Source organism: Hibiscus syriacus, unplaced genomic scaffold, assembly GCF_006381635.1.
Source record: "Hibiscus syriacus cultivar Baekdansim isolate YM2019G1 unplaced genomic scaffold, ASM638163v2 tig00111272_pilon, whole genome shotgun sequence".
In the NCBI taxonomy this organism is placed as follows: Eukaryota; Viridiplantae; Streptophyta; class Magnoliopsida; order Malvales; family Malvaceae; genus Hibiscus; species Hibiscus syriacus.
Genome location: NW_024063039.1, coordinates 557,754 through 629,842, shown reverse-complemented (window position 1 = coordinate 629,842; position 72,089 = coordinate 557,754). Strand labels below are relative to the sequence as shown.

Here is a 72,089-nt window from a genome sequence, read left to right as displayed (position 1 = left end):
ACCGACAGTTCTTTAAGATATTAGTCAATGCATTGTGCAACGGAAATAGCATACGTTGCATGCGATATTATCTGTTAATTGTTTTCATCATCTCGGTTTTTGAAGTCCTTTAAATTATAATATGCATGGATTTGACGTTACCTGGCCCCCTTCTTTTAAGCGGCAGAGATGGATGGTTAATTTGACACTACCTGTCTCCTTTTTCTAAATTATATATACATGTATGCAGATGCAAGTGCGTGCCTCGATCTTTTAATATTTTCTAAATTTTATTTATTCAAAATGTTCTTTTTGGTCTTCACCCCCTAAGGTCATTTAAGCCACAGACAATGACATTCAGCAGTGAAGACCCAGAGGTATGGTACTTGTGTAGCGTTTGGTGTTGGTTTATTGGCGGTTGACGAGCACTTTGACGAGGATGGGACTCCAAATTTGATATACTTTATAAAAATCTAAGTACACATGGCTATAATCTAATTTAAAATTCATTTACAACTAAATTATCATTTGACCATTAATGAAACATGATAATTTCCATTTTGCCATTTCATGACATCTTCATATCAATATAAAAATTATATTGATTGATTTTCATCTTTTTCCTTACACTTTTTCAAAAATTTCAATTTAATCACTTTAATTCAACTATCCCATTTTAATATGGAAAATCCATTTAATTCTACTAATTCATGTCAAATTATATTAATTCAAAATATCAGAATAATATTACTAACCTCATACTATCATCCTTCAAATTTTTGTAAACTTCTGATTTGATATGGTTATCCGAATACTTTATCGAACTTTATCGCTTCATAGTTTTTTACACAATCTCCGGATCAAAATCTAAATTCCATATATAATCCATTCTTAAGATGAACTATTTATTTATGGAATAAAATTTCTTTTGGGAGAAATTATCACTTTGGTCATTAAACTTTCCCAGATTTCTACTTTGGCTACAAAACTTTCAAAAATTACATTTTGATCACTTGTCATAATTTTGGGGTTTTACAATCAATATGTATGAATGCAGCAAAACCAATAACTTATTCAACTATAGAAATTATAGGAAACAATGTCACACTTCATAAAAAAAACCATTGCTTGATAAAATTCCTCCTATGATTTCAGATATATTTGTAATGGGTTCTCTCCAAGAATATGTATTGGAACATATGAATAATGCGTGGCTTCTTTAGTCATCTCTAGGAATAGAGTGTAGGAATGAATCATTTAGGAAAAGGTTTTAGGACACATGAATTGTGTGCTGCTTGTCGGTTTCTAAAGTTCTAAAGTTACGGGTGAACCGTTTATGGCTTCTTCAGTTAAGGGTGGACGATTTGCAGGACGACGGTTTAGAGAACAAAGTTTGTAGACCAGTCATAACATAACTGTAATAATAGTTAGGGTCGTGGTCCATCTTAATAAGGCGTTCAAATGCAGTAACAACAGGGTAGCAAGAAAACATGAGACTGTACTAACTGTAGCCACAACTCCCATATAGCTGCTTGAAATTATGGGGTCCATAAAGTCCAAGCGGCTAAAAGTAGAAGGCCGTCAGGTAACTGCTCAACGCAATCATCAGGCATACTCCAGCAAAATCTTCAACCATTTTGATTGGGAACGGTGGGTTTGGATTTTGAGTTGAATACGCATACACGAAACCTGTGACAGTCCCAAAATTTACCTTCAATAGTTTTATAAAGAATTAATGTCACACTGCCACTGCAGTCGATTGATTGGCATTACAACCACCATCATTAGATATTGTCAATTTCAGTAACTTGGAAACTACCTACTAATGACTTGGTCTTCTATGGTGGCCCTGTAGCATGGCACCACGAGAACGAACTGGTTCATCCCAAAGCACTAACAACACTCGAGCGAGATCCGTAAACAACAAATCCTAACATATTAGGTGCAGATTGTCAATTTCTTGATCTGAAAGGTCAGAGAGTCTTGGAAAGATAGATCTTAGTAGATCAACGAATTGAAGGTGTGGACAATCTCCAGAACTTCTCCTAGACATGGTGTCGCAAAACGAAAAAAAATAAACAAAGTTTCTTGAATGATTATTTTTAAGACTAAAGTATAAAATTTTAAATTTGAGTGATCCATATAAAATCGAACCTAGAGTTAGGTGATCATTTATATACTTTACCTTAATATTTTATATGTATAAATTAACATTAGTCAACCTAGGACTACACGAACTCAAATGTGGATGGTCAATAATAAGCCTGGCTAATTTTTCAATCTAATAATTTAAAAATATAGATAAAAGATAGGATATATTAGTTGATTTAATCCATAGGCGCAGAAAACACTAATCAAAAGAGACGGAGAGAAGTACGGTACGTTTACCAAAGCGGATAAAGGGTTAATTCATTAGGCTCCTACCAGTGCCATCAATGCTATGCCCATCTTTTCAAAAGTCAATCTCAGGCTCTGACTCTCACTCTTTCTGCCCCTGAATCTGTGCCAGTCTTCGCCGGTTTTTGTTGCCGCTTCTCGACCCGGATGTAAAATTAGTTTAGATAAAACAAAACAAATTGTTAAATTTAAATAATTTTTACAGTTTCGTGTAATGTTCCTGTATGTATTCTATACATTTCAAATTATTTCATATTTGAAAAATTAATAACCGATTAAAATGTTATTATATTATTTTATGTAATTTTTTATATAAGTATCGACATTATAAAATGATTTTTAATTTATTTTTCTTTATCTACAATATAATATTTAAAATTCTAAATATTATTTGGCAAGTTTTGTTTCTGGTTAGGCACGATTAGTCCTTTGTATGAGTTTATTATTTTTAAAATCCAATAAATTCTCAAAATTGATGTGGATATGGTCCCCACTATTCCGACCGATATCCAATAATTTAAATTTACTTTTACAAGCAATTTAATAAACCTTAATTGAAGCAATTTAATCAACATTTAAAATTAATATAGAGTTATAACAAAAAGTTTGAGCAAAAGATAAATACGAATAAATCTAAGTAAATCGATAAACTGACCACAAAAGGGATCAAACTACTAAAAACCATCGATAAAACCATAAATCAAAGTCGAGCGACATGAGAAAATTATCCACGAATGTAAACTGCGTATCCAAATGCAATTCGAGAGTCCGAAGCAGGAAAGCTTAACAAGATAACAAATAGGTGACATATTAATTAGTCAATACGACGTCAAATCCAACCTTGACAAAAATATATATAATAAGATCCACCGAACAACTAACAAATATAACAAAAGTGTACCAAAAGTCAGAGAAATGTAATATAAAATGAAAAAATATTAAAAACTAAAAAATATAAAAGATTAATAGATATGTGATAAAGAAAGTAAAGGGAAAAACAAATAATACACATTGTAAACGCAACTGCTCAAATCTAATTGTCTTTAGAAAAAAATAGCACCCCCTCTAATCACTGAGGTCACTCAGCAGATTAAGAAAACGAAAATTTAATAATTATTATATATAAAAAATATTGATTAGTCATATGTGCAGCACGGATCAATCCTAATTAATCAAGTCGAATAAAAATTGGGACAAAAAAAATTGGTTTTTCGTATCACTATGAACACGGTAAATCGACATTTTTTAACGTTTGTCGACATCAAAATATATCATCACATTCCAATGATAGAACTAAGATACTACCAGAAATCTATAAAATATAAATTTATCTCCATATTTTGAAAATTAATTTTAAAAGATGTATACTTCGAGGGAAAAAACCAACAATAATAAAATATCTATATACAAAAATTCACAGTTTTCAAGACTAAAATTCTCTATTTTGAGGAAAACAACCATACTAAAATAAAAAAATTCACATTTTGGTTGAAAAATCCGTTTTATTATACAAGCCATGGTAAAAATTGTGGAAAACAGATTCCGATTTATAAGTGGAGTAAATTTGATGCATTGCAGTGATTAGGGGTGTTCACTGTTAGATTAAAACCGAATTAACCGATCAAACTAAAATTTCAGTCGTTAATCGATCGGTTAATTTTTGGTTCGGTCGGTTAATGATTTTGTTTTTTCAAATTTTGGTTTCGGTTAATTCGGTTTGAAATCGGTTAATTAACCGAATTAACCAAAATTATTAAATATTTAATATATATTATTTAGTTTGAGGGGTGTTTGAATTCGATTTTTACCAAATTAACCGACCAAATTAACCGAATAAACAAAAAATAATTAATATTTAATATAATATATATTATTTATAAATTTCGGTTAACCGAACTTAGATCGGTTCAGTTAAATTTTTTGAGAAAAAAATTCAATTAATAGTTAATGGAGAAAAAAATTTAATTAATAAAATTTGAATAATTTGATACGATCGATTAACTGAATTATCCGTTTCAACACCTTGCAGTGATAATCTCACTTCACAGTAAAAGATGAAGATAAGTATTGCTTTCATGTAGTACGTGGCTTAATAAATGCACAATGAGTAAAAGACAAAGGAATTGAATTTCATGTCCTAAAGATGGAAAACAGAATTTAAGGCAGTTTTACACGTTGACTACATACTCAGAGCTTCACTATTAATGGATTAAGGACCCTTGTGTTTGTATCTTGAACCATTTCTATAAATTCCCCATGCATTTCACTTGTTTTCCATCACTAAAATCCCAGTTTCTAAAACACTCTTTCTGGTAAAGCTATGGAGAGTGGTGAGCCCAGCAAGAAATCTTCTTTCCAGCTTCAAAATCAGTCCCCTTCTCCTCCTTCTCCTCCTTCCTCGATAAGAAAGATCATTTTCGTGGCTTCTATTGCCGCCGGTGTTCAATTCGGGTGGGCCTTGCAGTTATCACTGCTCACCCCATATGTTCACCCCATCGTTGGTTACCACAGTGACTGTTGCACCTCCCGTTTCGGCCGTCGCCGGCCTTTCATAGCCGCGGGAGCCACCCTGGTGGCCACCACGGTTGTTCTCATAGGCTTCGCTGCTGACTTAGGTCATCTCTTTGGGGATTCCTTGTCTATCCAAACGAAGCCGCGTGCCATTGTGGTGTTCGTGATAGGGTTTTGGATCCTAGACGTGGCAAACAACATGTTACAAGGTCCATGCAGAGCGTTACTGGCTGATATTTCGGGGAATAACCAGAAGAAAACGCAGGCCGCAAACGCCTTCTTTTCGTTTTTCATGGCGGTCGGGAACGTCCTCGGCTTCGCCGCCGGTTCCTACACCCACCTCCACAAAATCTTCCCCTTCGCAACCACCAAAGCTTGTGACGTTTTCTGCGCAAATCTCAAAAGCTGTTTCTTCTTCTCAATCCTGCTCTTGTTAACCCTCACTTCCATCGCTCACTTACGTGCATGAAAAGCCCTGGTCACCGGAATCTGAAAAGCCGGTAACGTGAGTGGCCGTGAGATTGAGGTCGAGGAAGCAGAAGCAGCAGCAGCGAAGGCAACCCCGGTGCCCTTCTTTGGGGAAAGATTCGGTGCGCTTAAAGAATTAAAAAGACCCATGTGGATTCTCCTGGCGGTGACGTGTCTCAATTGGATTGCATGGTTCCCTTTCTTGCTGTTTGACACTGATTGGATGGGGAGAGAGGTCTACGGTGGCGATTCAGTGGGAAACAACCTCGTATTGAAGCTCTACAATTCTGGGGTACATGCAGGCGCGTTGGGGCTCATGTTGAACTCTGTGGTGTTGTGTTTCACGTCCCTTGGGGTGGAGATCTTGGCGCGTGGGGTTGGAGGCGTCAATAAGCTTTGGGGTACATGCATGGCCATGACGGTTTTGGTGACCAAATTGGCTAAGTCAAGCCGCCGATTCATCACCGTGGACGCCGTCGTAGTCCCTTTGCAGCCACCAGCCGGAATCAAGGCCGGGGCATTATGTCTATTCGCAGCACTGGGGATACCCTTAGCTGTAAGTTTATTATTTCCCCTAATCACCTTTTTTTTTTTATTTACAGGTATTAATTAACATCTCATACGTTTTACGGGAGTTCGCAAACCATCTGTTCGATTAAATGCTCAAAATATTGCGGAAGACGGTTATCGGATAGAATAAAATCGTAATTGATAATTTGAGAAAATAAAGATAAAGATAAAAGAGACACAAAATTTACGTGGAAAACCTCTAAATAATATAGGGTAAAAACCACGGACAACGGTAGAAGAATTTCACTATGAGAAAATAGGAATTACAACTTATCTCGATCTACCAAGGTGAAAACAATGATAATTCTCTCTTGATAAAAAGGAGAAAACAACTCTTAAGAAACTCTCTAAATTCTCTCTAGTATTTGAAGAAAGCTAGAATGCTTTGGGATGATTTTGAAGCTAAATGAGCTAGGGTATTTATAGTATAAGCTTTAAGGATTAATCTTAAAAATATCCTAAATTACAGTGACTAAATATTGTAATTACCCCTTACATAATTTAACAAAAAATAATTTTTAATAATTCTTGAAAGCCACCGGGGGTAGTTCTGCGGTGCGGCGCCTAAAAAACGGCTAATATACGGCGTGACCGGTTAAACAAGTGACCGGTTAAAATTTATACCGGTTATGTTATATTATTTAACCGGAAATATTATAAAGTACAATAACATACTAGGTAGCGCTTATATAATGTAATAGGTAGTGCTTATATTTACCTAATTTATAAGTAAACTGGTATATTTATACCGGTTATATTACAAATTTACCTATTTTATTATATATGTTGAAAGTGTCCATACTTTTTATAAAAGGATCGATACTTCTTTTAAAGTTATGTAATTTATGTTTCAATTTTTTGAATAGTGTTTCATGTTTTTCACCTACAATATTAATTTAATAATTTCATTTGCACAAAAAATTATTTGATTATTTGATATTTTATAAAATATTATTTAGAATTTTTAATTTAATAATAATATATCGTAACGTAAAAATAAATCATTAGACGCCTATAATTACTAAATTAAAATCTTAAAACTCACTCAAAAGATAACCTTAAATTAATGTTTTCAACAGTGAAAAAAGTATGGACACTTTTATAAAAAGGATAGACACTTTACAATATAACCACTACCTATTACATTATAAACGATACCTATTACATTATATAAGCGCTACCTATTATCATATTTTTACCTATTATATGAAAGTGTCCATACTTTTTATAAAAAGGATCGATACTTCTTTTAAAGTTATGTATTTAGTTTCAATTTTTTTAATAGTGTTTCATGTTTTCCACCTACAATATTAATTTAATAATTTCATTTGCACAAAATTATTTGATTATTTGATATTTTATAAAATATTATTTAGAATTTTTAATTTAACAACATTAAAATATATCGTAACGTAAAAAATAAATCATTAGACGCCTATAATTACTAAATTAAAATCTTAAAACTCACTCAAAAGATAACCTTAAATTAATGTTTTCCACAGTGAAAAAAGTATGGACACTTTTATAAAAATGATAGACACTTTACAATATAACCACTACCTATTACATTATATAAACGTACCTATTACATTATATAAGCGCTACCTATTACATCATATTTTTACCTATTATATTGAAAGTGTCCATACATTTTATAAAAAGGATCGATACTTCTTTTAAAGTTATGTAATTTATGTTTCAATTTTTTTTAATAGTGTTTCATGTTTTCCACCTACAATATTAATTAATAATTCATTTGCACAAAAAATTATTGATTTTTTTGATATTTTATAAAATATTATTTAGAATTTTTAATTTAACAACATTAACCAAAGATAATAATAAATATGTAATATATATGTTTATTGTTTTTAATTTAATAATAATATATACAACATCAAACACATTCCAAGCTATAAATTACAAGCTAAGGACACTTGAAGAAGCAAGAGAACAACTATCCAAGCAATCAAAAAGGAGAAAATCCCAACATGATAACAACTGAACATATCATATCAATGTTCAAAATTAAGTTGTAGATTTTGATTTCCTTTTGCTTGGCATCATATGAGATTTGAATTTTGATTTCCTTTTGCTTGGCACCATATGAGCTTTGGATTTTGATGAGCATCGGAAGTATTTCAGACTTATGATTTGGGTGGTACTCAGAAGCATTTCGGACTTAGATTTTAGTTGCTATTTGTTTACCACCAGATCATACGCCCGAAACGTTTCTGACGCTTTAAAGTTGACAAAAAAATACAATGGTCTGGATTTCCCTCGCGTTTAAACGTTAGAAAAAAAACAATGGAAATTAGGAATAATCAATGATAACATGCATATTGGCTTGGGCTAATATTTATAGTGGAGCCGAAATATATATTGAAATTCAAACTCAAATTGAAATTTAAATTCAAACTCCAATTACATATGAAATGAATTTGAAATGCAGTGTTAAATTGAACATGAAAATTGCATAATTGATTCATACTGTTCAAGTAACATGCTTTATGAACCATCAAGCTAAAAGACAATATTGATTGAGTTCAAAGCTGAGTTGTGAGTTGATGGAGTTGTCACACTTGTCACATGGTTGGAATAAAGTAATTTGATGTAATACTTTTATTTGCACAAAAAATTATTTGATTGTTTTGATATTTTATAAAAAATATTTAGAATTTTAATTTAATAATAATATATATCGTAACGTAAAAAATAAATCATTAGACGCCTATAATTACTAAATTAATATCTTAAAACTCACTCAAAAGATAACCTTAAATTATATCGATGAGGCAACAACATTGAACAAGGTCGAGAAGAAAATTAGGCGATGTGGGTACTGCAACGGTGAGGGGCATAACAAACTAACATGTCCTCAAGTCAAGCTCAGTTTGAGTACAAGCACACAGCCTACATCAACTGATTTTTTCGAAGACGGAATGGAATGACAACGATCTCCATATAATATATCGTAAGTATCAACATGACTCCTATTGTATGTACATATAAATATTTTGAATGAAGGAAGAAAAACCGCGTTACTTAAAATTACCGACACTTTTTTAAATGGTATCGACACATTTTAGGTTGTAGACATATTCGCGCATAAAACCGGTATATTTATACCGGTTATATTACAAAATTATCTATTACATTATAATTATGGGTTCCGATGTGTAAATGTCGACACTTTTTTAAATCGTATCGACACATTTTTCTTCCAATATGGACATAAAGTACCGACACAATATTAAAAAGTGTCGATATAGGTTGTAGACCTATTCTCTCATACAACCGGTATATTTATACCTGTTATATTACAAAATTATCTATTACATTATAATTATGGGTTCCGATGTGTAAATGTCGACACTTTTTTAAATCGTATCGACACATTTTTCTTCCAATATGGACATAAAGTACCGACACAATATTAAAAAGTGTCGATATAGGTTGTAGACCTATTCGCGCATAAAACCGGTATATTTATACCGGTTATATTGCAAATTTACCTATTTTATTATAATATGTTGAAAGTGTCCATACTTTTTATAAAAAGGATCGATACTTTTTTTAAAGATATGTAATTTATGTTTCAATATTTTTTAAGTATGTTTCATGTTTTCCACCTACAATATTAATTTAATAATTTCATTTGCACAAAAAATTAGTGATTGTTTTGATATTTTATAAAATAATATTAAGAATTTTTAATTTAATAATAATATATACCGTAACGTAAAAATAAATCATTAGACGCCTATAATTTCTAAATTAATATCTTAAAACTCACTCAAAAGATAACCTTAAATTAATGTTTTCCACAGTGGAAAAAGTATAGACACTTTTATAAAAAGGATAGATACTTTACAATATATTAAAAAAGTATAGACACTCAAATGTATATGTAACATAGAAGCAAATATGGAATAATTAATGAAAATATACACACCATATAATCACACCAAAATATAAATACACAAGAATGTTTAAATAATGTACCGACAAACAAAATTAATCCGATGGAAAAGGGTTGTTCTAACGAAGTCCGGAACATTAGAGGCCTTCAACAAATTTTCCAAATACTCTCGTATGTTTCCGCCTTTTTCTGAGGACATACATAAATAATTTCAATTATCAAACTAATGAGGTGCAATTTTACTAACAATAAATTAAATTCGCATAAGCATGAATAAATTTGTGTCATACCTAGAGCTTTGTCGTTCGAATGGGAAGCAGCGTCAAAGGTATGTGGACATATGTAATTGTATTTCTATATAAACACATAAGTGTTTGGATCATCAATGTCTGAACACCTGTTCAACTGGAAAAACATATTGCATAAATGCAACTTACCGGATTATAAATCATTTTTTCCGCTGAATCATCGACCAAAAGTGTATTTAGCTCGTTAAAATCTGGACACGCGTTCCAAACATCATTGAGATCTTTACAGTAGGTAACAGAATCGTATGTTTTGCATTTTTTTTGATCCTGTTCACAAACAGTCGAACATAAATATGTAGGAATCATAGACAACGAAAAGTCAGCAAACTGTAATGACATTCATCTTACCCACACGAATAGAAAATGCTCGGAAAATACATGTAGTTTCTCAAGTACACGGTCGACGTTATGCCTGAGATTGTAATCAAGTTTGAATGTTAACATTCAAATGTATATTAACGATTTTGACTACAGTAATTCAATTGCCTCAAACATGTTCTAACCTCATCTTTGAAGATCAAAGGCAACAACAAAATTGTCGACACAAAATTGCATAAATTCAAATAATCCTCTTCTGAGGACAACATCTACAACATGAAGAAAATGAGATTAAAGTTCTACGCTTATATGTTAAAATAATGGATACAAAAGAATAGAATTAAAACCTGTCGGCAGTCTTGGGATGTAGGCAAGGACACCATTGAGATCAAAAATTAAAAGTTTTCTTGAAGGCGGCGTTGCAGACACGATATACTTGTTTGGATCATCATCTTCATCATCATCATCATCATCGTCATCATCTTCATCGCCAGCTTCATCGTCATCATCATCTTCATCGTCAGCTTCATCTTCTGCGACCGCTTGGTTGTCCACATCTGTTAAAAGAAAATAAAATAAAGTTCAGAACGTGTAAATGTTAAGAAACATAGATAATGAATTACCTAACTTGTTTGATGTCGTTGACGTAATTCGTTACGCAACATGGAGACTTCACGTTGCAATGATGAAATATCGGATCGCATTCCACTCACAAGGGAATCAATATGCTCCCGAAAATTGACCATGTATTCCATCACGGTCTTAATTGTGACATCCTCTGCAACTGGAGCTTCTTCCATCATTGCGTCTCCACTTGGTTGCTCTCTTCATGGCCAACGGGGTCCATTTCCTCCCTCTCTTGATCTAATCCGACCTCCTTGACACGCTTCCAACCGAGTTTTTCAACAAAATCATATCCCGCTTTTTTCATAAATACCATGTCAATCTTGCGGGTTAATCGAACAGGGGCGTCATGCGAAAAATCAACTTCCTTCTTCTTCAACAGATGGGTGATGACACATCCATATGGTAGTGTAGTTGAAATTGTTGCTCACTTTGTGACCATATATACAATTGTATTAAATATGAGTTTTGCAATGTTTGGAGCCGTTTTGGATTTATACTTTGCTATCCACCATAATCGCTGTCTCGAAGCGTTGAATGTTTTCCCCACTAGGCCGGATATACCATGTGAGCATTTTGTGAAACACTCTCGCTCTACATCGAGGTGAATTGGGCTATTTCTAGTAACCCGTTTAATTGTAGACCAATCTACACCATTTTCATCTGAATCCCCTGTATTCGCTACACCTAAACCCTCCGCAATAGTTTATGGAGATATATATATATCTTTCTGTTGAAACATTTTAATATTTCGATATAACAAATTAAGTTAAATGGATTTTAAGATTTTCCAAATGATTTTCTAAGTATATTCGATATAACTATTCGAATATCAAAACATTACTCCAAATATTTCAAAAATCATTTTTGATCCTTACTTAAGTGTAAAATTAAGTTTTAATCATAAACAATTTCAAATATTTTACAAAGTATTTCGAACCAATTCAAAGCCAAAAATTCCAGAATACTCAGAGGGAACCGATTCCCCCCCATAGGAGGAACCGATTCCCCCCTGATGGTTTGGCTCCGAGATTTCCAGAATGCTCGGAGGGAACCGATTCCCCCCAAGGGGGTACCGATTCCCCCCCTGTTCAACGGTCGAAATATTTGAATTTACACTTAGGGAACCGATTCCCTATGATAGGGAACCGATTCCCCACTGTCCAAGCTGTTTTATTAAATGTTTTCACACTAAAACGGCTATAATATCTTCTCTAATTATCCCCAACGTTCAGAAGTGATCCAAGGTGTATTTAAGCAAGCTTAGAAGCCATTGATCAAAAACAAGAAACATCAAGCAACTAGAATCAAGAGAGAATCAAAGAGAAAGCATCAAACCTCAAGTTTGAGCATTTCAAGCCCATTTTCATTCATATTCATTTTGCTTTCAAGAACACTTTTTGTGCTCAATTGTATTCATCTTTGAGTGTTCTTTTCTTTGTTCTAGAATTGTGCAAACATCTTACCTTGTGAGGTTTTCTTGTAAGTTTGCAAATTTGTAATCTTCTCTTTGAGAAAAGAGTGTTCTCAAGAGTTGGGGTATACTCTTGAGGGAATTGTAAGGTTATCTCTTTGGCCTCAAAAGAAAGAACAAATTAGTGAATTTGTTGGAAAATCCTTAGTGTGGATAGCTAAGGTAGTGGACGTAGACTTTGTTTGAGAAAGTCGAACCACTGTAAATCGCTGTGCAATTGCTTTCAATTTTCTGCAAAAGCTTCCACAAAATTTTTATTGCCAATTCACCCCCCTCTTGGCCAATTTCGTCATTCGATTAACTCAACAATTGGCATCAGAGCCTAACTCATTTGAAGGTTTAATCGCCTCTTGAGTCGATCCGGGAAGAGTTACATCGATTACAAAGTCATCAATGGCCTCCACTTCAAACTTCGACTCCGGTCTTGATTCGATGCCCGTCAACAAGCCTCCTTTCTTCAATGGAGCTAACTATGCCTATTGGAAGAATAGAATGATGTACTTCATTCAAGCAAGTGACATGGGAGCATGGAATGCTGTAGAAGAAGGATACATCAACCTCTCACTCATCCAAGGTTGTGGAGTGAAGGAGAGACAAGAATGTTCCAGCTCAACTCCAAAGCCATCCATATTATTTTTTGTGCTCTTGGACCAGATGAATACGGAAGAGTTTCATCGTGTACAACCGCCAAAGAAATATGGGACAAACTTCAAGTCACACATGAAGGTACAGATGAGGTAAAGAAATCAAAAATTAGTATTCTAACACATAGCTATGAAAATTTCAGGATGAAACCAAATGAAGACATCAAAGCTATGACGGATAGATTTTCAACGATTGTCAATGGTCTCAAATCATATGGAGAGATCATCTCAAATGAAAAGCTTGTGAGGAAGTTAGTCTACTCCCTCCCAAAATCATGGCAATCAAAGAAGACGGCAATCATCGAGTCTAAGGACCTATCGTCCTTAACTCTTGAAGAACTTATCGGTTCACTCCTCACTCATGAGATGATGCTTGAAGATGAGGTGGACCTTGATAAAGTTGAAGAGACACCAAAGGAGAAGGAGAAGAAGAAAAACATTGGAGTTGCTCTCAAATCCACAAAAGATGAGAGTGATTCTAATGATGATGATGACGAGGAAATGGCATTGTTTGCCAAACGGTTCAGAAAAATGATGAGACCTTACCAAGGAAGAAAATTCAAACGAAACGAAGGCCTCAAAATGAACCAAAAGAGAAGGACCCAATCATTTGCTATGAATGCAAAAAGCCGGGGCATGTCAAATATGATTGCCCACAATTGAAGAAAAAGGGTCAATCAAAGAATAAGCACAAGGCTCATGTGGCTACATGGAGCGATGAAGAAGGTTCCGATGAAGAGGAACAAGAAGTAGCAAACTTGTGCTTGATGGCATTCGGGGAAGATTCTAAGGTAACCTCTAACTCATCTGATTTTGATGATTATCTTATAATGAGTTATTTGAGGAGTACAATGGGTTGGCTTCGGATTATGAGAAATTGTTTTTAAAATATAAAATGATGTTTCAAAATTGAAAAATGAAAACAAACTCATATCCAAAACCAACAACGATCTTGAAAGTAAAATCAAAAATTTGCAAATCAAACTAGAAGAGTTTGAAAAGAAAAATTTAGATTTGCAAAATTTACTTTCAAAGATCAATGATGATCATCAAAGAAAATTGATGATCTTAAAACTTCTTTTGATAAAGTTGGAACAAAACATTTTGAAAAAGGTGAAAATTCAAAATCCAACTTTGTTAGAAAAGGTTTTAGAAACTACAATCATAGAGGTCCCCAAAGAACCTCAAATGGAAAAATCATTAGAAGTGTGTGGTTCCTAAAGAACTCATTACTACTAAAGATAAAATATCCTACAGAAATGGATACCTAAAGGGACTAGGATTTTGGAAACTAATGAATATGGACCCAAAAGAATTTGGGTACCAAAATCAAAAATTAATCTATGTTTGTAGGGAAAGGAGCATTGCTACAAGGCACGGGAAACAATTCAAACTCATGGTACCTTGATAGTGGATGCTCAAGACATATGACCGGAGACAAAAGCCGGTTCATTGAGCTTAACGCCAAAAATGGAGGAGAAGTGACTTTTGGAGACAATTCAAAAGGTCACATTGAAGGTATTGGTACAATAGGTAATACCTCTTCCATACAAATTAAAAATGTTTTATATGTGAATGGATTAAAGCATAATCTATTGAGTATTAGTCAATTATGCGATAAAGGATTCAATGTCTTATTTGAAATTAATGGTTGTAAAGTCATTGACATTGCATCTAATCGGATTATGCTTGTTGGTCATAGAATAGGAAACATTTACATGGTGCATTTAGATTCTATTGATATGACTAATTTATGCCTAGTTGCTAAGGATGAGCATGATAGTTGGTTATGGCATAGGAGACTAGGTCATGCTAGTATGAGTGTTTTGCAACGGCTAATTCAAGGTAATTTAGTTCGAGGGTTGCCTAAGCTTAAATTTGATAATGATAAAATCTGTGATGCTTGTGCTAAAGGAAAACAAAAACGAGTTTCTTTTAAATCTATTAATGATGTATCAACTAGTAGAGTATTACAATTGATCCATTTAGATCTTTTTGGGCCAACTAGAACTACTAGCTTGGGAGGAAAACAATATGCATTTGTCTTGGTAGATGACTATTCTAGATACACTTGGGTTCTATTTTAAGTACTAAAGATGAAGCATTAGAAAATTTCATCACATTTTCAAAAATAATCCAAAATGAAAAAGGTTACTCTATCACTAGTGTTAGAAGTGATCATGGAACTGAATTTGAAAATCTTGGATTTATTGAGTTTTGTAATTCTAACGGTATTAGCCACAATTTTCAGCACCTAGAACCCCTCAACAAAATGGAGTTGTTGAGAGGAAAAATCGAACTTTAGAAGAAATGGCTAGAACCATGCTTTGTGAAAATAATTTGCCAAAATATTTTTGGGCGGAAGCCACAAATACCGCTTGTTATGTTGTAAATCGAGTAATGATTAGGCCAATTTTAAAGAAAACTCCATATAAAATTCTCAAAAATAAAAAGCCTAACATTAGCTATTTTCATCCTTTGGATGTAAATGTTTTGTTTTAAACAACGTAAAGAAAATCTTGGTAAATTTGATGCTAAAAGTGATGAAGGAATTTTTCTGGGTTATTCCTTAAATTCTAAAGCTTATCGTGTATTTAATAAAGAACTTTAGTTGTAGAAGAGTCTATACATGTTGTTTTCGATGATAATCCCCTTCCGAGGAAGGATTCTTCTGTTAATGATGATGTAGGTATTGTACAAGCAAATGACGTTAGACATTACGTTGGAGAATCATCATCAAAGGAAGAAACAAAAGATGAGGAAACTCATGATCCCCTCGAGAATCCAACCATTGAAGAAAGGGAAGTATCTTTTCCAAGAGAGTACAACTATGTCAAGGATGGTGAAATTATAGGTGATCTATCAAAAGGGGTAACTACTCGATCTTCTCTTAGAAATATCTGTAATTATGTTGCATTTATTTCATGCATAGAGCCTAAGAACATCAAAGAAGCATTAAAAGATGAACATTGGATTATGGCTATGCAAGAAGAATTAAATCAATTTGAGAGAAGTAAAGTATGGACATTAGTTGAAAGGCCTAGTGATAAATCTACTGTAGGTACTAGATGGGTTTTAGAAATAAACTTGATGAAAGTGGTAATATAGTGAGGAACAAGGCTAGACTTGTTGCTCAAGGCTATACTCAAGAAGAAGGCATAGACTATGATGAAACATACGCTCCCGTAGCTAGGATGGAAGCAATTAGAATGTTATTAGCATTTGCATGTTTCAATGAATTTAAATTATATCAAATGGATGTTAAAAGTGCATTTTTAAATGGTTTTATAAAGAAGAAGTGTACGTGGAACAACCTCCAGGTTTTGAAGATTCAAATTTTCCGGATCATGTTTTAAAATTGACAAAAGCTCTTTATGGTTTAAAACAAGCTCCTAGAGCTTGGTATGAAAGATTGTCAAATTTTTAATTGAAAAAGGTTTTTTAAAAGGAAAGGTTGACACTACATTGTTTTTAAAGAGAAAAGGTAAAGATTTATTAGTAGTTCAAATTTATGTTGATGATATAATATTTGGTTCTACTAATGATGTTCTTTGTCAAGAATTTTCTAAGCTAATGCAAAGTGAATTTGAGATGAGCATGATGGGGGAGCTCTCATTTTTCTTGGGACTCCAAATCAAGCAAAGAAAAGATGGCATCTTCATTAATCAAGCTAAGTACGTCAAAGATATGCTCAAGAAGTTTGGACTGGAAAATGGGAAACCTCATAACACTCCAATGAGCTCTTCAACAAAGCTTGACTTAGATGAAGGAGGTAATGTGTAGATGTTAAATTATATAGGTCAATGATTGGCTCTTTGCTTTATCTAACTGCAAGTAGACCGGACATTATGTTTAGTGTTTGCTTATGTGCTAGATTTCAATCATGTCCTAAGGAATCACATTTACTAGCTGTTAAGAGAATCTTTAGATACCTTAAGGACACTCCTAGTTTAGGACTTTGGTATCCTAGAGACTCTAGTTTTAGCTTGCATGCTTTTTCTGATGCGGATTATGGAGGATGCAAATTAGATAGGAAAAGCACCTCCGGTACTTGCCAATTCCTTGGAAATATGCTGATTTCTTGGTTTTCAAAGAACAAAATTGTGTTGCTTTATCTACCACTGAAGCTGAATACATTTCAGCTGGTAGTTGTTGTGCACAAGTTTTATGGATGAAACAACAACTTTTGATTATGGAATTGAAGTAGGTACTATTCCTATCAAGTGTGACAATACTAGTGTTATTTGTCTCACTAAAAATCCCATCCAACACTCTAGAACTAAGCACATTGAAATAAGACATCACTTCATTAGAGACCATGTCACTAAGGAAGATGTAGTTCTAGAATTTGTTGATACTTTGCACCAATTAGCGGATATCTTTACAAAACCCTTAGACAAGGAAAGATTTTGGACACTTAGGAGAGAATTAGGTTTGACCAATCTATCTTCACTTAGTGTTTAAAATAATTTTAGCACTTTTAATAAATCTTGAAAAATGCTTATATTTTTTGATTGCATTCTTGCTATTAGTTAGGGGGAGTTTGTGATTCTTAATGAAAATGTTCAAAAATCAATTAAAGATTAATTTAATTATTTGAACATAATTAATGTTTGATATATGAGTTGCCAATACCACTAGAAAAGATTAATTTAGCATTTTGTGCTTAAAAAATTTGGATTTTAGCATTTTGGTGCAGAGGGAATCGATCCCCCCCTGAGGGAACCGATTCCCCCTTTGAAGGGGAACCGATTCCCCCCCACAGGGGAATCGATACCCCCCTGGGGTTCTGCTAAAATCGGGCAGAATAACCCCAAACTCTCCAAAAACCCTCTTCCTCTCTCTCTCCGCCGTTCTCACCCTCTAAACCCCTCAAATCTCTATTTTGCCTCAAATCAACGATATTAATCGGAATTTGCTTCATAATCATCTTCCAAACCTGTTGGAATCATTAAAATCGTGCAAACAACATCTAAATCCCCTCAATCTTCATATTTCAAGGTAAATTTTCTAAACTCTTTATTTCATTATTTTTGAACATAGGATTAGTTTTCAATTAGTTCTAGGTTGAAATAGTGATCGGGCATTGATTATTTAGTGATTAGAAACTAGATGTTACAACTAATTTCATCAAAAACACAAGAATTTTTCAAATTTTTTTTAAAATTTTCGAAATAAAAAAAAATGTTATTTTTCAAATTATTGTGTTTGATCAAATTATATTGTTATTATGAAAAACTATACATATGTTGTTTCTCAAAACCATATTTTTCAAAAGTTTTTCAAAACTTTGCCCATTAGGATTGTTTTAGAGAATCTTGAAATATTGAGGACTCATTTGAGTTTTGGGATTAATTGAATTGCATACACTGTTTTAAATTGCAGGTTATTATATCTATTCCGATTTCCTTCACCATGTCAAATCCTAAACGTCCTAGGTCTTCATCTAGTCGTTCCAGTCGTCAACCAAATCCACCTCCAAATCCTCATTCTATTCCAATTTCTAATCCCAATCCCACTGATCCTAACTTGACCATCCAAAATTCGTGTTTCAATCATCCTGGGTCTAGAAATCACCGATATTGGTATTATCAATATTTCGATTCTTACAAAATCCGGGAAGAACGTATCCTTCTCGTCAAGCTATGTTAGCTATCGATTTTAAATATCTTCCCATTTTACAAGAATGGAAATTTGATAAACTATTTGATCTTGAACCCATCGTTTACCATCAACTTGTTCGTATATTCTACTCTAATGCTGTATGTGTTAAAACCAAGCTGAAACAGAAACCATAGGAATTCGTTCCTACCTCCTAGGACAATTCTTATATATTGACCCGGCATATAGCCAATACATTTGGATTAGATAATGATGGTATCTCGAATGAAAAACAAATTTTAGGTTCTCGTTACAAAAGAAGAGATAGTGCGAGTGTCTTAGACCTACATGAGCGTTTTCTTCATCTAATGATTTCTTGGTGGTTTCGACCATCCGGAGGTCGTATTCTACTCTTAGAGCTTTGGATCTTTGGTGGTTACATTGTTTCGAAAACCGTATTAAAATTAACCTACCTCAGATTATTTTTGCTGAAATTGTTGAAACCGTAAATCTTGTTCCTAACAAGAAACACTGTTCATCTCTAGTTTACGGTTGCTTTTTGAGTAATCTGTTTTCCAAAGCTGGGCTTAGAGTCAGTCTAGATGCCGTTTTTCCTCTTAAGAAACAAATAAATCTTCTTTCCTTAACGAGAGCGGGATGGGTAAAGGACAAAGAAACCGGTGAATGGGTTCGTTCTTCTACTCCGGGAGCTAGTTCTTCACAAGCTCCACCCGAAGCTGAAGAAGATCCCGAGTTTGAACAATTAATGAGGGATATTGATGAAGTTGAAGAAGAACCTGATCAGCCCGAAGAGCAGCCCGAGGAGCAAGCACAACAAACGCATCAAATGCCTCCATATTTTCAATCCTTTATGGAGACATTCGATTTCCGATACGCTACCATGGACTCGCGTTTTCCTCTATAGAGTCTCATTTATCCACAATGGGAGCTCAACAATTAGAGATTCTTCGGGAGATGCGTGCAAACAATGAATCAACCAACGCTCGTATCAATGAACTCACACACGAGATGGTCGCTATGCGAGCCCGTTTTCCTCCTACCGATCCGGATGCTTGATTTTATGTTTAGCTTTAAAACTTTGAACAAATGAATATTGTTTCAACATTTTGATATGTTTGATTTTGTGGATTGTTGGATTTTGGATATATGAATGGTGTGAACTTATATGTTTGGTTTGTTTTATTCATTTTTGCATCATTTACATTATCATTAGCAATATGACCAATTTTGTCATATCACATTATTTATGAATATTGATTTATGAAACTAATGGCTAACCTCTCTTTTGATTATGATCTTAGCAGCTAAAGCTTATAATTAATAAATCAATTGGCTAAATGATTTACAAAACCTTGTTTTACAATGTCTTTTTGATTTAACAAAAAGGGGAGAAGAATAAGGTTAAAGTAAGGGGGAGTAATTTCTAATTTCAAAACTTGATTTCAAAAATCTTAAAATTACTAAAATGTTTTGTTATATCAAAAAGGGGGAGATTGTTGAAACATTTTAATATTTCGATATAACAAATTAAGTTAAATGGATTTAAGATTTTCCAATGATTTTCTAAGTATATTCGATATAACTATTCGAATATCAAAACATTACTCCAAATATTTCAAAAATCATTTTTGATCCTTACTTAAGTGTAAAATTAAGTTTTAATCATAAAACAATTTCAAAATATTTTACAAAGTATTTCGAACCAATTCAAAGCCAAAAAATTCCAGAATACTCAGAGGGAACGATTCCCCCCCATAGGAGGAACCGATCCCCCCTGAATGGTTTGGCTCCGAGATTTCCAGAATGCTCGGAGGGAACCGATTCCCCCCAAGGGGGTACCGATTCCCCCCCTGTTCAACGGTCGAAATATTTGAATTTTACACTTAGGGAACCGATTCCCTATGATAGGGAACCGATTCCCCCCACTGTCCAAGCTGTTTTATTAAATGTTTTCACACTAAAACGGCTATAATATCTTCTCTAATTATCCCCAACGTTCAGAAGTGATCCAAGGTGTATTTAAGCAAGCTTAGAAGCCATTGATCAAAAACAAGAAACATCAAGCAACTAGAATCAGAGAGAATCAAGAGAAAGCATCAAACCTCAAGTTTGAGCATTTCAAGCCCATTTTCATTCATATTCATTTTGCTTTCAAGAACACTTTTGTGCTCAATTGTATTCATCTTTGAGTGTTCTTTTCTTTGTTCTAGAATGTGCAAACATCTTACCTTGTGAGGTTTTCTTGTAAGTTTGCAAATTTGTAATCTTCTCTTTGAGAAAAGAGTGTTCTCAAGAGTTGGGGTATACTCTTGAGGGAATTGTAAGGTTATCTCTTTGGCCTCAAAAGAAAGAACAAATTAGTGAATTTGTTGGAAAATCCTTAGTGTGGATAGCTAAGGTAGTGGACGTAGACTTTGTTTGAGAAAGTCGAACCACTGTAAATCGCTGTGCAATTGCTTTCAATTTTCTGCAAAAGCTTCCACAAAATTTTTATTGCCAATTCACCCCCCTCTTGGCCAATTTCGTCATTCGATTAACTCAACACTTTCCCCATGACATGTGTATTAATTCCTATTATATTAGTCTTATTAGGCTCGTGCTGTAAGGAAGCATTGTTGTAGAAGACTCTAACTAGGTTGGGATAATATCTTGGTTCTACACCAAGGAATTCAAGCCAACCCCAAGATGTAAATGTGGATTTAAAACTAAATGCATATTTATCATCAAACAAGAAACCCAGGTCAATGACACGTTCGGGAGAATCTTCCTTACTTTAAAACTCGTCTGCCATCTTTGTTTCTCCATGTCGGATCTAAAGTTCAGAGTTTCGAAGGACCTGATTTCCTCAGAAGAATCGTTTGTTACAGAAGGAGGTGGTTGAGAAGAACTGGGTTGAGAAGAGCTTTGAGAAAGACCTCGCTTCTGACGCTGACGTTTTGGAGCCATTTTGGTTGGATGCTACCCCTATTACAACGGAACACAACACATTCAGGATAAAACTCCATATAGAAATCAATCAAACCCATAAAATATCGATAAATTTACCTGAATATCTGGTCGTCACTTATGATAACGGTAGAAGAAAGAGGAAGATCTGCCTGCTTGCCTTTATGTTTAGGGTTTCTCGATTAAGTACTATATATCGTAAACGGTGGAAAACACTTGATATTTAAATTAGTATCGACACAAACTATATTAGTGTCGACACATTATTTAGACATATTCTCACATAAAACCGGTATAATTGTACCGGTTAGATTGAAAAATTACATATTACATTATACTTTTGGGTTCGATGATTTTGGGATCGACACTTTTATATATGGATCGACACTTTATGGGTGCACCCTGTTTCCATTCATTCTGGAAATAAATATCGACACAAACTATATTAGTGTCGACACATTATTTAGACATATTCTCACATAAAACCGGTATAATTGTACCGGTTAGATTGAAAATTACATATTACATTATACTTTTGGGTTCGATGATTTTGGGATCGACACTTTTATATATGGATCGACACTTTATGGTGCACCCTGTTTCCATTCATTCTGGAAAAAAATATCGACACAAACTATATTAGTGTCGACACATTATTTAGACATATTCTCACATAAAATCGGATAATTGTACCGGTTAGATTGAAAAATTATATATTACATTATACTTTTGGGTTCGATGATTTTGGGATCGACACTTTTATATATGGATCGACACTTTATGGGTGCACCCTGTTTTCCATTCATTCTGGAAATAAATATCGACACAAACTATATTAGTGTCGACACATTATTTAGACATATTCTCACATAAAACCGGTATAATTGTACCGGTTAGATTGAAAAATTACATATTACATTATACTTTTGGGTTCGATGATTTTGGGATCGACACTTTTTATATATGGATCGACACTTTATGGGTGCACCCTGTTTCCATTCATTCTGAAAAAAATATCGACACAAACTATATTAGTGTCGACACATTATTTAGACATATTCTCACATAAAACCGGTATAATTGTACCGGTTAGATTGAAAAATTATATTACATTATACTTTTGGGTTCGATGATTTTGGGATCGACACTTTTTATATATGGATCGACACTTTATGGGTGCACCCTGTTTTCCATTCATTCTGGAAATAAATATCGACACAAACTATATTAGTGTCGACACATTATTTAGACATATTCTCACATAAAACCGGTATAATTGTACCGGTTAGATTGAAAAATTACATATTACATTATACTTTTGGGTTCGATGATTTTGGGATCGACACTTTTTATATGGATCGACACTTTATGGGTGCACCCTGTTTCCATTCATTCTGGAAATAAATATCGACACAAACTATATTAGTGTCGACACATTATTTAGACATATTCTCACATAAAACCGGTATAATTGTACCGGTTAGATTGAAAAATTACATATTACATTATACTTTTGGGTTCGATGATTTTGGGATCGACACTTTTTATATATGGATCGACACTTTATGGTGCACCCTGTTTTCCATTCATTCTGGAAATAAATATCGACACAAACTATTAGTGTCGACATTATTTAGACATATTCTCACATAAAACCGGTATAATTGTACCGGTTAGATTGAAAAATTACATCCTTTTGGCCATATTGTAAATTTGCCTTTACTTCAAGTATCAACATGACCCTTAATGTGTATAAGAAACATGAAACATACAACAACATACTGCTAACTTTTCTCATCTCATTCATAATTATATTCACATACGAAAATATAAATCGTATACAAAATTATAAATCTTATACAAAATTAACCTACATTTACATCATTGCATTCTTTTGTTATTCTTATGTAATATTGCAGCTTTTGTTATCTCATGTCTTCGTTCATTTGATTGTGGCTTATGAGATCGTTTAATACTCGCGATCGATCCCAGTCTCCAACAACCTATATTCAAATTGTCAGAACGTTAAGTATTGTCAACTACAGCATTCAATATACGACTTTTAACAATTTTACCACAAACGATTTTTTCTATCGACTTACAAAATCACCAGTTGCCCCTGTAGAACCGATCGATTCCATCCACATCATCACATACATGCCGCAATCATATGTTACAAAATTTGAAAACCACACATGTCAATTATGATGAATACTGCATAAATTAAGCTTTCTATTGTGATAACATCTCATACCCATTCAATTGCTTATTCTTCTTATGCTCCACAAATTTGAAATTTTTCAAGGGATACTTTCCTAGAGATCCACAGGACTCAACCCAAATGCGTTTCTTATTATAAGAATCTAATATTTTAATCTGCATTAAAATAGAGAAGTTATGCACCAAAAAAAATTATGCATTATAATTTACATAATGTCCTTTACATACATACATACCAATTTCTTAGCATCCTTCACTCTCTGTTTAGCTTCAGTTGTAAACATACTATCATATATTGTTACAACATGATCTACATATCCAACACCAACAGATACCAATATGAATTATGGTAGTTTATTGTGATCATGATCTGCAACAAATTTCACACCCAATTTGACAAAATTCAACATTCTATATCCGAAAACATCATTTGCAATTGGTATGGTGTCTTACCTTCTCACAGTCGGTGAATTTCACATAGTTATCCAATATGACACCCCAGAAGGTAGAAATACTCTCAACACTTTCTTTGTTGTTGGCTTCCAACGCTGTTGCTGTAATTACGCAACAAACATTATTAATTTACCGTCTATAACACTTTTCAATATTTATTAATTTAACTCACCACTAAGAGGTATGGAAGGTAGCCAATCCTCCGGAGTGACTTTTGAGAATCGTAGCATATGGTCCAGGCGAGCAAATCGATAACCTAACAAAATTAATTACACAATCAGAACATATTCAATAAGTTTTAACATTTTCTACTTTCTACTTACCACACCGCCAACCCATTCCGTAGGCTTCAATGTTGCAACGTCGTATACAATAGCGAATTGATTTCCCATTGATATTACAGAATATCTGTATGAATCATTAGGATTAATATGTTGTCATGAAAATTTAAATATCACTCACAAAACAATATATTTCACTTACCCGATTCTAACTCGCTATTCCATAAATAATCACAATTGCAGCTTCGATGTCATCAATTCCGCTTGGAATATCCGCTTTTTCAACCTACAATTTTGCATACAAATTTTTGTCACAACAACATAATAAAAATCAAATTAAGTATTCTTTTATTAAACTTACCTTCTGCTTCTTCTGGGGTGCAGGACATTCCGAATCCAAAACTGCTGCTATAACACTCTCCGGTGTATAAATGACATCGACTTCCTTCCTCCTCATTTCTTCCATCTTCTTCTTCCTCCTCCCTCTTTTCTTCTTCATATTTTTTCAGTTCATCGTACTTTTTTTCTACATAGCTCTTCATCTCTTTTATTTCACCCTTCAATTGAGCTCCTTCATCCGAGTATTTATCAACCACCCTTCACCCCGTAAGTTCACTCCTCAAATCCACAACCTCCTTCACCACTCCCTCAAATTTTCTCCCGTCACCATCTTAATATCACCCCTTAACACCCCAACTTCTTTCACCACTTCACCCCTCAACACCTCTACTTCTTTCACCACTCCATCTATTTTTCCTTCCACTACCCCCTATGCCTCTCGAGTGTATCTTCGACTCTCTCGAGTTTCTCTACGACTTGATCAAGTTTCTCTTCGACTCTTGATTGTCTTTGCATGATTTCAAATTGGATTTTTTTGATATCAGCCAATTCAGACATCAAAATGTCGAAGTTACTCTGTTTTGCTTCACCGTCGTCCCACTCACCGTCATCCCCCAATACAACCATCCCTCCTTTCTTCTCCTCTGCCTCCACTGCCTCCTCTACATCCTTGCCAATAACCTTCAAAATTAAATACAATAGTAAGACATTGATTATATTCTTAATATTATTTAATTACATTTATTACCATTTCTTGCTTCTTCCCTATCCAACTTCAACTTCACCATCACTCTAACCAACCTCTTCCTTCCCCCATGCACGGATGCGTGCCACTCCGGTTCTTTCATAAGCCGGCACTGCCTCACAGCCCGACCAAAAATCGAACAGTGCAACCTGCATTTATAATAAAATTTATATTTTTATATAAAAACACAAAAAAGTGATTCAACTCATTTACCTCTAAGATTGCTATGCACCCTTTGAGGTATCTCTGGCTGCCCTTTTTAAAGGTGATGATTGATTCAATCAATCTCGAATGGATATATTCAGCCCAATTGAATTCACCCTTCAAGCCTTCATCGCAAATGAGCTTCATATATTCCTTGTTCGTTGACGTATCACCCGTTGACAAAGAAATATCCGACAAGGTACAATAGAACTCGGGCCTTCAGCTCATCCCCCAGTAAGATCCACTTTTGATATCCTCTTCAACTTCAGCATATGTCACCTTATGATTCAAACCATATTTGGAGGCAAGTGCTTTCCAGTTCTTACTCCTACAGACTTCTATAACACTTTTGCCTTTGTTTGTACCCCCAATACGGCTGCAGCAGTCGATACCCCCAGAGGGAATGAATAATCACCATACTTAGCCATACATTGACTGACGTCAATTGTGCCATCAAGGATCGACACAATTCCCTCCGAATAGGTCGATCCCTTACTCCGATCAACGATCCAAACCTATTTCTCCCAGCACATTCAACTGACCCTTCTCCTTAAGGTGTTTAATTAATAAATTCACCCTTTTAATGATGCATCTTGTCGACACTTCCTACATTTTTTAACAATATATAATGTATAGTTCTTATATATTTGTATCAACGTATTTACAGTTTAATGAATACCTTATTTTCATGTGCTTTCCTCCGTTCTTTGTATTCTTTACTATCATTCCTTGACTGTGTGATGTAAGGTTCCTTTTCAGCATCACTCATTGAATTCCATTTGGACCTCACATCTTTTTTCACCTAATATTAAACATAAACGTTCTTAATCAATACATTAACACTAAATACTAATACTACTCATGTCAATTTCATTTTACATACCGAACCGCTCTGTGCCATCTCCCTTCATCCTTTTGCATTCGGCCATACTGTTAACATTTAAAATTTGTAATCATTTAAAGTTTATCGATACTTTAATCCAATTACCATTTCAACAATAATAACAAAAAGACATTGATACTTACTAGAAGTACATATATCCACCCTTTGGTTGCTTTCGAGTCTCGGCCTCAATTTCAAAGTCATCTGCTCCACCAACAATTTTCCAACCCATTGACTCCATTTTTCCTTCATATATCAGTTACGCAAATCAAATTATTTTGTTACATACACTTTTCAATATACAAATATAGATAACTACTCTTGTGGTAAAACGGTTTCTTCAAAAGAATTTGAATGGCCACACCAAAATGTGTCGGCACATTTATACAACCTATAATATCATTTTCTACCTATAATATTTAATAAAAGTATCGACATTTATATTTTTCCTTGAATATCTATTTCTACCTGCAATCGGTCCCAAATGCTTCCTTACTCCAAACCCCAAACAACACATAAAAAACCCTATCGCGATTACTGTAATAATTAAAAATTAGGGTTTCGACAACATACTTTTCGATTCGACTGCACAACAAACAAACAAACTTCGCTTTAGAAACGCCTTCTGAAATGCAGCAACAATTACTCTTCGATTTCAAAAACTCGTCCGTTCTATCTTTTTTCAGAGGATATTTAGCTATGGCCTTTATATTTATCATATGTTATTTATTAATCGATACAAATACAAAAGTGTCGATACTTTTATGTCAGGTGTCGATACTTTCGAAAGGATAATTACCTATTTCTTTGAAAGTGTCGATAATTTATTACACGTACTTACGAAAGTATCGACACTTTCAATATATCGGTATCATTTTACCGGTTTTATCATTTTGATACCGGTTTTATCATATTTTTACCTGTTATATCGTTGTGGATCGATATATTTTTTAAAGTATCGACACATTATAGCGCTATAACTGCTTCTCTTTTAAATTCACAAAGTGTTGATCCTTATATAACGTATCGACACTTTTAAATTTACGGTTTTATCATTTTGTTACCGGTTTTATCATATTTTTACCTGGTATATCGTTTTGGATCGATATATTTTTAAAAGTATCGACACTTTTTAGGATTTATAACTGCTTTTAAAGTTATGTAATTTATGTTTCAATTTATTTAATAGTGTTTCATGTTTTCCACCTACAATATTAATTTAATTTAATTTACACAAAATTTTATTTGATTGTTTTGATATTTTATAAAATATTATTTAGAATTTAAATTTAACAATATTAACAAATATAATAATAAATATGTTTTCAACAGTGAAATAAGTATGGACACTTTTATAAAAATGATATATACTTTTTGAAAGTTATGTAATTTATGTTTCAATTTTTTTATAGTGTTTCATGTTTTCCACCTACAATATTAATTTAATAATTTCATTTACACAAAAAATTATTTGATTGTTTTGATATTTATAAAATATTATTTAGATTTTAAATTTACAATTAACTAAAGATAATAATAAATATATTTTCACAGTGAAATAGTTGACACTTTATAAAAAGGATAGATAATTTACAATATAACAGGTAAAATATGACAAAACCAGATTCATTATGACAAAACCGGTAAAATTTACTTGATATGTTAAAAGTATGGACACTTTTATAAAAAGGATAGATACTTACCGATAACCAAAGTTTACCGGTTACCAAATTTTTTAATAGTTTTTCATATTTTCTACCTAAAACATTATTAGTTGTCAACATAATAGGTACCGCTAAACCGAATTTATTAAATACATTTTAATGTATCTGGTAATGCTGTATATTAACCGTATATTAACCCGCCTTTTCTGAGACATTCCCCTGCTTTGATGTTTTTCAACAAAAACATGCTTTGACTTTGAACAAAAAAACAGCTTCATCAAGTAGTTTTATTTTTGTTTGTCTTGCTTTTACTCACAAGGTGTTGATGAATATGTTTTGGAGTAAAGAGGCTTACTATTTTTTGATACTTCCCATGTCATTTATTGCATTTTAATGCAAGGGATTTCGATCCCTTTGTCTACTTCTGTTTTCTTCTTCATTTTGCGCATTACTTCTTTTTCCTCTTTTGTTAACCAAGTGACCAGTGGAGGCTGGGCTGCTGAAACAGCTGGTTTGATGATTCTTTTAAATATTAAATATACTTGGAACAAAAATACATTGAAAACTGGGTTTATTACATAAGGGAAAGTTTTTGTTAGATCAATGAATCTTTTCACAAGCTACAAGATAATTTCCATTTTTTTTTCTTTTTTTGCAGATAACTTACAGCATTCCTTTTGCATTGGCATCCATATTTTCTAGTTCCTCTGGTGCAGGCCAGGTAAACTGTGCAATAATCTTTATTTCCAGGCACACCAATCGTCCTTCCAAACTAAAACTGATTAATCATTGGCTCTGAAACAGGTCTCTCTCTGGGAGTGCTGAATCTCGCCATAGTAATACCGCAGGTAATATTAAGTCCCTGGGGCTATAATAAATTTCCTGTTCTAAACTTCAAATATATATTAAAAAGAACTTTGGGATTGATTTTGGTGTGCAATGACTTTACAGATATTGGTGTCTTTGGGGAGTGGACCATTTGATGCAATATTTGGAGGTGGAAACCTACCGGCTTTTGTACTCGGAGCAGTTGCGGCGGCGGCAAGTGGAATATTTGCCTTAACCTTGCTCCCATCTCCGCCACCTGATGTCCCTGCCACCAAGACTGTAACTGCTGGCTTTCATGAACAGTACTGGATATTGCCTTTGTTGTTTTTTTCCCATCCTTCTGTTATTGTATAAAGCACCGAACATAGAGCCCTAACCGGCATTTTTTTTATTAAAAGAAGTGCCCAGGCTTAACTTAGGTCAAATGGCTGTTTTGGTGTTAAAATTGTATGAGTAACCAAAATGGCCATTTTAGTTTCGAAGTAAAAAAGATGTAAGTGTATGGTTAAGTGGCATTGTAGCTATGTTCACTATGTCAAGGTATTATGAAACGTATCAATTAGTCAAAATGGCTATTTTTAGCTTTAAAATCAAAATGACGTAATGTCCATTGTGTGCTTAAGTTGCCGATTGAAACACGCCATTATATGATTATTTTATTTTTAATAAAAATGATATGATACATAACACAACACCGTGATAGGTTTAAAATACAACATGATCATATCTGAATTTCTAACTTGATCTGAAGTTTAAATATCTAATTGAATACTTAAAATTTCACTCCCTTGACCTCTACTTATGATTTATGACACCATGTAGTAATATTATATTAATTTTTTTAAGTTTTTTTTAAAAGGGTACGACATATAATGGCACACGAGGATTTTAGGTGTCAAAATATAAATTATTTTTATGTTAAAAAATAAAATTGACACGAGGCGTCATAATATGACACAAGTAAAACAAAATTAATAAATATAAACTGTAAAATGTTTTGTTCTCAAAAAGTATTTTATTTTAGATTTTTTGGATTCTTAATAAATTATTCAGAAAATCATTTCTGATTTTCTCTCGGATCCATAAGATATTTTTTATGTGATTTTATTTTTAATTAATTTATATTTTCTTATACTTGTAAAAATATTTTAGTTTCATATTTTAAATTCTAAAATTATTTTATTTTTTAAAAATATTTTGAAAATAGTTTATTAAAGATTTTGAAATTTGAAATTATAATATTAAAATTTAAATAATTTCACTTCTTTTTTCAAAAGAGAATCTAAATTATTGTTTTGTTTGACAAGAGATCTTTGTACGGGGCTACATGTCAATTTTATTTTAAAATAACAATTGATTTGATCAAATAAAAATATTTATTTTCAGTTTAACAGCTAGTACACAAAATATTGTTTTGTCATGTGTCAAACCTTTTATTATACTAAGATGATAATAACTATTATTATTTGTCGAAAGCAAATATATAAATTATATACTTACAATTACAAAGATCACGCGTTTGATGCCCCAAGGACAGCAGGTCGGATCGGTGATCACCATTCTTGATTATACGAACCGGCTGCAAATTACACAGTTTTACAGTATGTAAACCGCATTAGAAAATTGGATAAACTTGAGAGGTCATCTGTACCATTATCCCATATATATCCAATTATATATTATTGTGGAGTGGTTAGTCAAAAGCAAATAGCAGTTAGGACAAACCAACATGCTTTGATCTTGTAAAAGATCCTATGTGTTTTTGATGTATGGTCCCAAACCGCAAAAAATATTGCTTTGGGCAGTGAGTTGGTGAGCCACATGACTCGCTTTCCATACCATTTAACTTCGGATGTTGTCCTCTTCTTTCTGTTTCATCATTACTGCTAAATGCCTCCAAAATTATAACTATGCATATGATGAGAGAGATGAACTAGTTGATGACAGATAAGATTCCTTCAATTCATTTTTAATCCCATTTGGCTTTGGCTTTATGGGCGGCATTTCAGTAGTTTCCTCCATCGGATTTTACAACGTTAATTTCTTGTCCCTAAAACATATCACTGTCCTTCGGCCTTGTTTTTGTTGCTAACTATCCTTGGGCCAACAAAGTAACAACAACATCATCTAAGAAGAGGAGAGGTTTTTTAACCTGGTTAAGAGCACAAAAGCCGGCCGAGGAGAGCAGAGCAAGGGACAATGGGCATTCGAAGGGAGTCCCCCAGGAACTCACCCAAGAAGAAGAATACTCTCAAGCAGCTCTTCGAACTCGATTCCAAGCCTTATGTCGGAAGTCCCCTTTCGAGTCCCGGCGGTGCCGGTATCGACTACGAACACGAAGAATTCCTATCGGCCATCACTGATTGCAGCTTGGTTTTCACTTTCACCGACCCTCAGGAGTCGCCTTCGCAGCAGGATCTCAAGCGCCTCAGGCTCATCCAAGTTGTCTCTTTGCTCAAATCTTCGAGGAAACCGTTGCAAGAAGACCTCGTCTCGCGTCTCGTATCGATGGTGGCCGTCAACCTCTTCAGGCCACTTCCTCCGCCTTCGAATAGTACTTCCGTTATCTCTGCTTTGCCTGATGAGGACGACCTTTCGACTTTCACACCTCTATGGCCTCACCTGCAGCTTGTTTATGATATTCTTCTTAGGCTTGTTGTTAACGTAGACCCCAAGAAACTCAAGGATTACATCAATCACCGGTTCGTTCGCAATCTTCTCTTCCTCTTTCAATCCGAAGATCCTCGAGAAAGAGAAGGGTTGAAGAATGTTTTCCATCGGATATATTCAAGATTCACTTCCTATAGATCTTTCATGAGAGAAGCTATGAACGATGTGTTTTTGCATTACATTTTCGAAACCGAAAGGCATTGCGGGATCGGCGAGCTGCTCGAGATATGGGGAAGCATCATCAATGGCTTCGGGGTTCCGTTAAAAGTGGAACACAAGCTTTTCTTGATGAGAGTGCTTCTTCCGCTGCACAAGGGCAAGGGCCTGCAAGTTTACCATAGGCAGCTTGCCTATTGCGTCGCGCAGTTCGTGCAGAAAGAGCCTGCACTTGGAGGAATCATTGTTCGGAGAATTCTAAGGTACTGGCCGATCACCAATTGTCACAAAGAAGTCTTACTCATCGGAGAATTGGAAGAACTGGTCGAGAATATTGATCCTGATCAGTACCGAACGTTGGCAGTACCCTTATGCTCTCGAATTACAAGATGTTTGAAAAGCTGCAACTCACAGGCGAGCCCCCTAGGCCTTATGATCACCAATTGTTTGCCCTTTGTTTCGTATTACAATTTGATGATATCTGTTCGTGTGTGTCACATTGAAAATCTCCGATTTCAGGTAGCGGAGCGAGCCCTGTACGTGTGGAACAACGAGCAGTTCGTGAAGATGGCATCGGCGGCCATGGAAGAAGTGTTTCCGGTGGTGGTACAAGGCATGGAGAGCAACCTAAAGATGCATTGGAGCAAAAGTGTAAAGCAATTGACAGAGAATGTGAAGAGCATGTTGGAAGAAATGGATCCAACTCTATACGAAAAGTGCCTCCGAGAAATCGATTGCCGGGAATCCGAAGCTCGCCGGGAACAAATTAGGCGGCAGCAAAGATGGACTGAAATAGAAATGGCCGCATCAAAGCAGAACCACTTCCTTCAACCAACGAAATCTATGTATGTTTCTTCTCATTGAATTGAATTGCAAGGTCTGATTCAGAACCAATCAAGTAACATCAAATCTTACTATATACACTATAGATATTTATATGTTTCAAGGATATGTGATATTTCATATTTAGATTTTGTGTAGAAAATTTTGATAAACTAAATATATATATTTATCTTAGAATTTTTGAATTTATGTGAAAATTTAAGTAAATCACCTGTAGAATTATTATATTAGTGAAATACTATTTACATAAAAAAATACATTTATTAAATTGGCTATCGGATGGCAAAAGGCGGGCGTGGCGAGTGCGGATACCTTTTTTTCATCCCATACACATTTAATATTTTTGTATCCACCACCTATCCACTATTCATGACGGATAAAATTTTTAAATTTATACTAGCCCACATGGGTACATTCTCAAATCCACCACACATCCACTACTCAACTAGAAACTTCGTACCCGCTTATACCCATCTGACACCAACCTCATATTACACAACAAAACATTAAAAAACACATCGATCCGTTAAGAAGCATAATGAAATAAACCAAGGATTAATTGATTTTATGCCCCAACATTTAGTTAAATTACAAGTGATGTCCAATAAAATCTGTAGATTTATAGAATAGTATCTAAAATTATATTTAAATTTATAATGATCCAAAAATTATGTGATAGAATTAGTGGGTGGGCAGATGTAGAACGGGTAAGGTTTTAAAATCATCACCTACTCACTACCCACGACGATCATCACTTTTTACATTCACATCCGCCCACTACTCACTAAACTTATATCTATCTCCACCTTAATTGAAACAGATATGATATGAAATTCATGAAATTGTACCCGTCAACCTTAACTAGAAGTTATTTTATGTATCTAATTTATTCAAATTGGGTGAGGTCCAATGACATTGTCGCGACCGTCTTTCGTTGGGCCCGAAATTGGGCTTCGACTTGAAAATTGGGTTAGAGTCGCCACCGATCATTTTAGAATGATATTTAGGTAGATCGGACACCATCTTACATGATCTGTGTTTTACCATATATGTCGGGTTCGGGAGTCGGTTACGGTCAATGAAGGATTAACACACTTGAACTGTCCTTTCAATACCAATTAATTTGTCGGTTGTCTTTAATTGTGAAAATTAAGAATTTAAATTTAAAATTCCGATTCAAATTACTTACATTTGATTGGTTGGATTCTTCTAAAAGAAAAGTCGAAAAGGTTAGAAAAAAATAACAAATAAATAAAAACAAAAAACAAAAAAAATAATAAAATAATAAATCAAAGGAAAAAAATATAAATATAAATAAATAAATAAATAATAAAATAAAAATATTAACATAACAAAAAAATCAAAGGGAAAAAATAAATAAATAAAAGGAAAATAATAATAATAAAAATATCAAAAGAAAAATGTTAAATAAAATAAAAACAATATAAAAGAGAGAAAAATAAATAAAAAATTCGAGGATCCAATTGTAATATTAACACAAAAACGAAAACATGAAAATTAGACTAAAATGTGAGTTCTGAAACATTAATGCTCAAAATGCAATAAGGCAAAAGTTTATTAAGTGGCCAAAAGATAAACTCACAAAGGATGAGGGACTCAGAAAGCTATTATCCCTAAGCAAAATTACGAACCACTCCCCCATCGAAACTACGTCGTTTCGTGGGTACTATATAAGGCCCAAACCAAGGCCAAACTCAACCCAAAGCTTCATTTCTCCCGTTTCACCCTCTCTCTAAAAATGGGAAGAGAGAACTCTCTCTCCCTTCTCTCTACAATCCCTCACCGTGGGGAAACCGACCACCGTCGCTGACCGTCACTCTGGCGGTCGAAAAAAATCAAAACCCCTTAAAACGTTCTCCTCAACACCCTTAAACCAAAACCGAAGCCCAAACACCCAAACAATGCCCTCACCGGCGTAGATCTAAGAAACAACCTTTAGGTTTTTTACCTTTTTTGTGAGACCATTCGTTTTTCGACGACCATTCTTCTCCCTGATTTACTTCGATTTCTTTAACGTCTTGTATCTCTGTTTTTGGTTGGTTCGACTGTTGGTATTTACTTGTTGTTATGTTTTGATGTTATTGGTTTGATTCTTGATGTGGTTGGTTGTTTGTGTTGCTATGATGTTCTGTGTTCCCCGTGGGTTCTCGGTTTACTCTCGTTGGCAGTGTTCTCTCGATGATGCCCCTCGGTTCCCGTCTCCTGTTCGGCCTCACCGGGGGCTTTTTATAGCCCCGGTGTTGGCTAAATTTGGTCCTGAAATATGGGGCTCGTGGCCATTGTGAGGTCGGTCGTCCCAGGATAGGTCAGTCCCAGGATATCGGCGGCCATTTCGGTGTTGACTGTTGGCCACGGGCCCCTTGACTCCCTCCATGCGACGTTTTAATTGATATCATTTTAGGGTTTCCAAACCCTAAACCTTACCACGCCGGATCAGGCCGGCCAATCTCCTTCAAACCGGCCTTAATGGACTGCATTTGGACCCTGGCCGAAAAAGAAAATAAAAAATAAAAAAAGAAATTAACATATAATAAACAAATAAATAATAACAAAAATAATACTATTATAAAATAAACTATATAATATATATTTCAAAAATATTTTTTAAACTATATATTATATTTTTAAAAAAAATTCAAAACTATATATTATATTGTTTTCAAAATGATTTCAAAAAAATATTATATAAGTTTTCCAAAATGTTTTTAAAACTATATATATAAGTTTTCAAAAAATGTTTTTAAAACTATATATTATATAAGTTTTTCAAAATGTTTTAAAAAACTATATATTATGTATATTTTCAAAATGATTTCAAAACTATATATTATATAAGTTTTTCAAAATGTTTTAAAAAAAATATATATTATATATATTTTCATAATGATTTCAAAACTATATATTATATGAGTTTTCAAAATGTTTTAAAAACTATATATTATATATTTTCAAAATATTTTTTAAAAACTATATGTTATATATATTTCCAAAAACCGTTTTCAAAATTATATATATTATAAATATTTCAAAAACATTTGCAAATATATATATATATAAATAAATAAAAATCGGATGAAAATAGGTATTTACAGACATTAACACATTAATAACTATTTTCACTGTTCTGCCTGCCGACGTGACGAGATTCCATAACTCTGCAATCTCCATATAATTCGGAGTTGGATAGGTGATTCTTGAGGAATTTTAAAACGAATAGCAAAGTTAATTTGTGTTTTCATAATATATTTAAGCTTACTTTAAAATAAATATTTAATTATTTTAAAATAGTTGAAATAAATTATTAATATTTTTTCTATTATTCTTTTAGGATCGAGCAATTACCTTTGAAAAAAAGATCATCCAATCATTACTTGACACGCGACTTTGTTCTTCATTTCTTTCATTTGAAGAATTTAATTTTTCTTTTCTAGTACGAACCAAATGATTTCGGTGATAAATGAATTGTTGTTATTTTTGAGGTTTCTAGTTCAAGCATCATAAATATTAGCAGTATGAGCATTCAATCTCAAATGATTAAGAGTCAGTTTGACATTGCTTCTGAAAAGTGGCCTTTAAACGAACTCTTAAAATTGTTGTTTAAAAGTGCGGTTTAAAATTTAACTGTTTGAGGTCGTTGTTAAAAACTGAGTTTGAAAAGATAAAATGTACATTATAAGCATTATGTTGAAAATTAAAAATATAACATTTAAATTATATTTATACTTATATATGAATTATATCAATTTAAACTAGAATAAAAATATAAAAATAAAAATAATATAATATAATTATAATAAAAATGTATTTTATATAACTCACTATTAATATTTTGATATATAAATCATGAATTTTATTTATTTTTAAATAAATAATTAAAAGAAAAAATTATTTTTAAGGATGTTTGTATAAAATTATTAAAATAAAATATAAATATATAATTAAGTGGAGCTCATGTATTAACCGGGGTAAAAATATAAATTTACTTCAAAACCTAAAGTTGGAATGAAAAAGTTAGAATTTTTAGCTTTTGCGGTAGGTTTGAAATAAACATTTTCGCCACATTTTCCCCAATTTTTACCAGCTTGACATTAGTTTTGCGATCAAAACGAGCTTTTTAGCTAAAAGTGTTTTTAGACAGCATTACCAAACATGCCAAAGAATTATATTTGAATAGATCATATCATGTACTTAACCCGGATTAATATAAAGAAAGAATTTTTTTTCTTTTTTTCCACCTGTGATGGTTAAAATTAACATATTCTAAAAACGCAGCGATTTTTAATTGCTCGTCATCTAGTTATTATTTGACACGTGATCTTATTCTTAATTTACTTTAGTTTTAAGAATTTAATTTAATTTCCGTCTGTAAAAAAATTCATTCAAAAATAATAAAATGGTGAACGAACAACAGAGTGGTTAAGTCTGTTGTTGGCATTGGTCGTTAGAAATTGAACCTGGCCCGTTGCATTGCTTAGTAATACTTTTTTCAGCTAAAAATACGATAGTCGGACTCCACTATGAGTTACAGGTATGCATTAAAGAAGTGATAAAACCAGAAAACAAACATGAACTTTATTGATGCAACAGTCAAATTAACATAAATGAGATGCCGTAAAAGAAATGGAACCCGGTAAAGTTGAATAACCATTGACCTGGGTAAATTCTCAACTGAAACACCTACATTATGTATGTCAAGTGTGATTCAACACCGAGTATATGAGTGATTTGAAGAGCATGAACCTCGGGAGCAAATATGGCGATAACGACGTCACTGTTCGAAAGGAACATCTGACTAGAAGGTAAGATCTTTAGGATCCTCAGCAATCTTAGCCAGGGTTTGCAAGAATGCAGCCAGATCAGCACCGTAGATAACTCGATGATCTGCCGTAACATTTACCTGCAAAGTTTTAAAGTTCAGCAGTAAGTGCCGGCGACTATTCAAACATAATTGTTTTATAAGAGACGGGGACAAGTTCTTCTCTAATTTTGTTAGGAATAGATACATCAAGGCAGCTCATCGTTATAGACAAAAGGAATTTCATTACCTGCACCTGGTTCTCCATGCTAATACGGCCATCCTTGCAAGCTACGACAGTAGGCTGAGAAGCACCAACTGCCATGTTCTCTGGGACTAGGGCAGAACATACTACAAAGGAGAAAATATTAATAATTAAAAAACAAACTTACTGTTCCAGGTGGCAGAATGGCATCAAACCGATCCACTCCAAACATCCCAAGGTTAGACAGGGTGAAAGTACCTGCAAAAGGAGCAAATATTAGCAACAACAACAAAAAAAGAATTAAGGCCTCAGCTATGTTGAAAGGTAACTACGGAGAAAACTATATGTTAATGATGCTTTTATAAGAAACTAGGGTGATAGGGCAAAACGCAGAGTTATGCATACAGATCAAACTCCTAGATGGTTCAAGCGTACTTAGTCGCTTAGGGCTGGAAGGGTAAGAATAGATTAAGAATTAAAGAAAGAAAACTTAATTATAAAATTTTAGGCAACCATTGACTCCATATTCCAGTTATTATACATCAATGAGCCAATACAATTCAAAATTTGTAAAAGATCCATCAAAATACCGTGTAAAGCCCACACTTATAACCAGTCACTACCAGCATAAGTAGAAAAGGATTTTCCAAGCATTAATATGCCTAGGATTTGTCCAGCCTTTTTCTTTGGTGATGATGGATGATATCTTGCTTTTTGTAGGAAAAAACAATTTCATTGTTTTACAGATTAATGGATTCGGTAGTAGTTTCAAGAATTTATGATCATATTTGGTATTTATATTAGGTGGATCCAAGTCTTAACATTGGAATATTTAAAAGTTTAGGGACCAATTTAAAATGAATGCCATACTTTAAGGACATGTAATGCAATTAACCCATTTAATTGAGTTAGATTTCAAGTTTCGACAATTGGAAATTTTATCTCAAATAATTCAATTATTTAAGTAATATTTTATCACGTGAGGGTTGAATTTATTCTAATTTAAAAATATTCAAACTAATTATTAGGGTGTAATTAATTTTCTGAAAAATATTTTCTCATTTTCTAATGTTTGGTTAGAGGAAAATAGATGGTCAATGTAATTTATTTTTCTGGTCAACTGAATTTCCTTTGTATTTTCTGGAAAATGACTTATCATCTAATTTTCCGTAAGTCATTTTACGAAATTTTTTACTTCAAATCATAAACACTCAAAATATTATTATTTTATATATGTAATATTAATATATTACTTTAATATCATTTTAATAAAAATATTAATTATTAAAATATATTTATTGATATTTTTAATAATATAATATCATATTTTATTGCTATAATTAAATTATTATAATGTATAATATAATACTTTTATTTTAATAATATATAATTTATTATTAATAAAATTAATATTATTTAATAATTTAATAAAAATAATATTATTGAATTGTTGAATATTTAATATATATTGTTTAAAATATAATACAATATTATTATTTTAATATTATAATAATATTAATATTTTCATAAAAATTTAATATAATTTATGATAATTTTATTTTAATAAAACACAATAATCATAATATTTTTATTTATAAAATTATAGACATAATATTTTAATAATAATATGACAAATAATATTGAATAAATTATTCTAATATTTTAAAAATAATATTATTATTATTTTAATAAATAATATTATTCATAGTATTTGACGTTTATAATAAATAATTTTTAAAAAATTTATCAACCAGTAGAAAATGAATTACACAACATCATTCAAACACCGTAAGATGATTTTCAGAAAATATTTTCTAAGAAACATAATTCATTTTACGTAATCTGTTTTCTGTGAAGCAAACGAACCCTTAATATAAATTATAAATAAAGATCTACTTTGATAAAATGAGTAGTAATTATTTTAAAACTATGAATAATTAGCAATGACCATATGATAACTTTATTGAATCACATAAATTCATTTTGCCAAAAAGCGTAAGTGGGGGAACCAGAGCATAAGGTTTAGGGGGGAAATTACAAAATAATAAGATGCACCAATTTGGGAAATGTGTTCATCACAACTAAGCTGCAGCTTCCAACAACCTCTAACAAGCTCAGATTTGGATCTCAAATGGAGTTGCACCCCATTTTATGCCTTGTTTACACGAATTTGTTGCCCCTCCAACACCTGCAAAAGCCAACCCTTATATCACTATTACTTACATATTCACATTAACCATGAGTATCTGATACGAACAACGAGTATGATCGGATTTCTTTAAGTTCTTCACTGCTTTTGGATGATCTTTTAAGGTCATATCCCCATAGCTCCAGAGTAATTCAAGAAAACTGTATAAACCGTAAGAAATAAAGAGCCTGTAGCTGTGTAGCATATATGAATATGAATATAAATATAACATCCAAGGTTGTAAATATCAAAGGGAACAAAAACGTAGGATAATTGAAAGGAATTCACAATCTATGTTACTCGGACGTGTCACATATCCGACACATATGTGTTCAATTTTTTCCCAAGATTGTCATATTTGGAGGATTTTTTTTTTGGGATCATATCTCCATACACATGTCCAGCCGATAACCAGCAGACAAATGCACAACAGAATGGATATACAAGAGTAAAAGGCATCTTATTCTAAAGCTGTCGGCAATAAATATCTCCTTACTCCTAATGCCAATAGGAAAGCAAGAATAAGATTTCATGAACATAAACACACACTCGCAGAAACAAGGCAAAAGTAGAGAACAACTTACGGCATTGTTAAAAAACGAGATGGAAGCTTCGACTTCCTCTTCCGAAGAGAATGATACAAACCCGAATCCCCCTGATTTGGAGGTCCTCGGGACTCGGGAAACCTTGGCGCTCATTACCTTCCCTTTCTCAGAAAAGAAGTTCTTCAGTGTATCCGAAGTTACTGTCTTGGCAAGGTTTCCCACATAAACTTTGTGCGGACTGTCAACAAACTGGGAGTCTTCTGCCTGAAGGGCAGACAAATCCACTAGCGCAATAGGCTTTTCAGTGATGTTTACCTTGATCTCCCGCCCTCCTATTTCCTGCAAAGAAAAGAAAATCACCATGAAAACCAGAATACCAACATTATTTGTGATTCCTCTCACCATTTTTAGAACAATGATATCACCCAGGGGCGCTGGCGTGGTTAGTCTAAAAAAATTCAAATTATCGTATGATTTTTTTTCTAATGATATTTTGTTTTGAAACCTATAATTTTTTTTGTCACTGGTATAACCTTTGCTTAAATAACTATCAACATGAGTATATGATTTGGAGCTTACAGTTCCGTTTAGTTTCTCAATTGCCACATTTGCTTCCTCCACTGTTTTCATTGTAACAAAAGCAAACCGGCGGCTCCTTCCAGAGTACTTATCATACATCACCTAAAGAAAAGAACATATAAAGGCAAAATTACTTCCATACACAATGCATTTTCGCTTTTCATACTTAAAATTATTAAGTGAAATTACAGGTAAAAAAACAAAGGAAGTACCTCCGCCTTCTCAACAGCGCCGTGTTCCTGGACAATCTTTTTCAACTGGTCATTGTTCACATTTCTGGGTATGTTGCCAATGTAAAGGCGCCTTTCGGCCTCGGAAGAAGGGGAGGCCACCGTTGAGGTTCTCTCCTCTGCCGCAACAAACAACCTCAGTTTTCTTGGACGTGAACTCAATGTGAGCTTTCTGGGCAGATTAGGTTGGAGGGTTTGGAGAAAGGGTTGTTTTGATTGAGGTTTGAGGGAGAGTCTCGTGAGATTTGGTAGTGATACTAGAGAGGATGTTGAAGCCATTTTCTTTGCCTGGGATAAGAAGTAATGGCGGAAAAAGAGGAGTAAGAGCGGGTTTTTATCGCATTATCCACCGAAGGGCTTTGGCTGTTACTCACCTGTGGGTGACTGTATACCATGGCTTCAGATTGGGTTTAAGATCCGTTGTGTTCTTTTATTTCCCGATAGAGAAATTTTCCTTTTATGTATTTTATTGGTATTGGATTGTAAATAAATAAATTATTACATTTAAATAATAAATATACACGTGTCTAATTAAGAATAAATATACATGTTTCTAATTAATAATAAATATACACGCGTCTAATTAAGAATTTAATTAACGCGTCTAATTAAGAATCGAATTAGTATATATTTAATTAATTCCAACAGTAATTCAACTAAGGTTAAATAATAAATACATATATGTAGGACTCAATTATTAATTTTAAAAATCATTTATAGTAATGATAATTATTTACTCGAAAACATTAATTAAGTTGTCGATACAATATTTATTTGAAAAAAATCCATCATATAATCACCAAGGACTTAAATTATTTAGGATAACCGGGTAAAGTATACAAATGAATCTCTTGACAATTAAATATTGCAAAAATGATACTTTAATTATAAAGAATTATTTTGTTGAGTCCTTCGACTATTAAAAGTTACAAAAATAATCATTTGAATATTCATTATGTTCTAAACTCGTCATTTTATGTTAAAATTTTGACGACATTATGAGCTATTCATTAACATACTAACTGAGATAGGATAAAATATAATCTCATAATTTCAAATGACTATCATATCTCAAGTCACCATGTTAACATTCAATTAAGATGACTATTAATTTTCTAATAGAAAAAGACGAGTTTAAAACATTTAATAGTCGATGGACTCAACAAAATAATTCCCTATAATCAAGAGACAATTTTATAACATTTAATAGTCAAAGAACTCGAAGAAATAGTATACTATAATTAGAATCATTTATATAATTTACCCGATTATTTATCAAATTTTCAGTTCACGTCTTAAAATTTAAATTTTGGATATCTCCTACGGACAAGAGATCTTTTTATTAATACGGACAAAAGAGTTGAAGCTTCAAGTTGAGGTTGGAAAAATTGAAATTATTTAGATTCCCTCTTTTGATCACCTACCACCATTTCAATACCAAAACTAAAACCTTCTTATAGATCCTTGATTTAGTACAACCAGGCACAACAGACAAAATGATACTAAATAGACTAGAAATGAACAATTCAACATATATAAAGAGCAAGAGAACTAGATGCAAGGGTACAATTCAACATATGAAACGAACACCTTTAAATATAAGCAATAGAAAACAAGAAAAAAACATTCTAAATGAGACTAACATGTATTGCACAAGCTCATCACACTAAAAGTGGCGGCAATGCAGCACCTGACAATTTCAATCCTGCTTGTTACGAGCGAGCTTTGCACGGTGTCTGAGCTCGGCCCTTTTCCATCTAACTATTAGGTAACACATGGAAAAAAGAGTATTTATCTGCAGAAAGTGGAAGATGCCGGCATTTAAAAAAAGGAAAATATAATAGCAATGAAGTTCCAAAAGAGGGGGCACAGAGCTCCTGAACACTGACCAAGATGATGATTGCGATAATGAGAAGAGGACCGGACCAGACTACCGACAAAAAAAGTCCACTTGGATCAAAATAGTTTTGTGTTGCAAATTCTTTCCAGTTGCCACCAAGGAATTTATTCAGCGACTCGGCAAAATAAACACCAAGCACTACAAGACGTCATCAAACAAATAAGGTACAATTGCAAAGAATATTCAAAACAAATTGAGCTTCAGTATTATTTTTACATTCCAGATATGTTTGGTGATGCAAGTAAAACAGTAGTGACTAATCTGTTACAAAGAAGCAATACTTATGTCTTATGTCCAGATGTGCATTAGAATCTTGCTCACTGTTTTGGAAGGCTTGATGACATTGAATGCTTCAATACTGAGGTACAGCTGGGTTACTCAGGTAAGTTATATTTGGTAGAAGTCATTAATCAAAACAACCAACCATACAAAAGTGAATAAATATACAAACAGAAAGGGTATAAATATAATGAATTCAACTAGTTTCTCTTGTAATCCCTTCAATGGAAAGATGACCTTCATCTGAAAGTTTCAGCTGTGTTTCTGTTTCACAGACTCCAAGCATGGCAGCAGCGCTAAAGCTTTATAGACTTATCCATTTACATATATTCTTGAACATGTTCCATTTCAACCTCACCCCAGGGATGAGCATTCAATCAAGTAAAGTCGAGTCGAGTTAAAATATTTTGAGTTATTCAAGTTGACAAGTCGTATTTTTTAACTCGAACTTGACTTAAAAAAATTTCGAGTCGAGTTATTCGAGTTTCTAAGCTAATTTTATTATAATTATTTCTAGTATTATGGTAAGGATTTGTTCCAATTTTTTGAGTTTCTTTAACCATATATATATATATATATATTATTCTTTTCACAATATTATGGAAATGACCATCCAGCTCAGTTGGTAGAGCACAAGGTTCTTAACCTTGAGGTCGTGGGATCGAGTCCCACGGAGGGCATTTCATAATTCGGAGGTCTCTTACGGAAGCTGCTCTCAACCTGGTGTTGGGGTAGCCTACTATCTTACCTCCTCTTACCCCATACATATGAGAAAAAGGGACAGCCATAAATACAATCTAAAATTATAAAATATATTTATAACAATATATTTTAAAGAAATTATTTTAAGAATAAAATATTGATGAGAGTATAAAGGAGCCAAGGAATTGATGAGAAGAAAGAATTCACAAACAATTATAGTCAAAAGACCAAATTTAGTAAAATGCAAAGATAAGGGACTAAAAGAAGAGTACACTTTTAGTGAAAAAATAATAAGGATTGAAGTTACATAGGTATTCTATTGTGGTATATGAGCATGTGGTTCAAATTTAGTAAAAAAAAAGGGACTTAAAATAAAGGATAAATTGAAGAAATAAGGAAATTATGAAAATTGAGGGACTAAATAAAAAAATTGTTATCAAAAAGAAAAATTGAAAGTAAATATGCATTCTACGATGGTTTAGGAGCATATGGTTAAAATTTGGTAAAAAATCGACTTAAAATGAAGGAGAAATTGAAGAAATAATGAAATCAGGGACTAAATCATAAAACTGTCAAAAATACTTAGTCAAATTTTCGGTTTTTTTTAGTAACTCAAAAATTCAAAATTTCAACTCGAACTCGAAAACCAAATTGATAATTCGAGTTGACTTGAATAACTCGAAATTGAAAAAAAAACGATTTTTCGAGTCGAGTTTTTCTCACATCTACCATACCCCCCCCCCAAAAAAACATTTATCTGACTTTATCTACAGAGATTTTAAAAATATCTCCTAAATGGGAAGTCCTGTCTTGGATCCCCTACTTTATGTTCCACTACATAGTTAACTTTCGAGGCTAGAAGTCTAAGGGCTAGGAAAAAACACTGAAAGAGGTGTACGTAGCCTAGCATATGGAAATGAACAGGGCTATTTGGCTTATCAGGTCATCTACTATCATTATTCAAAATCTACTGAAAGTTCTTTCAGATAAATATCATACATTCCATTGATGCCTTCTCAAAGACTAGGTTTCTATTTCCAAATCACCAACTTGGCATGCAATATTGAAAAAATTCCTGTGATGTAAACAAGGAACTCTAATATATTTAAGCCAACTGTAGAATGAAACAAACAGTTGTTGCTGAATAATCAATTTGTTTCTGCCTATTCTTCCATAATTTATGCATCTCAAGAGTCGAGCACTGAATATTGCTGGGACTAGTAGAACTGCAACTTATCACAGTCTCCCTCTAATATATGTATAAAATAAAAGCATCAGTATGTATCCTTCTCACCTTAGTTTAAGATTGCAAGAAACCAAATCACCGTTTGTAATAAGACAAAAGTGCAAATGTTCTTAAATAGGCATTACTAATTCAACGGCATGTTGAGCTTAAGGAAACATTGTTCGCTAAGAGAATCCGGTACTTCTAAACATTGTGAAGCAGCTAAGTTCTATTCAATATCTGGGGAACTCTATCACCTGGTCCATGATTAACAACCAATCTATTGGGCTAATCATAATCAAAGTTCAGACCACGAGGACCTGATGATATGTTAGCATGCAATGTACAAATGACCTCAATCATTGAATCACAAGAGAATTCATTGGAGAAACTTCACATTTAAATAAAGAAAGTAGAAAAGGGATCAGTAACAGACTACTATAATTAAGGGGAGAGTTAAAAAATACTCATATATCGATGATGATTGAAAATGACTCAGAAACAAGAAGCTTACATGCCAGAAGGAACAAAGACAACAGGAAGTTAGTATTCTTCCTGGATAAGATTGTTACTATCAGTAAGAAAACATGGAATCCAAGCAAGCACATTAACCAAGGTTCCTGCCAAAAGGGGGAATTGTTATCAATAGACGATGGATCAAGAACACAAGCTTTGGTTTAGCATTGTTCCGACCACAGATTAAAATGAAAGTCTATGCTTCTCAAATACACTAACATTTATAAACATTAACTTTGGTTACTGAGAACACTCTGAAGATAAAACAATCAAACACGCAAAATTTCAAACATTCAGATTCTCTAAATCTCTCTTCTCCCATCACCTAGAGCTAAACTTCACCCCAAATTATGGGGAACCAATCAGAAACTAATACAGAAAGAGAAAAGAGAGGAGGCGAACCTTCCAGTTGATTGCATGGAAGAACCCCATAAAGTTCTCATAGGCGGGTCGTATGCCTGAACGGAGCTCCGAGGATAGCTTCTGAACGAGATCCGCCATTAACTCCATGTGCTCTTCCATAGCTGATCTCAAATCTTCCATTTCACTTCTTTTATTTCAAACAAATTCAGGTCTCAAAAAGAACATAAAAAGCTCAAAGAGTGAGTAAATGACGATGAGATTGGCGGAGTGTTGCCTTTATATAATCGTCATTTGAATTACCCTAGATTTTAAACGAAGAAGAAATAATGGCTGCGGTTGTTCTGGGTTTACAAGTGCATTGACAAAAACGTCCTCGATAATTTGGTTCAAGTTCGTCTACGTCCTTTGGGAAGCCCTCGAAATAAGGCAAATTTACGGTTCGGGAAAAAATAACTATGGGTTATTGAGAGAATCATTTGTTAAGATAATGTAAATTATTTTCAGCAGAAAATTATTTAGTTCATTTGACGATCATTTAGACGTACGAAAGATACACCATTTTCAAGAAAAGAGTTGATATAAATCACTTAAACGTTTTTTCTTTAAAAAAAACATAAAAAATATGACATCTTTAAGAAAATAACTAGCTTAAATGCATGAAAGATACAACATCTTTTAAGAAATCATCCGAACCACGAGCCTAATTTTGATTGTAGGTTCATATTTTTCTCTGATAAAACAATTATATGCATTATTATAATATTAAATGGTCTTAGTTATTAAGCTGACGTAACAAATATTGATTTTAGTCTGTTAACAATTTTCATTCAAATAAAAGTTATTTAACGAAAATTAAGTTGTTGAAAAAAAAGGTATAAAAGTGATCACAGAGTTAAACAATCAGAGAAAAACGCAAGTATACATCATATAACGCAGCCATGGAGATACATCGTCATTGTTACAACCATGCCATACATCAAGATGCAAAGCAGTATACCAAGTTGAATGAATCTACTACATTTTGCATCCCCTCGCTATTGAAATCCCAGAACAAGGTTCTTATAAGCCATTTCCCACCATATGTAATAAAGCTGTCTGAATCTATAAGATGACGACAATCAAATCAAGACGAAATATCGACGGGGTGCATGTTTTTGTTCCTCATCGGTGATAATGATGACCAGATGCTGGACATTGCATGTAATTGACCCATGTCAGTTGACTTCAAAGACATCTCGTAAAGCTCCCTGAGCTTTTCGGCATCTCCGGACCTGTTGGATATTGTAGCTGATTGATTATCTGAAGAAGACTTATTCGAATTTACAGAGAGATTCGAAGCCAGCATTTTCTTCAGAAGTGTCTGCAACTGACTCCAAAATTTTGCATGCAATTCAGGGTATTCCGCACTGAACGAATCAGCGAATGCTTCAGATACATAGCGTGCTTCCAATAGGCGGGACAATGCATCCAGCATCTGGGGGAAAGCAATTGACGGTATAGTAAATGAAAATAATACGCTGTACCTTAAGCAACTGACGGTATAGTAAATGAAAATTGCATAACATACCATGTTTGGATAAAAAGATCTTGAGAGGCTTAATGAAAGATCTGATCTCTCAATAAGAATAGTCAAGTGCATGCTAGGATGTGTCTGAGGACCATAAAAGTCTATTGCCTTTTGCCAGTTCCTCTCAGCCAATGAAGCATATTGCTTCGCCCGCTGGTGAATGCCATTCTCACCCTTAAGTAAGCCACTTTTCCTATGATCTGAGGCCAAAAATTTCAAGCAGCAATCTCTCTGGTGACAAGCAAGCTGAAAATAAGCATAAGCAGCCTCCTGCTTACGTAATCCACCCAGTGATTCATACAGTGACAATGCCTCTCTAATGGCCTCATTGGCAGTTATTTCATACTTTCTGAGCTCTTTCCTAGCACTTATCTGATGTGGGAAAGAAGGCTCTTCAAGAGCTCCATTTTCATAAACCTCTGCAGTTATATCTTCCCTTGCTAAAAGCATCCCAAGCCTCAGATACGTATGAGCAAACTGAGTATAGACTTCATTCTTCAAGTTTGAGTCAGAGTCATAGTCAGAGCATGCCTCTACCGATATAGCATTCATTTCATATTTTGCTGCCCCATAAAATCTGAGTGATTCACTGTACTCCAGTTTTGCAGTTTCCAAAGCCTGTTTGTATGCAATATGAAGAACTTTATGCGTTTTCAGACCTTCCATTTTCGCCACCATCTCTTCAGCTAATGCACGTCTGCCATGACCCAAATTACAGTATATATACACTACATTGGTGTAGTCTGAAGCTTCTTTGAATGCATTTATTGCATCCGTAAATGCAAGTTCAGCTTTGTTCAACTCTTTCAGTGCTAACCTGTTTCGACCTAGTTCATTACAAGCCCATCCCTTCTTTTTCAGTAAAGACTGCAGATCTGCTAAACCAGAAGGAAGTTCACCCAAAGCCTTTATTGCTTCTTCGTAACAGCTCAAGGCAGAGGAGAGATTGTGTTCTGCATCTGCTGCTACAGTATTCCTAAGGTACTTGAATATGCCACCATCTTTCAATTTGTGAGCTTTCTTCGAGGCAATTTCATTTTCAATCGTCACTTCAGGTTTTTTCTCATGCATTCCAAACAAAGCCTCCACTCTTTCAGGATTAGTAGTTTCCACTGAATCTACTCCAGGTTCATTTGTACAAGTATTAGAAACTCTTATTTTGTTATCACTATCTCCAATGTGCTGGAACAGTCCACTATCAGGAACTTGTTTATTCTTTACTTTTTGACGACCACTATTATCTTCATTGTCCCTCGAAAATGAGTGAGGAATGTTCTTACCACGCGATCTCTTGCCATGTTTTCTGCTGTAAGTTACTGCATGTGTATCTCCACCACTGCTGCTTGCACTATTACCACTGCTGGCCCTATCACTTTGGCAGCTACAGTTCACCAAGGAACAGGAACTGCATTTCGGATTATACTGGCCCAGCTTCTTTGTGAGCCTTTGTACTTCCTTCACAACTTCAGATGACATTTTCAACTCTCTGTTAGAAGGCTTTTTCTGTGATTGTGCAGAGATCTCTTTACCCTTAATTACATGGAGCTCAGCATATACATCTCCAACTAGCGTCCATGCATTTGCCCAGAACAGATATGTCGATGAGAATTGCTCAAGAACATAACAGTTCTCAGCAGAGTTGGATTTCACTTCTTTCACATCACTGATACATGAATTTTTCTTTTCATCGCCGTTGAAATTTGTACCAGATGGTGAGCATTTAACTATTGAGGAAATAAATCTAGTATCTTCAAGTTGCCTTGGCATAGACCCAAAAACAGAGCAAGCTAATTCAACTATCTTGAGAGCATGATGCAATTGACCATCCTCCTTGTAGGCTTGTCCAAGTGCCAAGTATGATTCCCCAAGGAGAAGAACAAGTTTCCACAACTTGTGGTCCAGTTTGGATGTTGGAAGCCATTCTCGAATATCACAAACTTCAATGCAATCGGCATCACCACAAGCACAAACAGAAAAATTCATAGAAGAAGGTGGATGACCATTAATTCCCATATCCTGATTGTCCAACTCCGGTTGAGAGGTTTGTAGTTGGCGCATCCATCTGAGGGATTTGATAGCTTGAGACACATGATGCACTGCTGCTAGCTTAGAGGAGACTGGATCAGTAATAGGTCTAACAACATCATCAGATGTCGAAGACATGTTGTGCACCAAGTAGTTTTCATCACCACGAATACTCGGCGAGGTAATTTCTTCATTTTCCAATTCTGAATTAGACAATTGTATCAATTCGTTTGGGGCAGAAATATTTGCTTCCAAAGTCATCTTTGCAGAAACTTCAGATGCTAAATCTTGAAAATCTGTTTCATCCTCTCTTATTTTGTTATCGGCAATGAGAGCAATATCATGGACAGCTGATCTGGAAAAACCATTTGAAAGGTCCACAGATTCCTCACCAGCATCAGGAATGGTAACTTCACACTCAATTCGGAGATATTCAGATGTTAGATCTAATTCTTCATCATAATTCAGAATAAGCCTGGCAAATTGTTCATGGGCAAATGCACGTACAACCTATTTAGGAAAACTTCTAAAATAAGTATCCATCCCTGCTTTCCAATGATAAATGAAAAATAAAACTGTCGGACAAAAATACAGATTTTAGAAAGCAGAGATACCAGGTGATCTGGCTCATCCAAGAGATCCAAGCATTTTTTGAAAAAATTTGCACACTTGGCCCGGTTATTAGTTGCCTGCACCAATAACATCTCTGTAGTTAGCAGATCATTACATGAAGCAGAGTGATCAACCCATAAAAGAGTTATATGTTTTACACACCATTGAAAGTGAAAGCCGGTGAGCAATGCGGTAGAGAAGTGTTCCAAGTGAAAATAAAGAATCATTTCTTCCTCTATGTACAAGAGAAGGCAAAGAGCTTGAGCTATCATCACAATCACCAGAAGAACGGCTCTTGGAAACGACAGAAAGATCAAAAAGTTGAATCACATCTTCACCAGCACTTTTATATAACTGTAAAACAAAAAAGATACACACAGTTCACTGAGTGAATTTTTGAAAAGGCATGCAAGAAAAAAAATTTGAGAAAGAAAAGATAACGATACCCAATAAGCACCGGGATCTTGTTTGCAGTTCTCTTGAAGAAACCTCAAAACAGTAAGGCCATTTTGCTGAACAACATGGGGATGAAAAGCAGGAGTACCATCTTCGTCAATGCCTTTTAATAAAAATATATCATCCGTCTTTAGAAGCTCGTACCCCCGGACAACACCATTTTGATGATAACAAATGGCCAACTCGGGGACACTAGCCATGACATTGTCAAGCCAAGCTTCAAGCCAGGTTAATGGTGTGACCTGTCAAGGTTGTAAAAAGAATTAGAAAGTTGAACCTAAAGTACCAATACAAATAAGTTTCAATTACTAGAAACAACCTGTCGTGTAACATCCCACAGGTGCAAGCTCACAGCAGCATACTTTTCATTACTGAACAGAAGCAAGTCACTACCAAGAAGCATCCGGAAATTGTGAAATTGCCAATATAACACTCTCAAGAAGCCACTATTGCCAACCCTTCTATGTTTTTCAGACTCCTGCACAGAGCATCTGGGCTTTTCACCAACATGTGCAGCCTTCTTGACAGGATTACGGCTCTTGTTTCTGTGGACCTTCTTACTTCCCCAAAATAACTCGTCTTGTTTAACCTGCGAGTACTCTGAGTGGTGTTTGATTCCATCTTTTCTAGAAATATTATCATTCTCTGCCACAAAGTTCGGTGTCTCACCCCTAGGAAGGGCAGCGGAATCTGATTGCCTCTCCAGAGGTGCTTGATGAGATGGTGGACAATCACAGGCCTCCATTCTAACTGAATGCATAGCAAAATTCAGAAACAAAGATTGATCTGTACGTTTCGATTGATTGCTATGTCTTCTAACCAATTTCTCTCCCTCTTCAACATCAGGCCTGCAAAATGCCAAAATATCATTATATTGAACTTTGAGCAGAAGAGAAAATAGAACAACAATAAAACAATACAAACCCTGTATTCAGAATGAGAGTCTGTCCAACACGGTGAACAGCAATAGATAATCGAGCCTTAGAATATGGTATTTTAAATATTTGTTTTAGAATATCAGTTGGAGCGATCACATCAATCTCATCTCCATACTCCACCAAACCAGACACAGCAAGTGCCTCACATTTCCTACTAAGATCAGATGCAACAGCACCATCCTCCCATATTATATCTGTCACAAAATAACATAAAATCAGATCAAAAGTTACAACCATTTCAAACTCAAGAAAGAAGAAATGCAGAAGGTGTCCTTAACTATTTGAAAGTGACAAAAGGACAATTCAAGTGCAAGAAAGAATAAAAGCGGAAAAGAGAGCTACAAGGATATTTCAAATTAGAAAGAAGATACGTTTCAATATGTTTATCATCTCTTGCTCCCTGACTCTCATGCACACATCACTTCTAAGTATTTATCTAGTCAAGGCTATCTTGGAATACAGGATCTACACAACTTCCAGAAAAGCCGAACAGGGGCTATATTGATGAAAATAACATGTGCAAAAATCCAATAATAAGGAAAATGGAAAGACTTTTGCACCTATTAGTCTCCCAAATACAAACCAGCCTCCTTAATAATAACTGAAATGATTCAAGCAACAACAAAGATTCATTGGACAAAAAATGAAAACTATAAAGGGTAAGAAACCATGTGCCTTCACTAAATGAAGGATTTAGATTGCCCTTGTTGTCAAAAAGATCATTCAATCATAAAATAGAGAGTGCATCACATTTGTCCAAATTCATTGAAAAGTTTTGTATGTATAGATCCATTCTCAAGTGAAGAATTCATTTGCCCGCCGAAAAGCAGTCTCTGACTAAACTATCATTTCTCGAGTCAAATTTCAAGGAACTGTTTAAACGCGAATTCCAAGACATACTCAGCAGTAAGCTTCACCTCTCACTAAAATGCTAAAACTCCATTTCGTGCAAAAGTTTGCAACTTTTACACCGTGCATTCCAGGTGATATAATCTATCCTACTACCTTGCGCGAGACACGTAACTCAGACTACACTGGCTAAAAGGTTTCGCTTTTTTTTTTTCCCAATAACTTCAAGGAATAGTACTGACTTATAGCTAAAATTCCACCGTTTCAATGAAGCTACAAAATTATAGCTAAAATTTAGCCTATCGTGTCTCAAAGAGAAACCAAAAGAAGAAAGGGAGAAAAATAAAGGTACCTCCTGTAGCCTTCTGTACAGCCCCAATGGGAAGCACCTTTTCAGGGAAATTTGTAACTAGCGGCGGCATGTTTAAGTCGGTCTCCATCGGGAGCATCCGGTACCTCGGCGCACTTGATCTGAAAATTAAAAAAAAAACCCTCAAACACATATTTTTACATATAAGAACGATAAAAGAAAAAACAAGACAGAGAAAAAGGAAAATAAGTAAATTTACGTTGGGCGAGAAGAGGGGACTAGAGCCGAGTTGAAAGCGTGGAAGGAATTATCCGTTGGAACAGGGATCGAACCACAGAGAAAACCAACGGGCTTCGGTTTTACGATTTCCATTTTGCCTACGCATTGCAGGTCACTAGAACTTTCTAACGACGAAGGTGCTGTTGCTCTTGATTTTTCCATCAGAACGACACTTTGTTCAATTTTCTCAATCATTTACCGATTTCTGGGGTTTTTTTCTCTCTTTAATCTTCTTGCTTCCTTTGCTTGGAGTGTTTTTTTTTTCCTGGGCTCGGTTCTGCTAGAACGGTCTGGAATGCTGCTTCGATTAAACGATCAAATCAAATCGTATTCGTCGAAAGATTTTTAGAACGTAAAGCAGTGCTTGGGTACACGTTTTTCTTTAACTGGACAAGGGATAAGTCGAATAAGAACAGTTGTTTTACTGTCTACGATAAACTACACAAGTAGTCCCTCAACTATTAATTATTTTATTTTGATCATTAAATTAAAAGAATTTTAATTTGGATACTCATGCTATAGAAACTGATCATTTTAATTATCCACTGTTGAATAGTTAACTAAGTATACTATTTTTAAAATTTTACATTTAAGTTATACTTTGTTTAAACTAAAGAAATATTTAAACTATGTTATTTTTTAGGTATCTAAATTATTTTTTTAGGTATTTAAATTATTTTTTGGTCAAACTATATACTTAAACTATTATATGTAACTGCTTTGATTACCTTAACTATTTTTTGATCAAAATAAGCCCCTAAATTATATCCTTTTTTGCTTTAAGCCTCTAAAATATTTTTTAATCAAAATAAGTACTTAATTTTATATGACACACCAACATCTTATTGGTCAAAAAATATTTTTCTAACTAAAAAATATTAATACTTAAAATAATTAAATATGATAGTTTAAGTACCTAACTTGACCAAGAGATAATTTAAATACCTAAAACAGAAAATCAACATAATTTTTTTTTAACAATGACAACTGGAATTTATTAATAATGGAATTAATCAAAATTACATTACATCAGAATAAAGAGATAAATTTGGAGACAATAGTCACCAAAATACTCAAATAAAAGTAAATAATAAACCTACAAATACGAAGAAAATTAAAACATTCCATTTAGAATTATGACCAATATCAAAACTCAATAACCTTCATATAAACTCCTTGTCTCTGTCGAATGAGAGGCTTGACGAAGTGATAAAGGAGTGGAGCGTGAACCAAATAATCTGGTAGGCTACTTCGCTATACAATTCTGATTACATCGGCAAATACATTTTACCAAAAGAGGAGATCTAACTATACGTGACCATCGACTAACCAATAAGAAAATAAATGTCGTGATAGTTTTTGTGCGAGAACCAAAACGACCACAAAGTTATGCGAAAAAAACGTAACAAAAAATATGAGGATCGTGCCACAAAAATAGAGGAAACGTGTGTCACAAGAGCAAGAAAAATCATGTCACAATGACATAGATGCTTATTCAAAATTAAAAAGACTAAAAAAACATAAAACATAATATAAAAAATAACAGAACCAATATTCTTTGGCGGTCGGCAACAAAAATTAAGATTGGTGTCGTCGACGACTAAACAAAAATCAAAGAAAAAGAAGAAGACGGTACGAAAATATTGAAAGAAAATTAGGTTGAGAGAAAAAAGAGGCGGTTAAAATTCAGGTATGTGTGTTGTATAAAAATCAACATAATTTTAGTACTTATTCTTTAACTGATTATATTAACTTAAATACATTATAACCAATAAATATAAATTTAAAGATATATCATTTCATGCACGAACCAACTTACTTTAGTGATTAAAAGAATTGTTATTGTTCCTGGAAGTTACGGGTTCGAGCATCATCCGCTACAAAAAAAAGTTAGTGATGAAGCATGAAAGGCTCTTGGGGTGGAGGTATCTGTAGTCTTATTCGTGATCAGGAAGCTAACAATTTAGCTTCGTTCTCTAAAGCCAGTCGGGCAAGGCCCTTAAGTGTAGGCAAAATTACTAACTATAAAACAAGGCTGATCGTAGAGTGTAACTGAAAGACTACTTTGCCAGTGGCACTGAAGCTGCACTGTTTATTTGGTATTAATTTTATTTACTTAAATCCTTCTCCCTCTATAATCCACAGCTACAAGTATAAAGCTGGAACTAGTAAATTATACAGCAAGTCACTTGTGTCCTTAAAGTCAAAAAAAAATTAAGAACAGAACACTCGTAATTAATAAATTAATATCTATTATACACTTAATAATAAAATGATCTTTTTTTTTTGAATAATTTGTAAAGTTAAAAAGAAAATAAATAAATTATTTAATAATGCTTTTCAATTATTTTCTTTTATAAAATAACTTATTTGAGAGAATCAGAAGGGGAATGGTGGAGTCAGTAAGGGAAAGTTGGGCAGGTCAACGTAGTAGTAGAAGGCAATCAAATACACTCAGCAAACCACCTCCATTTTCCCATAACAGTTCTATGAAACAGGCATGGCCATACTTAAAACACCATCTTACGATGTGAATATATACCATATTCGTTTATCTAGATGATGTGACCTGCCGATAAAGTGCACTAATTCCAAAAATCAAGTGTCTAACTCCGATAACATTGAATAAAATACAAACAAATTACTTAGTTCTATAGTACTGAGACTGAATTACATTTAGTCATAAAATAGGACTACCCAGATACTTCAACCTGTTGGAACATGTGTCTAACACTAGTAATTTAGGAAACAAAGACGAATTCGAATAACCTAGATTAAAACCGGCAATAAGGAGAGATGAATTGCTTACAGATCTAATCTTGAGCTTTATGTACAGACGAAAGATACAAAACCATCCTAGAATCCTTGACAGAAGCATCATTTTAGAGTAACATCACTTTTCAGATCCAACTATTCTTTTCTTCTTTGTGGTATGTTGATTTAATGTCCGGAAGACATCCAGAACTCGAATACAGCTTTGCTTGGCCGGTAATTAATGTCCCAAAATATCCAGAACAGTGCATGATCGGAAAAACTTCCCCAGTCTTGCACTGAAGAAAATAGCAAATGATTGGTCAGTTACTCCATCTTTATTCGCTTCGAATATGTCTCCTTCATCCAATCGAGGCATTCCTCTGCAGTCCCAGAAGGGTGTGCCAGCTGCCATGTGAGAGCCTTTTGTTGCTGCCAATTACAAGAACAGATTAGCATTTCAAGTTCTAGTCTAGATGATGTATGCATGCATGCATGTATGTATGTATGTATAATATATATATATAGGGGAGCTGATTATGCCCTACCCATTCCCTAACAAGTGGTCCTCCAACTTTAAGCTGCAAAACATTCATGATATCCTTCCCATTAACCAATGGTTTCAGATCCCAGACTTTCTCTAGACCTGCATTCATGCAAAAACTGAAAATCAGATGCTCGCAATCCAGCTTGAACATAGTAATTCACCATTAGCCATCAGAAAGTATAAAGAGGGAATGCTTGGACAATGAAATGAATTTATAAATGAAAAGAAAATAAAACTCTCCTCTGGCTGTCGGGATGATAAATTGACAACGCAAAAATACTTTTACAGTTTGAAATTTGTAAACAAAATGTCAGTCAGCAACCAGACATTAGGTTTTGTAATCACTTAATGTTGAACAAAATCAGGGAAGTAAGAACTACATGAGAGAAGAAAGAATAGAAGAAGCACCATTAATTTGTTCTGCTAGGGAACAGTACGAAGGTCTGTGCGAAAGACGATAATTCACGTGTATAAACGAAACCCAAGAGATTGTTTAAATTCTTAATTAACGAGACAAGGAATAAGAGTTTCTGCACAGATTGCACATAAAACTTACAAATAGGAAAGAGAGAATGTTGATACCTAATTTAACAATGGCATTCTCGACTGACACAAAGATCCCTTTTCTCTTGTCCAGTTGAAAATGCTTGTCTATAATATCCTGACTGCAATCAGTATCGGTCCTATCGGAGTGATATAAAAATGTAGACACCAACAAAGCAACCCGCCAAAAATCTTTAATTTCTCTGAGAAGAAACCCTGTATGTATAAGAATAATAAATTACTAAAATAAAACACACTAATTGTTGAACTGTTTTACAGTGAAAAGAAAATCAGATTGATAGACTAGCACCTGTAAAGACAAGCGAAGAGTTCAATAAAAAAACTAATTATGAGAAAACATAAATATCCTAAAAAGCTAGAATCAAAGATGAATGATTCTGCATTCAGACCGCTCATGATTCCCATTCTAGAATGCAAGTCCATTATCTCGGGCATGTCGGCCTGAGAGGCCTCCGCATCCAACAAAAATCCCAATTTTTTCTCTCTCAATTTTAATGCTTCACAAAGCGGATCGCACCCCGAACTTTTCTGGTCGGGCCAAACGAATTCAGATCACAATCTCTACCAGAGTCAATTTTTTGATCCAGTTTTGATGTTTCATATTCTAAAAATGCTGCTACTAGAATTATTTTTCTTAGCAAGGTTTAGGCTTGCTTCTTGGTTCTTAGCCAAGTACAATGAGATTTATATTCCTAAGGATTCTCTTATATCTGATCCTTCTCTAGGGGATTCTAGTTCAGTATTCAAATCGATTGTATCTAAGATTCCTTGGTCTCCTCCTCCTAAGGGCTTCATTAAATTGAATGTTGATGTTGCTTCTAGCTTTGACTGGAAGAGGAGTGGTTTAGGTGGCGTTTTAAGAAATGATAATGGTTCAATTTTAGGTTTCAAGGAGCCTTCTGGTCCGGGTCGTCCTATCTTGATGGAGCTTAAAGCAATTCAAAAGGGTTTACTTTTCTTTGTCTCTTTTCGAGGGCTGGTTAAGGATCGTTTGATTATTGAGAGTGATAGTAAGGTGGTAGTGGACTGGATCAAGAATGTTGAACTATGTCCAGATGTGTATGCTTTTATTGTGAAAGACATCGTTGATGGGCTCAAAGATTTTGAGGGTGTGGTTATATGGGTTGCTAGGACAGCTAACTTAGAGGCTGATGCCTTAGCTAAGGCTGGAATAGGCTGAGTTCAGTGTTGATGTTAAGGGATGTTATTTTTGGGTTTAAGGTTTTTATGTAAGGGAACTTTCTGGGTGTTGTAATTGTGATGTATCTTTTCTTGTTATTAATGAAATTTTAAGGCACTTTTTTCCTCCTTCCGCTGATTCAGAGCTTCTCTACAGGCTCCATTAATCATGAAGTGGGGTTTTTAACGAGGCCTATAACTCATAAAAAAATGCTGCTACTATTAAAAAAACATGATTATAGTAGCACATAAATACAATATATCAATTCTCACTAAACGGTTATATACTGAAAAGTCAGCTTTCTGAAGAACTAACTTATAATGAATTATTCTGGAAAATCTATCTTCTTTTTTTTTTTGATAGAAGATGAGGCCTCGTAAAAACCCCCTTTATTTTACCCTCCATGTTATGAAAGTAACATGAAGGGCCTTGAAAGGAGGAAAAGAGCGCCTATAATTATATTAAACAGTAGAATAGTACATAGCCAGCCCTTACAACAACCAACACTTCCCAAAAAGCATAAGACTTAAAAATCACTATCAGCTGGACAACGTAGTCACTAATACCATAAGACTGATAACCAAAAACTGCAGAACAAAGTGAAACATACACACCAACTCCCCAAATACTAAGAAAGCAAATCAACCTATACCATCCTTAGCTAATCTGTCCGCTTCCCAATTAGCAGCCCTCAAGATAAGCCTTAACGAAATGTCCAACCCTTCCATAGTAGAGACTATCTCCTTCACCAATGGATGGAATAAAGGGGTGCTTAGTTCCAGATTTTTGATCCACTTCAGCGCGTTGGATGAATCTGATTCTAAAATAATCCTCTGGTTACAAACCCCACCTGAATCAATAAGCAAGCCCAACCCCTCTTAATCGCCAGAAGTTCTGCCATAATCGGGGGACCTCCCCCAACATTTTCAGCAAAACAATGACTCAACTTACCACTGCTGTCCCTAATCAGGCCTCCTATACCTCCTTTGCTCCACCCCTTCACCATTGCTCCATCAACATTAATCTTTATGAACCCAACTGGAGGAGGAACCCAGCACGAAGGCTTGGATCTTACTTTGTGGCTGACCATTGAATCAACAAGTGTTAAATCACCCACCAGAGAATCAAAAGGAATCTGCGAATCAAAACTAGCAGCAAACCAAGAAACTATTCTAAACCGAGCAATAAAGAACAACAACACCACATCCAACTTCCCTTTCTTAAAAATAACTTCATTCCTAATTTTCCAAACCGTCCACAAGACTGCCCTTGGAATGTATTTCCAAATAGTAGAATTCGGAAGAAGCTCGTCCCACTGTGTGATGCACTCTAAAGGTTTACTAGGAATCACCCAATCAACATCCCACAAATTCAAAAATCTGACCCACAGTCCCCAAGCAACCTCACAATGCAGAAAGAGATGGGGAACAGATTCACCAAATCTGCCACACAACGGACATAAGGGATCTTCAATTCCAGCCACTCCACGCTTTAACAATTCCTCCTTAACCGCCACTCTCAAATGAACTACTTGCCATAAAAAGGTTTCAACACGGGGAGGTGCTATCCCTACCCAAACATTTCTGTCCCAAAAATCCTGATTCCCCTCAATACCATCCGAGTCAAAGAAACTCTTGATACATGAATTAGTAGAGAAACAGCCCTCTCCATTCCCTAACCAAATCCAACAGTCTTCCTCATCATGCGACAAAGAGGAGTTGTTCAACAAAGAAATCAGATGCAACCATTGGTCAACCTCCCAATCCACCAGATTTCTCCTGAATTGAATATCCCACACCCAGCCTGCAGCATTACTCTCCCTAAATTCCACTACTTTCCCCTCTTTATTCATCGAAAGAGTATACAATCTGGGGAACAAATCTTTGAGGGGGACTTCACCCAACCAAGCATCATTCCAAAAAGCCACATAATGGCCATTTCCAGTTTTCCACCTCAAATTACTCCTAATGCAGACACCAAATCCATCATTAGAAAAGAAGTTATTTATCACTCCTCTCCAAATCCAAGAGGCACGAGCAGTCAAAGAACTCTCAACCTTTTTGGAGTTCGGGTCCAAATTATTAACACAACAGACTACTCTCTTCCACCAAGAATCCTTTTCAGAGGCAAACTTCCAAACCCATTTACCCAACAATGCTCTATTCAGAATAGCTAAGTTCGGGATCCCTAGGCCCCCCAACCTTCTCTGCTTGCTGACCAAACCCCAATTCACCCAATGTATGTTTCTTTTATCATTCGACCCCCCCCCATAAAAATGCTGCCATTATAGAGTTTAATTTTTGCAGCACCGTTAGTGGAATTCGAAATAAAGATAGGAAATAAGTGGGAAGAGAGCACAAAACAGATTTGATCAACACCACCCTCCCTACTAATGCTAGAGAATTCACCTTCCAGCTCGACAACCTATTATAAAAATTCTGCACTATTGGCTCCCACATTGCAACAGAATTTCTCCTAGACCCCAGAGGCAGGCCTAAATACTCTGCTGGGAACTTACCCACTGAACAACCAATTTCCTTAGACCAGTCAACAAGCACATCCTCCTCAATATTGATTCCGTAAATTTTGCTCTTGACTAGATTAATCTTCAACCCCACCAATAGCTCGTAAATCAAAAGCACCCTTCTAACATTCTTCAAATCCCGAATTGAAGCCTTTGAAAAGATAATAAGATTATCCGCAAATTGTAGGTGCGATAGCTTGAATAAACGATCATGGGCTCCCAACTCAAAACCCGAAAACAGTCCCAAATCCACTGCTTTAGTTAACATCAAATGAAGCAATTCACCACCCAAATTAAACAACAAGGGTGATAACGAACATCCCTGTCTAAGACCTCTTTTTGTATGAATTTTCTCAGTAGGAGTCCCATTCAGTAAAACAGAAACTGAAGCAGTTGACATACACTGAAACATCCAAGAACGCCATTTTTCGCCAAACCCCATTTTACCCAAAATTTTCAACAAAATCACCCAATCAACTGAATCATATGCTCTCTTAAAATCCACCTTAAAAACCACCCCCTTCAACCCTTTCTTCCTCCAAAAGTCGATTCCTTCATTCGCTATGAAGGAGCAGTCCAGAATGCTCCTCCCTCGGATAAAAGCAAATTGGGACGGACTAATAATGTCATTAATGCATAAACTGAACCTCCTAGCCAAGACCTTTGACAAAATTTTGTATAGCCCTCCCACAAGGCTAATTGGCCTAAAATCCCCCATCCCCTACGGGTTAATCTTCTTAGGAATAAGAGAAATAAAATAATGATTCACCTCTAGATCCCACTCCTTCCCCTCGAAAAAATCCTTAAAAAACAGCATAATATCCTCTTTCAAACTAGACCAGAATTTCTTGAAAAAGCCTAAATTCAAGCCATCCGGGCCAGGAGCTTTGTTACTATCCGAATCAGCAATTGCTCTCCAAACTTCTTCTTCCGAAAATGGCTTTTCAAGTGCTAACCTCTGCTCTTCCGATAATCTTCGAAATTCCAGATTTATATCCTCAGCCTCCAAAGAATTTTCCTGAGAAAACAGACCATTGAAAAACTCCACTACAGAATTTCTAATTGAGATAGGATCTTCTATGACTTCATTCCCCACCAAAAGTGACTTAATACCATTGTTTCTCCCTCTAACTGAAGCAGTTTGGTGGAAGAATCTTGTGTTCTTATCACCCTCCAATCTCCATTTCAGTCTCGATTTTTGCAACCAAATCGATTCCTCTTTCTTTTGGAGGTCCCATAACTCCCTCTTTGCTTCAATTATTGACCTCATTGTCACCGTGGAAAGGCCTTGTTGCATATCCAACTCCATTTCATGAATTCTTCCCTCCAACTTTTTAATTTTTCCAGGCAATTCGAAGTAACCCCTCCCAGACCATCTCAATATCACGCCCTTCACCCTCTTAAACACCATAGACATGGACTTCCCCTTTTCCTCTTTGCAAATAATATCCAGCTCCTTACCCATCATCTCGGTAAAGCCCTCCTCCTCCATAACATAGTTAAACAACCTAAACGGCTTCCGGCCCCAATTGCAATCCTTGTTCTCCAGCAGCACAATATTATGATCAGAAACTGACCTTGCCTGTAGTGACTGACTTAGCTTCGGGAACAAGCTGACTAATCTCTGATCCACCAAAAAACGATCCAACCTCTCAAACGTAGGAAGTTCCCTATTATTACACCAAGTAAACCGGCCTCCCGACAAAGGCAAATCTAGCAGATTAGCCTTACTCACAAAGTCCCTGAAAATATTCATAGTCACCGAATTCACAACTCCTCCTTCTTTCTCCTCCTGTGACAAAACTACATTGAAATCTCCTCCTACGCATAATGGACATTCCACATTATCCAAAAAGGATAATAGTTCCCTGAAAAATGCCTCTTTCTCTGCGTCCAGACTAGGGCCATACACATTAATGAAACAACAACTTCCTGGGAGTCCCACCATAGTTCCTTTTAAAGCTACAAATCTGCTATAAAGGGCTACATCTTCCATCACAAATTCTTTCTGATTCCACAATGTTATTAATCCACCAGCAGAACCTATGGAAGGGGCTACAGCCGATCCAGTAAGTAATTTCCCCCCCATTTTCCTCACTAACACATGGCTGACAACCTCCAATTTGGACTCTTGCAAAAATAGAATTGTAGGTTTTTTATCATCCACAAACCTCCTAATAGCTCGAGCTTTCACTCTCCTACCCAAACCCCTAACATTCCAAGACATCATCGACCACTCAACCATCAATAGTATATCATAACCTTACAACTCAGCTACAACTACTAACGCTCCTTCGAATTACTTTCATTCACCAACGGAACCATCTTAGCCATCTTAGCCATAAAAGCTTCCTCTCCTCCTTTAAATTTCACCCCCAACAATTTGGACACATTCCAACACTCCAATGCCTCTGCCACCCCCTCATTCTCCTTCTCTGCAAAGGAAGCTAAGTCCTTGCCATTGCAACTCTTAACTTCCCACCTCCTAGAATAGACATTCTTATAAAAACCTCTTTCAATGTTACTTACCGACGCACTTCTCCCAGAATGCCGACGCCTCACCGGTGACATAATCCAATTCTGCAAGTTTAACGCAGATTGCTCACCAATTGCCATTTCTGCAGATTGGATACGAACAGTATTCGACCTTAATAACCCTTGAACAGACCCATTTGTTTGACTTCTGACCAAGCTGGTATTAAGCCCATTATCTTGTACACCCTTATCCTTGCCCAAGTTGACTCCTTCCACAGATCTTTCATTTTCTCTTTCTTCATTAAAATCCTCTGACAATCTCTGTTGACTGGTACCATCACCTATTACTGCTACCTCCGCAGAACAAAAGTCATCAGCCAACAAATGTTTTGTCCCTTCAATTAAATTCAAATTTCCATCGGTAACCGTATCAACCCCTTTTTCATCTCCCCGTACCCATGCTTCAACCCTGTCCTGAGAGTCTGACACAGACTGATCTCCCCACTGCTCATCCTTTCCCTGCTGGACATCCCTCTGGCTCCAGACCGGCGAAAACCCCTCCCGAGAAGCCACTGTTCCGTCATCTTCAGCCATATCCTCTAACTCCGGAAAAAACTCATCACTACCTTCCACCTTAATCTTAATCATGAATGACCTTCCATACGTATTTATAATGACATGGGGAGGAATATCAAAGGGACTTTCAACCCTCAATAACATATAAGCTACTCTACAATCCACTCTGTTAGCAGTTTGTTCCTGTATCTTAACTAGCTTGCCCCATCTCGACGCCAAGCTTGTGAAGAAAGGAACTGACCAACAATTAAGAGGAACTCCAATCATAGAAACTGCACAATAAGGCAATGGCACACCCTCTTCTTCCATAACGTGCTCCAACCTCTCGAACTAGAAGGACAAGATCTCCCATTTGTTTTCCATCGTTGCGACTTTCTCCTCAGCAGTCTGGAAAACTACCAGACAAGCTTTTTTTGCATAACCCCATTGAATCACTTTTACATTGATTCCTTCAGTCCTTAGCGCCCTCTGCACAAACTCAACTTCGAATAATGGCTTACAAATACCAGTTAACGACGATCTCAGCCATGATCTATCCTCCATTGGAATAAAGACTTCCAACTTCTTCTTCACCTCCTTCTTAGCTCCAAAACTCCCCGCTTTCTGGCCCTCAACTTCTTTTGCACCCACAACCATCTCCTTATATGACCTTCCATTGCGAAACTTATTCATCATCTCCTTCTTTCCAGAACCTGCCGCTTGAGATGATGGTAGTTCCCTGAGCAACCCATATACACCAGCATCTGTAGACCTCGCCCCACTAGTACGTTTGAGGCTCCTCGGTATACTTTTCTTCTGATATTTGGCAATCGACACCAATATTCTCCTCCCATCGACCGAGGCATTGTTCATCTTTTCAATTGCTAGATGCATATCATCTTTGCTAGCAAAATGCACAAAGGCAAACGTACTATCCTTGTAATAAGGTCTCCTATTAACAAATGGAATGAACACCTTAATCACCTTACCATAATGAATAAAGCGATCCCATAATACATTTCTCTGCACTCGCCTACTAAGATTATCCACGAATACAACCCACGATATTGCTCCAGGCGAAGACCTACTTCTGCCCGGACGAACAAGACCCTTCGAACTCTCTCTCACTCTCTCTCTACCTTTCTCGCTCATAATTTTGAATTATCTAACATTAATAAAGGCTTCAACTTCTTCGGAAAATCTATCTTTGAAGAGAAACAATTGAATTATTCTGGCAAATTTATCTATGAAGAGAACAATTGTACATAGAAAATCTTAAAATAAATACCTGTTGATACCCGCAATTTTGAAGTAGCAGGGACATCAACAAATTCTTTTCCCCAGTCAACCTCAGTGATTTGGACATCCTCATTTGATAAAAGAGAAGGAATCAAAGATATGAATTTCTCCAGTGATTTGTGGATGTTTATGACCTTCAAAGCAAAGAAAATTATAATGAATGTTACAAGAAGGCTGCAAATTCAGCTTATAATGAATCAATCCTAACAAAAACAAAGAACATGAAAGGAAATCAGGTGAAAATGTAGACTCACTGTATCAGCATCACTGGCTTTTCGCTTGAGAGAATCCCTCACAATGTAATTGACTGCAGGAATCTGCAGACCAGTTGAACAGGTTTAGTGTCATGACAGCAGCTCATGGGCTTATCATAAACAAAAAAAATTAATAATATAACCAAGCAGGATGAAGAACATCTTATTCAACAAATACTTTTCAGGAAGTGCAAGTGTCCAATAGGTAAAAAAAGTGATACCAAAACGAATAAATAAATAACATTAAAAATGTCAACACTTTATGTGCCTTCACACATAGAAGCTTATGGAAGGAACAGGATTGGTACCATTTTATCTTTACGATCCTTGTATGAGGTACCGTGCAATGGAAGAAATAAAGCAGAGTACAAACAGAGCCTTCTCTGTTCATCCTACAATTCACAATCCATAACTCAGAAGATAACAACAGAACACATACACAGAGGAAAACAGAGCAAATAAAAAAAATGAAGCTGCTGCCAAATGAGGATAATAGAAGCTACTTGAGAGAATGGGGGAAAAACTTTAACACTTCAATAACTCACATCAAAGTTAAAGCATCGAATAAGTTGAATAAGTTTCCATGAAGCATCCAAATAAGCAGCAGAAAGCCTGTATAGTTGTGAAAGAAACAATACTTGAGTAGGAAACTCAGAAATTTCAAAAAGAATGCTCAGCGCGCTTTGGCTTTCTTCTGGCCCACTAAAAACAATATCTACAAACGCCAGCTTCCACCCCATCCTTAAGTTAACCAACTACAGATAAAGCAAGCACCAGCCAAAGACCAAACTCAAGCTATATTGCCCAGACAAGGCACGGTTATGAACATAAACTTTTTTTGATATGAAGTTATGAACACAAACTATGTTGTCACAGCTCACAAGTACATCAAAAAAAATATCCAGATTTGTAGATACACGACTTAATTTATTAAGTCTATCACAGTTACCTTGAATCGTTTATCCTGTTCCCCACCCACAAATATTTAGAGAAGTGCAACTTAATATCTTGTCAATTTGTGGTTCTTAACATGCATTCTCCAATTGATTATTAAAAGATAACTGGTATAATTCTATTTGACTATCAAACATGGACTTATGAAGTTAAGATAGACTTGTGTATCGATAAAAATAAATATAATATTACGATAAAACTAAGCTTAGAATGAATAACGAATAATAAATAACATTACTAAATTACTAACAAACCTATAGCATTCTTCTGATACAGCAGGCTCAACCTTCGGAGGGAGACTGAAGACAACCCAAAATAATGTCAAATCACATATGTAGTCAATTGCTTTAACAGGTTGGTTTCCAGAGATCATGAGATCAATCTGCATGGAAGACAAACAACAATGGAAAAAGAACAAGTTTAACAAGGTACACAGAATAGTACAGAATATCCTGAATAAGTTACAATGAATATCCAAAAAAATATAATTTTATGCAGAGAAGCAGCAGTGCAAGACATGGAATAACATACTTCAGTTCCAATGCGCTCTCTGCTAATTTTTGCTGCAAGAGCTGCTTTGACATCACCACAAGCAGCAGCTTTCTTTAATTCTTCATCCAGTGTGAAATCGAACCTTGCACCTAATCAATGAAAAAGTCATATAATGCATCTCCTCTTGTGTTCGTATATTCAGAGGTCAATCAATAGGAAAAGGGTAACCATGCAGCGATGACTGCACAATGAAGTTGCTAGAAGCATAAGAAAGTAAGCCTGCTTTTCAAAAGAGAATGCAATGCTAATAAACTTCATTAAAGGGGGGAAAGAACTCAAGAGTGGAAGATATTCCCTTGCTGATAAACCATCAAAGAGTGGAGGACACTATAGGAAAATTAAACAAGTACCAAAACGAATAGCTCGAAGAACCCGTAAGGGATCATCCAAAAATGTAGCCATCGGAGGTAATGGAGTCACTATCCTTCCAAATTTTAGATCCTCGAGTCCTGTATTTGTTTAAATAAGAAGGAACAAAAATGAAACATAATAGCAACCCAAAAATATGTGGAATTATTGAAAAAGTAAAATCAGTAAGAAGGCATTACCTCTTTTAGTGAAGTCTTCAACTAAGTTGGTATTAATATTGTAGAACAAGCTGGTTAATGAAAAGAAAACTCCGTCAATTCTGTGTGCTTAACAAATGATATCAAGAAAAGGCAAAAATGATATATTCACAGAAACATTATTATTTTTATTACTCATTTTCCAGAATCTAATGATACCCGCAGAAGTATAATGATCATTTCCTAGCTATAACACATGATTAAAAGCAAAGAAACTTACCTATTAATGGTCAAATCCCTTCTAAACGCATCTTCCTCAGCAGTACCAAATTTCTAATTCAAAAATGAGTGAACAATAGATAAAACTTATAAATGTAAGAGTTAGATAACATGATATTCAATGGTGAGCATATCATCGACTAATTAAGAAACAGCAAAAAGTTTTGTTAAGCAATGAAACCATCTTTTAACAGGTTCGTTGCCAGGATAAGTAAATAATACATTTCACTACAAAACCAAATCATTTAACAAACTGCAAAGTTCCAGTATACTTCATTCTCAACACCCACAACTAAGGGCTAAGGCCATCTATCCTCAAAAGTCACAAACAGAATATATGTCGAATAATAAACTAAGATTTATATTGTGATCTTTTTCCATACAGGTTGAAAGAAAAATCTTATCAAAAAAATACAGGTTGAAAAAAAAGGGTAAAAGCAGTTATATAGAAATTGAATATCAACATATTTGTTTACCATCGTAGGGATGCGGCTATTCTCACTATAGTCTTCACACCTTAAGTTCACAAAATCAATCCATAAATCAAAAAGGCGCATCCTTGCAGTTTCTAAGTGCTTAGATTGCTCAGGATTACTGCAAAAATGAAATTAAACAGTATAATGGCCAGAAATAATGGAATAAATAAATAAATAAAAAGAACAAACAAAATACTAGGAGCCAATATATAATTATCAGTAAAAGCCAACAACGACAATGAACTTATTTTGCAAATTAAAGCTAACAACTACAATGTATATCATATAGGCCATACACTATCCAGATGAAGTATACAATATCCTAAAAGTTGCAAATTGTTTCAAATTCAAATTTTCTCTATCTAAAGTATCCACTGCAGCAAATTCAAATTTGATTTCTTTCCATACTTTACAAGCAGCAGCTAGTTCAGGACTCCATTTGCTACCCTTGAGGATAATCGCCTTACCCTCGCAAAACTATAATATTCAAACACTATCCAAATGAAGTTATGAAACAAAATGAAGCAAGTTAAAAATGTAAAAAAAAAATGATGTCTATCGGCTCAGCTAGTTAAAGGCAGCGAAAGATGACATTTTTATTGTACAATGAATGTACCTTGGAATGACAGCAAGACCCTGTGCCACTTCCCCAGTAGATGACAAGTATTCCTGAACCTTATCAACAAATTCACTACCCAACATGTTGTCAAGTGCAATATCAATGTCATAACATTCTTTGCCAAGAAGCTGCAAAGGAAATTAAACCGAACATAAGTCAAACTTTTAGGAACGTCGGAAGACATGTATGCAGCACTCATACAGACAGAATGCAACTTATGAGTTATGTGGTACAATAAGGATCTACTGAAATAAGAATCTACTGAAATAAGAATTCCCGAAAGGATATATACCGAAAAATGTACACAAGTAAAAATCTACAACATTTTATATAAAAACATAAAATTTTAACTAATTTACACCTAAACCTTACATCTCTCTCTTTCATTTGTTGGGATTTCGTACTCATATAATCCATAAAAAAATAAAAAAGAAGGAAGCCGTAATTTATAAATTGTTCGAAATGGGAGTAGAATCACCCACCTTATCACGGACCCATCCGCCAGCAACTCGAAGCTGAGTTTGGAGATTGAAGTAACGGAGAGTGTTCAAGAGCCTATCGAAAATCTTCTTCTCCGTCTCTGTCAACTCAATTTGCTCTTTGATTTGACGCAGGCGGCGGTTGCCATGGCTGCTTGACAGCGGAGGAACGGAGAGGAAAGAAAGCTAACGGTATTGGGTATTCTAGTTAGGGACAGGGGTGCATTTGAGGAAGTTAAAATGCTGCGAAACGCGATAGTACTTTTATCTATGGGTGGAAAGGAGGAATGCAGCAGAAGAGGCGCCTTGGCCTTGAACTTTATGGCGTTGTTCAGAGCGAGCCGCATCGTAGTGCATAGCGTTTCCCCTTGTTTTCATTTATTTATTTAAAATTATTATTGGATAATTAAATTACACTGTTTCTCATTGTACTATACTCTCTCTCTTATTTTCCTCATACAACTTTCATTTTTTCTATTTTGCTCACTGAACTTTACAAATTGAACCATTTTGCTCACCCCGTTTTCTCTCTAACGGCTAATTACATGGAATTTTTTCATTATTTAATATAAAATAATTTTAAAAAAAATAGAAGGTGACTGGATACCACCGCCGACCGTCATAGATGGTGGTCGTTTGATCCCAATATGGGATAGGTCGCTTATCCTCGAGGTCGTGAGTTCGAATCCGACCTCCATTTTTTTGAAAGTCACTCCTAAGTCTACAAATTTGAGATTACAAGTGAGGAAACGAAACATTTCAGTCCAAATTCACGGGTTTTGAGATATTTTCCGGTGAAACAATCATTATATTTGGACTTAAGGGTCGAAACAAATCGATCCATACTATTTTGGGATCAAACAACCACCATCTACGGTGGTCGACGGTGGCCGGAATGAAAATGACGTGGTGGTCGACAAGGAGAAAATGAAAAAAAAAAAGGAAAAAGGGTAAATTACACCATGAGTCATTGAACTTAACTCTTTCTCATATTTTACTCACCAAAATGATGTCGTTTTGGAGTATAAGTCATAACGTCGTTAAATAGTTAACGACAGAGTGAGCAAAATGATTTAATCTGTAAAGTTCACTGAGAAAAATATAAAAATTGAAAGTATGGTAAGCAAAATAGGAAAAATAATATAGTACAATAAGGAACGATGTAATTTACCTTATTGGATATTAGCCTAAACGATATTAAAATAATTAGGGGTGACAACGGGGTGGGGATGATTTTGCATTACCCATTTCATCCTAATACTTACGGATACGGTTTTGGGGATTCCCCATTATATGTTTCAGAGATTTTTTGTCTCCATGCTCATCCCTTACGGATCCTTGTGGGTCTCGGTTAATCTCATCCAAAAAAATACACAAACATTTTTTAAATCAATGCAACACCTAAAACTTATAAGATATATCATATTGCCTCAAATTAGTCTCTATCTATAATATGAAAGTTTCAAACGTTAGTATTCATCTAACACTCAATGTATATGTACAATCTTAACAATTTTCAATCTCAATAAATCAATGTATATTAAATGTGAAAAGATCTAAACTTTAATTTTAGTTCCTTTGAGATGTAACAATCACAACACGTAATCTCACAATCTTATCATATATAATTTTTTATTAAAATATATATTAAGGGTATATATGTAAATGATTATAAATATATATATATATATATATTTATATTTTAAATATCGAGGATCCCTACGGATATTTTTCGGGGATTCCCACAGTTATTTACATGAGTACGGTTCGGTTATCCCCACGGTTCAGATATAGCAATCCTCGTCCCCATCCAATTTGAGCTTTAGGGATAAAACTTTCCCTATCCCCATCTCCTGGGGTGAAGATTTCGATTATTCCCTATCTCCGTCGGTTTGGATCCCCACGGTTTTTTATTTTCCCCCACCCGATTGCCACCCTAAAAATAATATTAAATATTTATTTCTAAAAATTTTAAACATAAAAAATTACTTAATATCATCTAAAATTTATTTATAATCAAATGAAAATGACAGATTTAAGATCAATATGATAGTTTGGCATTTTTTTAAAAAAGTATTTTTAAATTATTTATTTTAAAATTTGAGTATTGAAGTTGCTATAAGAAATATATTTTTTAATTTATTTGTTTAAAAATGTAAATAATTAATTTTTATTTTAGATATTATTTTAGAAATTGTAAAATAATTAATGATATAAATGAGAAAAATAAATAATTTTATTTAAAAATATTTTTATAAAAATAAAAGATTTAATATTTTAAAAGAATTTTTAATTTGAATTTAAACTGAAAAAACCCAATTGTTTTATATCATTTTTAATCTTGCAATATTTTTAATTTTAAAATAACTTAAAAATAATTTAAAAATTGGCATTTAAGACTTATACGTGTTGAATGCTCGAA

At 34.5% G+C, this 72,089-nt stretch overlaps 5 protein-coding genes and 1 pseudogene across 6 annotated transcripts; 2 read left to right on the top strand and 4 right to left on the bottom strand.

Moving 5' to 3' along the window:
- The first annotated feature begins 4,590 nt into the window (after positions 1–4,590).
- On the top strand, positions 4,591–29,980 carry LOC120157480 (annotated as a pseudogene).
- A 1,604-nt stretch (positions 29,981–31,584) lies between these two features.
- Positions 31,585–33,132, top strand: LOC120157477 (serine/threonine protein phosphatase 2A 57 kDa regulatory subunit B' beta isoform-like). The gene is made up of 2 exons (XM_039168583.1): positions 31,585–32,640; positions 32,746–33,132. The coding sequence occupies exons 1-2, from the start codon at positions 31,600–31,602 to the stop codon at positions 33,088–33,090; spliced, it is 1,386 nt and encodes a 461-aa protein (XP_039024514.1). The 5' UTR covers positions 31,585–31,599; the 3' UTR covers positions 33,091–33,132.
- A 7,070-nt stretch (positions 33,133–40,202) lies between these two features.
- On the bottom strand, positions 40,203–41,988 carry LOC120157478 (30S ribosomal protein 2, chloroplastic-like). The gene is made up of 4 exons (XM_039168584.1): positions 41,615–41,988; positions 41,403–41,504; positions 40,863–41,162; positions 40,203–40,278 (listed from the first exon to the last, which is right to left on the bottom strand). Exons 1-4 carry the CDS (start codon positions 41,909–41,911, stop codon positions 40,240–40,242), a joined length of 738 nt encoding a protein of 245 aa, XP_039024515.1. The 5' UTR covers positions 41,912–41,988; the 3' UTR covers positions 40,203–40,239.
- A 1,162-nt stretch (positions 41,989–43,150) lies between these two features.
- LOC120157479 (transmembrane protein 18-like) lies at positions 43,151–46,959 on the bottom strand. The gene is made up of 4 exons (XM_039168585.1): positions 46,657–46,959; positions 46,253–46,358; positions 43,522–43,670; positions 43,151–43,427 (listed from the first exon to the last, which is right to left on the bottom strand). The coding sequence occupies exons 1-4, from the start codon at positions 46,795–46,797 to the stop codon at positions 43,332–43,334; spliced, it is 492 nt and encodes a 163-aa protein (XP_039024516.1). The 5' UTR covers positions 46,798–46,959; the 3' UTR covers positions 43,151–43,331.
- Positions 46,960–47,601: 642 nt separating this feature from the next.
- Positions 47,602–54,004, bottom strand: LOC120157476. Of its 2 annotated transcripts, XM_039168582.1 has the most exons (10): positions 53,634–54,004; positions 53,417–53,535; positions 52,202–52,409; positions 51,597–52,125; positions 51,268–51,519; positions 50,984–51,175; positions 50,824–50,898; positions 50,602–50,719; positions 48,185–50,517; positions 47,602–48,091 (listed from the first exon to the last, which is right to left on the bottom strand). In XM_039168582.1, exons 1-10 carry the CDS (start codon positions 53,846–53,848, stop codon positions 47,741–47,743), a joined length of 4,392 nt encoding a protein of 1,463 aa, XP_039024513.1. In that variant the 5' UTR covers positions 53,849–54,004; the 3' UTR covers positions 47,602–47,740. The 2 variants fall into 2 exon arrangements, with proteins under 2 accessions (XP_039024513.1, XP_039024512.1); XM_039168581.1 differs by having other exon boundaries at positions 48,185–50,719.
- A 2,402-nt stretch (positions 54,005–56,406) lies between these two features.
- On the bottom strand, positions 56,407–70,019 carry LOC120157460 (tRNA nucleotidyltransferase cca2-like). The gene is given in 17 exon segments (XM_039168566.1): positions 56,407–56,620; positions 56,658–56,836; positions 56,953–57,050; positions 57,534–57,710; positions 65,538–65,682; positions 65,803–65,865; positions 66,111–66,194; positions 66,348–66,414; positions 67,011–67,138; positions 67,288–67,397; positions 67,659–67,757; positions 67,857–67,906; positions 68,095–68,147; positions 68,570–68,687; positions 69,186–69,316; positions 69,671–69,798; positions 69,801–70,019. Coding segments are annotated over 16 exon segments (1,770 nt in total). The 5' UTR covers positions 70,015–70,019; the 3' UTR covers positions 56,407–56,620; positions 56,658–56,731.
- Positions 70,020–72,089: the final 2,070 nt, after the last annotated feature.

Coding starts and splice junctions, on each gene's coding strand:
- LOC120157477 (XM_039168583.1), top strand. CDS start 31,600: ATGGGCATTCGAAGGGAGTCCCCCAGGAACTCACCCAAGAAGAAGAAT. Junction 32,641..32,745: donor TGAAAAGCTGCAACTCACAG/GCGAGCCCCCTA, acceptor CTCCGATTTCAG/GTAGCGGAGCGAGCCCTGTA.
- LOC120157478 (XM_039168584.1), bottom strand. CDS start 41,911: ATGGCTTCAACATCCTCTCTAGTATCACTACCAAATCTCACGAGACTC. Junction 41,505..41,614: donor GCGCTGTTGAGAAGGCGGAG/GTACTTCCTTTG, acceptor TCTTTTCTTTAG/GTGATGTATGATAAGTACTC. Junction 41,163..41,402: donor TTGAGAAACTAAACGGAACT/GTAAGCTCCAAA, acceptor TTTTCTTTGCAG/GAAATAGGAGGGCGGGAGAT.
- LOC120157479 (XM_039168585.1), bottom strand. CDS start 46,797: ATGGAAGATTTGAGATCAGCTATGGAAGAGCACATGGAGTTAATGGCG. Junction 43,671..46,252: donor GTCTTTGTTCCTTCTGGCAT/GTAAGCTTCTTG, acceptor GACGTCTTGTAG/TGCTTGGTGTTTATTTTGCC. Junction 43,428..43,521: donor TTATCGCAATCATCATCTTG/GTCAGTGTTCAG, acceptor CACTTTCTGCAG/ATAAATACTCTTTTTTCCAT.
- LOC120157476 (XM_039168581.1), bottom strand. CDS start 53,848: ATGATTGAGAAAATTGAACAAAGTGTCGTTCTGATGGAAAAATCAAGA. Junction 52,410..53,416: donor TGTACAGAAGGCTACAGGAG/GTACCTTTATTT, acceptor ATTTTGTGACAG/ATATAATATGGGAGGATGGT. Junction 50,720..50,823: donor TGGATGAGCCAGATCACCTG/GTATCTCTGCTT, acceptor TTTCCTAAATAG/GTTGTACGTGCATTTGCCCA.